Here is a 72,089-nt window from a genome sequence, read left to right on the forward strand (position 1 = left end):
CCCTGTCGATTTAGATCTGAGAAAGTCCGTATGCATCCAGTAGACCGACTACCTGATGGTTTCTTATCTGTACCGGTGTTCCTAGATCGTAGATTGTAAGGATTTTCTAAACCAATAGCAGGAGGTGGGGAGGCTAATAGGGAGCGAGACGGAGAAGACGATGGAGAAAATGAAGGGGAATGTGTATCAGAAGGCCGGTTAGGGTTTCGACTAGGTAAGGTAGACACAGGAGCCTCTACTACGGCGGCAGCGGTTTCGAAGCAGGTGGAGACGGCAGAATCGAGATCGAAATTGTGCGATTCGAGGAAGAAAGAGGCTTCTTCTTTGGTAGCAGAGTTAATTTCTGAGAATGTTGCGATCATTTCCTGGTGAGCGTCTCCGCCAATGTTGGTTGCCGGTGTGTCTTCCATTCTTGGTTTTCTTGCGTGAGATTTCATGTATCAGTCTAACATAAATTAAAGTGTCAAAGAAACCCTAGAAATCGATTGTTGTGTAAGCGTAGAAAGATAATGGTGCAAACTCACAAAGTTCCTGTTTTTTCTCTAGGAAGGAACGATGGAAGGAATGCTTGGATGGACCATAGAGAAGTTTAAAGCTGTTGAAAATCTCGATCGGAGTGGAATCGGAGATTAGGGAGCGGAAGAAGAGAGAATCCTGAAGAATCGACCTAGGTATTCCCACTGCTGAAGATGATGATGAAGGCCCTAGGGCTTTTTCTTGCTAAGTCGAAGAGGCGGGGGGGTTCTAATTTTTGGTATCCAAATGCGGGGGTAATTTTGGTCGATTTCATTTCCCGCCTAAAAGGCGTGTTTCACTTAAAAATTATAAAGCGAAAAATTTACATGACGCACGTTTTATGAAAGGCGCCCTCCGCATTTTAATTTTTTTTTCTTTTCTGACACTAATTGTAGGGCACGCATAAATGCGTGTCCTCTATCCTTAAAATTTTGGAAAAAGGACATTAGTTTGTAGGGCACGCACAAATGCGTGTCCTCTATCACTGTGTGTCATTGTTTGCACGTCATTAAAGGACTGTTTTCTGGTAGTGAGTGTGAAAGGTAGTATTGGGATTGTACTACTGGAAGCACATGATCCATACTCGAATTAATGAAATTCGTGAGGATTCTAAGAAGCCAATAGAGTATTTATCTGTGGGGTTCTGTAGTGTGGGTAAAGTGTGATCGATTAGTGATGACATTTTAGTTGTGTGATAACAGTTTGCTTTTGTTAATAGTATGTCGGTGCTCGGGCGGGAAGTAGAGCCCTTCGATGTTGATATAGATGACATAGGGTTATGAGATAGGATTAACACTGAGGTTTCATAGATTTTATTGGAAGAATTATCTAGTATGGTTGGTCGGATCACTGACAGGATGATTGTCAAATTCGGGGAGCGAGCTACAGCTCTTCGAGCTATCGAAGAGACTGTTGAGACTGCTAGAGAATGAGAGAGAGAGAGAGAGAGATCTTGATGTGGGAGCGTGTCAAGGAAAGAGGAAGCAAGCACATGATCTGACAATTTTATTGATGGGCGAAGAGTTCGATGTTGCAAACTTGAGTACTGGAGGCCAGAGGGACCATTTCATTCATATTAGGGATGGAGGAACCCATGAGCATATGCACTTTAAGTTCAAATGAGACACGTGTGGACGGAAAGGACATGTTTGCCAAGATTGCACCATGGATGTAGAATTATGTCATCATTTTCATCATCCTGGTCACATTACGAAAAATTGTCCACATTTGATGACCGAAGTAGCTTAGACTCCATCATTCACGGTTTTCCTGGAAGCAGAGTCAGGACCTCAAGACCTCGCATGTATGTATCGTATTCGAGCCCTTCATACTCTTATTGTATATGTTTATGATCATATGATTGTGTATGTAAGACGTTATGATCAGATTACTTAAGTCTCCGCCTAAGAATCAGAGTTTTGTTAAAAATTTCTTGGGTATTATTATTATTAAAGGGATTTTCATATGCCATTTTGCATGCCAAGAGTGGTGTTTAGAGGGTATGGGATATGTTGGTTTGAGTTTTCGTTGGTTGGCAATGCCATTTAGTGGTAGTTCAACCCTAGGTGGGGGAGAGCTGGATATTCTAATTGGAGGATCATTGATCTTTTTGAGTTATGGTTTCAGAAGAATAGGTGATAGGGATTTGCGATGCGGGTATACGTAACTTTGATTCAGGATTTGGTCAACATGTGGTTTGCAGAGCAAGTTGTCATCAAGTGTAACACCCATAATCAGAAAGACCAAGAAAGGAAAGGAAAACCCTAAGTCAAGGGGGTCAACTCGTCGAGTCCAGGGTGGAACTCGATGAGTCCGAGCGGGATCCGGGTCGAAGAGTAAGTGACCGACTCGATGATTCGGCAAGAGGACTCGGCGAGTCCGGTGTGAAGAGGAAAAACCTAAATCTGGGACTTTGTGCACTATATAAACATCTCATTCTCTCCCCTAGGGTTCTCTATAGCCTCTCTTATCCAGAACACGAAACCCTAAGCCTCCATTTTAGCACATTCAAGCTTTCTTGCCATTTTTGGGTGATTTGAAGGAAGAAGGAAGAAGGGAACCTTTGGTGATTCAAGGATTGGCTTTAGATCCGGAATTAGTGGGGCTTTTCAGAGTATTTGGAGATAAGAAGTCATTACCTTCACTCTTTTGCTTAAAGTCACTACAAGAAAAAACAACCTTTTACAACGCTCATTGCGCGTCGTAAAAGGCTCAGACGACACGCAAATGCGCGTCAAGGAAGGCCCTGTCATAAAGAGAGACGACGCGCTTTTGCGCGTTGTCTATAGACGACGCGCATTTATGACACTCATTTACAACGCGCAATTACGACGCACGTTTACGACACGCAATGCGTATCAAGGAAGGCCCTGTCATAAAGGAAGACGACGTGCATTCGCGTGTCGTGACCTTACGACGCGCGTGTTAATGACACGCAATGCGTATCAAGAAAGCCCCTGTCAAGAAAGGCCATGTCATAAATTAAGATGACATACATTTTTGCGTGTCGTAAATTTAAATGTTTAAAATAAAATTATATATTTATTAATTTTTAAATTAAATTTGCATTTAATTTCTCATAATAGAAATAAAATACCATATACAAAAAATACAATCCATTGCATAATATAAAATAAAATTTCATACTCAAAAAATAAAATAAATTGCACAAATTATAATGTCATACAAAGAATCATTCAAATGTTAAACAAAAATAATACATTGCTAACATGGGTTATACATTCCTATAAAACTAACAAATAATCATACAACTCTGTTTCTTACTGGAAAGGAATGCCAAACATGATTACAAGTCTCCCTTAATCTTGATTACTCACTTGCTTAAGTAGAATGTTGTTGTTGAGAAGGTTACCTAGCAACAGAGAAAAACACAACACCTCTCCCACAATCACAACATCATTTACAGAAAAAGGGTTGTCAATTACTTTCATTCAATCAAAAAAATATTAAATAAAAGGGTGAAAAAATAACTTACTTTTGATAAGTTGATCTCCCTTAGAGCAAACACAGCTAAAGCATTGAACAAGACCCTGTTTCAAAATTTTGTAAATACACAAATCATGATACCTGATACTGGAATACACACTTTGAGACATGAATTAATACGAGTAGATTAACCTGGATACATAGGAATTAAAGATGGAAGGTGCCAGAACTCCGGGGGCATTGGGTTGGTTCCTTCCCACTCGTACACACTAAGCCAGAACTCCACTTAATCCAGCACCAAAATAAGCCTGCATTCAGAAAGCTGCAGGGGTGAGTCACAATTCAAGAATCTGTTAAAATTTGAGGACTAACAAGTTCAACCAAAACAATATTAGAAAACAATGTTAAATGTGAGTCATAACAATTTAATAATTATCAAGGTGCTGGAATACTTGAAATCTAGATTATTTACCTTTTGATTGTAAATCTAAAGATTCCTCATGCACAGATTATGTTCTTGTCAACTCTTGCACAGTGGTAAATTTCAATTTAGCTGGTTTGTCTGTTCTTTTCACCTGATCTTTTCATCTCTAGGCATCCTATCTATTTGTTCGTTGCAGACTAGTGAGCTTCCATCATTATGTTCTTGAAATCTTGATTGTTAAACTTCTAATTTTGAATCTGAGCTTTTTATTACAATGTTACTATTGTAGCACTTACTTAATGCACACATATTTACTATGATTAGGTTCTTGTCAACTCATACATGATGTTAAATTGCAACTGAGATATCCATTAAATCCACGTAAAATGACTATTTCGCCCACATTTTTGTATTTTTACTAATTCTTTTGTACATTAACTCACAACAATGAACTTTGAATCAAATGATCCAGACTTCCATTTTACTTCTCATGAACTGTATCGTATTTCTTATCAGGAATCAAGTTTATTGATGTTAAATCAACTCTCTTAACATTTCTTTCTTATCTTGTAGTTTTTACTAGTTTGCTTTATAACATTAATGGTAAAGTAAGACTGTTATCTCCTGACATTGATGATAAAATAAACTTCTTAATTCCAGGTTCAAGTATTCCAGCACTTTGCTTTATAACATTAAATGGTAAAGTAAGAAATAACCTTTATGTTGTTCGAGGAAAACAATATTTGCCTCCATCCGAGATTTGTCATGCAACTGACTACAAAAGAGAAAACCCAGAATTTATTTCACAATACATAAAAAATAAAAAGATTTAACGCACTAAAACGTAATTAAAAAATCCATTTAACAACCTGATAGTAGGTCGCTCTGCTTCAAGGACACCGGAAATCAGTTTTTCACCACCAGTGACAGGAGCTAGCCTTGATGCCATTTTATGGAAGAATCTTATCTGTAAAAAGAATAATATATGATTTTTTATTGAGAAATAAAAAAAAATTATAAAAAATACAACGATCAGATTAATTAATTTGCTTGTTGGGATACCAAGCATCGGTGAGAGTCCAGGTTTCCAGCATCCAATCGGTGTAGTTGCTTTAGGGCCTGATGACACACAAAAGTTAGTTAAGTTATTATCCAAATCTAATAAAATAAACTAGTTCTTTTTTTTAAATTTCCATACATATTTTTATTTGAAATAAGATTACCTGTAATGGTAAAGTAAGACTAGTGTCAATATTAAACTTATTAATGTTGTTAGGAACTGAAAGTTTTAAAAGAGTGTTTGATTCAATCATTCAATAGCTAAAAATTGTATTTCTTAAGCAGTAGCTTCAGCTTTCTCTTTATACTCATGTGGTGGCTGAAGGGTTCCGATCACCATACACATTGTCCACACGGCCTGTCACAAATAATTAACCCAACCATAGTTAATCAATCTTTAACCACATCAATCAACATTTCAGGATTCAAAAAAAAACTTTTTAATTATTCAGATTAAATTTTATCCATGAGAGAGAGATGAACATGTAGTAGGCCAGAACTTAGCTGCACGAAGCCATGGTGCAGGGTAAGTTGCATATTCTCTGGAGTATGGTTTTGTCCACTTATCAGCCATGAGTAGTTGTGGTGGATGAGGTGCTCCCTACAATTTTTTTAATTTCCATCATTATCCCTAATATAACTCTTGAACAAATAATACAAAACAGTCAGAACTTAGTTATTGTTATAATTACCATGATGACATTGTTGTTGATGTCCACTGTTCCTTTCTCAATTTCTGCTATTTCTTGTCTAATGGAGATCAAATCATCACAAAACCTGTCCAACTCAGCCTACAACTCAAAAATTCCACATGTTATGTTATATAAAATGAAAGGAAAGGAAAAAACATTATAACTTTTAAAGAAACTTTACTCTCTTTTTTTTTTTTCAAAAAATACCTTTCTTTCACTTTCAGTGGGTTCAATCATTAGTGTTCCTGGAATTGAACATGACATAGTTAGACCATAAAACCGGTAATCAATCAGACATTTTGCAACATCTTTTGGCTCTATTCCAGCACTTTTCTGAATATGAATATGATTCAAGTTAGTTGCTATTTCTTTTTGACTTAACAAAAAATATGACTAAATAATATTATAACTTACTTTCAAGGGTCTCAAATCAACGATGAACTCATGGGCAACTGTTCCACTCACACCACGGAAAAGAATGGGATAATGAATCTGCAATGTAATTAATCCCAAAGGAAAAAATTGAGAACTTGATACAATAATTAAAAAAATATTATATATTTGTTCTTAATGAATAGGGAAAGAAAGAAATTGAGACCTCAAGACGTTTTGCCATATAGTTTGCATTCAAGATAGCTATATTGTATGCATCTGTAAGTCCTTGAGATCCCATCATGGCAATGTGTGTATATGATATAGGCAAGATAAGTGTTGAACCCCAAGGTGCTGCTGAAACCGTGCCAAGTGGCTTACTTTGCTCAGGGGCTGGTATACCTCTAGTGGCAACCTTTAAATCAAGATTTACAAACTAAATTAAATAAACTTAACAACATATTACTCTAATTACACATAAACATCAAACTAAAAAAATTATTGTTTTGTCTTACCACAGGGTGTGAAGGCAAGTAGGGTGCCAAGTGTTTCTTCACACCAATGGGGCCCATTTCGGGCCCACCACCACCATGTGGAATGCAAAATGTCTTGTGAAGGTTTAGATGACAAACATCAACCCCAATCCACCATGGACTTGTTAATCCAACCTGTAAAAAATAAAAACCAAATAATTTTTATATGATGTTTCAATTTTGTTAGCTCCATTAAAACAACACAAGAAGTGTAATGTTTATGTACCTGTGCATTCATATTCTCCAACAGCTCAAACATTTGGTTGCAAAGAGAAAGAGTCAAATCCGGTTATGGTACACACAATGTCCCCCAAATTCTTGAACACTTCCTGCAAGATATTTTTCTATGTTGCTCTCAGGTTACAAAAAAAAAAGTCAACAGAAATATAATTTGGAATTGTAAGTCAAAATTAGAAAGATTTAATTACCTGATACCCCTATGCCTGTTGGGTAGGAGCAAAAGGATGCATATCTGCAAAGGCTGCCATGTTACAGGCATCATCTCTGTAGTTGCATTAAGCTTCATGGTGTAAGATCCCAAAGGAATCATAATGTGGCATAATGACAGATCCTTTGACTGCAGCTTACTAATGTATCTTAGTAGCTCATGCTCCGTATGATAACTAAAATAATTAAATAAATAAAGAAGCAGGAAAAGCCTTTTACATGTTAAAAAAGTGACTAGGTTTTGAAAAAAAGTATCATGCATGTTGAAAATCGAATGAGTCAGATATGGAGTCTCTCTGACAAGTCCGGAAGGGATAACATCCTGAACCTCTGGTGCAAGTGATGTGGCACTGAATGTCACCTAGAATCAAGAATCAGGATTCTTGATTTATATAAAGATTTGTTATATCAAAGAAAGGACAAACTCATGGGTTTTCCTAAGGCAAAAACTTTGAACATCCTGAACCTCCGCCATGAGAACCCACTTCAGCTGCTGCCGTTATTTCACCAACTCCGGCCATTAGACGTAATCATGTGTGCAGATACTTACATTACCAAAGATAGGACCGGAGGCAAGAGCAGATGAACTTGGTTTAGAAAACCAGAAGGGTGATTATGGTTTTCCAGAGAGAGAGAGAGAGAGAATGCACCTCAGGAATGATGCCCTCAGCCATTGCCCAAGCCAATCAGATACGAAATTGAGGGCTTTAAGCACAGTGGGCTGAAAATATCACATATAGCTACAATATAAACAAACGGATCTAGAAGTAAGTAATGTTACTGGTAAGAATAATTAGCCGACAGTCATAAATGATAAATGCATAAAGTTTTTATTTCACTTGAAGAGATTTTCTACTGAGGTGACCTAGATTTGGTTCTTTGTGATCTGAAATATCAGCGATTCAAGAGTGAATTACTTGCTTATTGTTATGATCTATATAGAATTAATTTATGTTTCTCACTCAAAAACTTGATTGTATAGATGAACAAAAACTAAGATGATCTCAAATTGACAAGCGTATAATCGCAGAAACAATTAGAAACAACCAACGAGCAAAATACAGGCAAGCAAACTTCAAATTATTCAGGTAGAAAGCACAAATTGGATATCTAGTTACATTCATTTGCAAATCAAATCAGATTAACTCAAGTATTATAAATCGGATTGATCTAAATCAAATCAACAAGAAGACCAATCTATTCGAAAGAAGTAACGGAGGAGAAAACGACTTACGGATAGGAGACAGAAGGTGGATCCAGGACTTAGAACCCCAATCGCCAACATCGTGAGTGTAAGAAGTCGCAGTCGTCGGCATAGGCGTGTGTGAGCGTAAGGAGTCGCCGACACTGCGAGGATGAAACTTGATTAGTTTTGTGGAGTTCTTCCATAAAAGCCCTAGCTGGTTGATGGAGGCGTTGATTGTTGAGGATGAAGGGCCGGTAGGGTTTCATCGATTTCGAGTATGTTAGTACCATATGGGGGAGGATAAGATAGCTTTAAAGAAGGTCACAAATCTAGAGCAAGGAAGAAGGAAGACATCGTTGCGAATTGATGGTGGTTGTGTCTAGGGTTATATTGAAGGAGGAGGGAGAAAATGGCTCTTTGTACGATTTTATGAGAGATAAGGGAGATTACTTCAAAATTTTAGAATTTTCTAATTTTAGAGGATCCCTCTTTAAAAACGCGCATTTAAATGAAAAAAATATAAAGCGACATTTGTAGACGACGCCCATTTAATTTAGGTTGCCCTCCGTGTTTGTAAATTTTTTTTGTGGGACAATAATTTTAGGGCACGCACAAATGCATGTCTTCTATCCTTCAAATTTTGGAAGGCTGACATTATTTTTAAGAACACATCAAAATGCGTATCGTAAATCAGTGAGTGTCATTGTTCGCGCGTCATTAAAGGGTATTTTTCTTGTAGTGAGTGTTACCTTTGTTATGAGATTTGGGGCTCTTATGGCATGATTAAGAGCCATTTCGAGTTAGAAGTCCAGATCTGAAGTTGCTACTTCAGATCTAGGTGTGTTTCGGCCTAGAGAACCATAAAGTATCAGTCTTGGTGGTGTTGGTGAAGCATGTTTGTCTAGAACCCTAGCCCTAGAGTGTTTTGGGCTTTTAGCTTCTTGGTTTCACATAAAGTTTGCAACTTTACGTGGGGGATAGACTGTAGAAGAGTGGATCTATGGTTTGGAGCCCCTGTATGGCCCGAAAAGCCACTATATGGATTAAGAACTGAAGCTACTCGGCGAGTCACATGGGTGGACTCGGCGAGTTGGATGAAGATAGGCAGGAACTCAACGAGTTGGAAGAACAACTCGGCGAGTCTGTTGAATATTGCTATAGACTCGATGAGTCTGTTCTTGGACTCGACGAGTTGGATCACAAAACCTCAACGTTTTCTGGTTAAGACTCAGATCGATGAGTTGAGTGGTGACTTAGTGAGTTGGACAAGATGGGACTTGGAGATCGTCGAACTCGATGAGTTGACGGGGTGAATCGGCGAGTTGAGGCGTATTATGTGAGTTTCTTAGTATAAGGACTCGACGAGTCAACAGGTTGACTCAGCGAGTAGGGTCAGTCAGGAAGGTTGACTTTGACCAGGACTTTAAATTTGTCAAGAGTGGACTTAGTTGGCTTCTAGAGTTCTGTTTGGATCTACGTGTTATGTATATTGATATTGGTAGCTCGGGGAGTTAGTGGAGCAGCGGTTCAGAGAATTGTCGGTCAGCAGTCAGAGGGCTATCAGCAAGAGTTCCGCAGTGCAGGTGAGTTTTCCTTTGTGTGAATGGGTCTAAGGCCACAATGTCGGCCCATGTAGATATGAGTAGGAAGACCCAGGGGTTAGCCCTAGGCACTGTATGCCTATATGATATTTAGGACCAAGGTCCATTGATAGTGGGCGGGTGCCCAAGGAATGGTTTGCATGATAGAGTATATTTGTTGTCTGTGTGATACTTGTATGTGCCTGGTAGGGAGGTAAGTGTGGGTGAGGTCCCGTATCACACCAATAGCAGAGTGTGGACGGTGTTCCACATCTCATTAGCCGCAGAACAGGGGCGAGGCCCAAGTTAGGGAAAGAGTGAGTGTGGGTTGGGCCCGTATCTCACTATCAGGAGCGTGGACGGGGTTCCATGACTCATCAGTAGCAGGACAAGGGCGAGGCCCATGATAGGCGAGGCCTCAGGACATGATTCATTAGTATATGTTAGCTTATCTGTTGTGATATGTTTATGTGTTAGTATATGTTAGCGGGCGAGGCCCAGTGACAGGCGAGGCCTAAGTGAAACAGATCTGTACCCGAGCAGGGCTCGAAGCCAGTCGGGGCCTGGAGCGGCGGGGCCATTGTAGCGGCGAGGCCCGAGGTAGCGGGCGTGGCCCAGTATATGTTGTATGTGTTTATTCAGGGTATGTGGTAGGTTGGGGAACTCACTAAGCTTCGTGCTTACGGTTTTCAGTTTTGATTTCAGGTACTTCCGGTAGTGCAGGGAAGAGCTCGGGGTGATCGCATGGCACACACCATTGATTAGTCAGCCAGGGATGTTTACTCTGATACTGAAAATATGTTTTGGAAATGATACTCTAAATTCATGTTAGGACTTATGATATGTTTTTATGAATATGGCATTGGTAATGATTTCAAGAAATTTTTTGGGACGTTACAAGTTGGTATCAGAGCCTTGGTTTGAGGGATTCGGACATACTCTCGGGTGTGTCTGAACTCAAACTAAGGGATTGGTCTAAAAGTTTTCAAAGTGAAAAGATAGTTATGTAAAAAGAGTTTTAGAAATGAAACAGTTTTAGTAAAGCAAAAAGAATTCAGAAAGAAAAAAATTTTGATATGAGAAAAGGGTGTGGTGCATGCAATCAGCCGAGCTCAAGTAAGTACCCCAAAATACCCATACAAGTTTATATTATGATTATCAGTTAGTAGAACAGCATGCCAGATTAGGACTAAGGATCTAGGGAGGATGCCTTATATGCCTATTATATGTGCTTTTGAGCTGCATGATAGTACTGGTTAGACAGTAGTAGAATAGCCTGTTTAGGTTATGCCTGAGTTTATGAGCTTATGTCGCATGCTAGTGTAGATTCTTGATATGAGATGATGATTGTTGAGTATGTTATGGTTAGATTTTTCCCTTGTCCGAATGTTGCTTACTTTGTGCATTGTGGGATTATGAGTGATGGAAGTTAGCCATTAGGTGAATACGTCACGTCACATGTGATCAGGGTTGAATAATCTCAGACTGATGGATTTGGCCCTATTGCGCAACTCTTTTCTGAGTCCAACCGTTGTAGGGACGAGTCTTCTACTCGAAGGATTATCTGAGCCTCGTCACATGTGATGGTATTCAGGTGATGGCTAATTGGCATCACAAGGAGGCCTTCAGCAATTGAGGACTGGTTTGAGTTGAGTCAGAGGTTTCCCTAGGGTAAGCCTAGGATGAGATAGTGTTGGAAGTTGTAGTAGTAGAGAAAGGGACCTGGTGGAGTCGAAGCAGTTCTTGAGGAAAGTACGGATAGATGCGGAAGGTAGTATGGGCCTGTACTACTGAAAGCAAAGGATCCGTACTCGATTCGAGAAAGGATGAGATGAGACCGGGAAACTTGTAGTGTGTGCGTATGATCCCTCAACAGTGATGAGTATTCTGATAGTTATTGTGATATGTTTTAGCATGGTGACATTGCATGAGAGACCAGTGGGCGGATCAGGCTCGGGTTCAGGGGCCGAGCAGCTCGAGGATCGGATGAGGGAGTTGATATCAGCTGAGGTTATGCGCAGTATCTTAGATCAGACTCCTGTGATCTTTGGCACGATCAAGGAGGGTATACTGGAGATCTTGGATGAGAGGTTGGGAGCCTTTCGTACCGACATAATGGCTTTTATGGGAGCACGTACTATGACATTCTGAGATTTTAGAGCTTGCGGAGCGCCATATTATCATGGGGCTAGGGACCCCATTGCTAGCAGCAGGTGGTTGGCCAATGTTACCAACGCATTCCGTATGAGCTGGTGTCCCGAGGGGGACAAGGTCAGACTCACCTCATGTCTTCTGAAGGACAGAGCGAGATGTTGAGGGCTGACATCTGGGAGTTCGTGAGCAGCTCCGGCTGTAAGACGCTGGAAGATATGATTTCTCGGGCTAGAGAAAGAGAGATTGATTTGGAGCAGATCCGGAAGAGGAAGCCGGATGAGGTTCAGGTAGCCATAGGTTCGGGAAAAAGGCCCAAGGGGTCAGATTTAAGATCGAGGGATTACCAGAGCCGCGACCGATGCGGGAGGTGCGGCAGGACGCACGAGGGTGCGTGTAGGAATGGTAGTGGTGGAGATTCAGGCTGCTTCAAGTGCGGCCGTACTGGTCATCTTAGCAAGGATTGTACTGCTACCACCACACAGGGATTAGACCTGATATGTTTCCGCTGCAGTCAGCGGGGCCACAAGAAGGCCCAGTGCCCCGGTCTGTTTTCGGCAGGACGAGTGATAGCACGTGCCCCTGCAACTCTGAGGATCACAGATGGCCTTCAGGGCCGAGCAGAGGCGCCTGCGGTAGGAGGCAGGGCTTTTTAGATGACTACCTTGGAGGCACGAGCAACACCGGATGTAGGAGGTACGCGACTGTCATTTTCTGTTTCCTTCATTCATGGTTATATCGTTATGGTTTTGCATCGTTTTTGGTATAAGTATTTTAGAATTGGGCGGCTTGCTTGCAATTTAGTTATATGTCATCTGCATGCCTTGGATAATAAAGTGGTAGTTAGGGGTAGTGCCTTATGGAAGCAGGTTATTTAGGATGCAGTAACTATAGCATGCTTGTATGGAACTCGGTAATAACCCGTTGGATTCAGAAAGGTGATATTGAGTGATGGATCGGTTAGATCCCTAGCTGTGGCAAGCTTGGTTCTTCAGCAGATTGATTGCGGTATAGCAGAAAAGATTTGGAATTCTTCACAAGCATTGAGCAGTGAGGTATAGGCAGGATCAAAGTGGGGGAGAACCCTCCGGGTGCGCAAGGGTATGAGAACGCAGATCCAGGATGAGTACACGACCTCTGAGAAGGAAAAGAAGTAGCATGGTGATTGGTGGATTGAGGAGTTCGGCGTTGGGAGTTTGAGAAACTTCCCAACAGTTAGTTTATGTAATCGAAATGGTTAGTATCTGGTTGGGAATTTGGGTTGGAGGGTCGCCTGTAGGACTCATGAAAGTTGGAATGAGGATTTTGAGAACGGCAGGCATGGTATGCTTTTGTGTTAGTAGTCAGTGGCAGAGACAGCAGGTAGAGCATAGTAGAGCGGCGGGAGAGCCGCAACATTTTTCGTCAGCAGCCAGTGAGTATAGAAAGTGTTGTAAGACTACGGGTAAGCCGTAGCATTCACTAGCAGTCAGTGAGTATGGAAGGTGTTGCAAGACTACGGGTAAGCCGTAGCATTCCCTAGCAGCTTAGTTAGCGGAGTGTGGGCGGAGGCCCGTATCTCCTAGTTAGCGAATTTTGGGCGAGGCCCATATGAGAGTAGCAGTATAGGTGAGACCTGAGGGCAGGGTCACTCAATAGTATAGTTGGGTGAGACCCGTGGGCAAGGCCCGTATGTGAGTAGCTGTATAGGTGAGACCTTAGAGTAGGGTTGCTCGGTAGTGTAGTCGAGTGAGACCCGTGGGCGAGGCCCGTGAGTTTTAGTAGCACAGGTGGGACCTAGTAAGGACCTTAAGGTCGAGTTAGGGGGATTGAGGATCCCAGGACTTGTAGCGCCAGAGTGGCAAAGTAGAGGGGGCAGTATTAGGTAGCCTAAGTTTCCTCGGAAGTCACTGGGAGCGACTAGAAGTTATGTATATTGATATTGGTAGCTCGGGGAGCTAGTGGAGCAGCGGTTCAGAGAATTGTCGGTCAGCAGTCAGAGGGCTATCAGCAAGAGTTCCGCAGTGCAGGTGAGTTTTCCTTTGTGTGAATGGGTCTAAGGCCACAATGTCGGCCCATGTAGATATGAGTAGGAAGACCCAGGGGTTAGCCCTAGGCACTATATGCCTATATGATATTTAGGACCAAGGTCCATTGATAGCGGGCGGGTGCCCAAGGAATGGTTTGCATGATAGAGTATATTTGTTGTCTGTGTGATACTTGTATGTGCCTGGTAGGGAGGTGAGTGTGGGTGAGGTCCCGTATCACACCAATAGCAGAGTGTGGACGGTGTTCCACATCTCATTAGCCGCAGAACAGGGGTGAGGCCCAAGTTAGGGAAAGAGTGGGTGTGGGCTGGGACCATATCTCACTATCAGTAGGAGCATGGACAGGGTTCCATGACTCATTAGTAGCAGGACAAGGGCGAGGCCCAAAATAGGCAAGGTCTTAGGATAGGATTCATTAGTATATGTTAGCTTATGTGTTATGATATGTTTATGTGTTAGTATATGTAGCTGGCGAGGCCCAGTGATAGGCGAGGCCTAAGTGAAATAGATCTGTACCCGAGCGGGGCTCGAAGCCAGGCGGGGCCGTTGTAGTGGGCGAGGCCCGAGGTAACGGGCGAGGCCCGAAATAGCGGGCGTGGCCTAGTATATGTTGTATGTGTTTATGCAGGGTATGTGGTAGGTTGGGGAACTCACTAAGCTTCGTGCTTACGGTTTTCAGTTTTGGTTTCAGGTACTTCCGGTAGTGGAGGGAAGAGCTCGGGGTGATCGCATGGCACACATCATTGATTGGTCAGCCTGGGATGTTTACTCTGATAATGAAATTATGTTTTGGAAATGATACTATGAATTCATGTTAGGACTTATGATATGTTTTTATGAATATGGCATTGGTAATGATTTAAAGAAATTTTTTTGGGACGTTACATCAGGTGTATGTGTTTAGGAATGTAATAATTGTCTTCGCAGTAAGAAGTTATTAGACAAAGAGCTCGTTGTAGCTAGTGACTTGTTTCGGGAACATCAAGGACTAGGTCAAGAGGCATTTGGGTTAATCAGGTTGTTATATATATATTGATATTTATAGTCTAGGTTGGGTAGTTGTTGATCAGTCAATCAATTACAAAATTTTTTATGTTTAATTTCTCAAGGGTTTTGTCTAGTGGTGCATCAAATCAATAGATTAGTTGTCAGTGAACTCTTGGTCGTTGGTCTTTTCGTTCATCATCAATAATAGAGGGTCTTCGGAAATTTCAAACTATATCAGTTGGAGTTCAATGGATGCACCAACCCGTTATCAAAATCTGTACTTTGTACATTTTGATTTCTAGATATGAGTAACCTGAATGGTTAGTTGTGGAATTGTGTTTCATAGTAGGCTCCAGTCTGGCAGATATCCTTGGTTATTGGAAGTTCGAATGATGGGACAGTGTTGCTTAGTTATTCAGGTGTGGCTTTGGATTTGAGCAGAATCTAATTTTGGCATGTTATGTTAGTAGAGTTGGTATCTAGATTGATCCGACTGTGGTTTTTTTTTTCCAGCATTTATGCTAACTTTGGAAGTTTTATCGAGCTAGTTGTGTATTGGTAGGATCTTTTCGGTTTCAATCAAGGTATGGTACGTTAGTTTCGGCCATTCATGAGGATGTTTCTATTAGTGGGTAAGGTTATGAGGAAGAAGTAGTGCAGTTGGTCTATGATTGTTTATGTATTTCAATTGAGGATGTATGTAGGTTAAATAAGATAGCATGATAACACCTGGTTCGAGTTATTGGCATGGTCCTTAATTGGTTTGTAGCCCCTGAATTGGAACAAGAGTGTAACCGCCTATCTCATTCTCTGGTTGTGTGTGACCATGTTTTTGCCTGATCTTGCATTGGTAGCCGACAATATTGTGAAAAGATTTGTACATTATAAAAGGGTATGGCTCGTGTTGTGTTTGATTAGCGTTGAGGGGAATGTTGTTTGGGTTCCTGCAAGACGATGGATTGATGGTTGAGTATCTTTAGGCCCTATGGTGCTGGTCGTAAGTCTTCAGGCTAGTGATGGAATTACAGCAAGATCGACATAGTAGTGTGAGCTCATCATTTAGTGGTTGAAGGTGTCACAATGTATCGTAAGCTGGTCGTTGTTTGATTCAATATGGGTGGAACCCGATAATCTTTTCATTAAGAGTCTTTGGTCTCAGATCGTTAGTTTTCTTGGCATATTTGGGTGTTAGTGTATTATGGGAGTCGGGAAACTCAATGACTAGCTAGTTAGGATTATGTGAGTAGTTAAAGGCTGTTGGGAGTAACAGTTGTACATTAGAAGTCTCTTTGTATAGTGTTTACATCATGAGTTTGGTTACCAATGTTGGGTACCGGTTATGGAATCTCGAGTCATGAAGTTCGTTGTAAATGTCTTGAGTTATTTGTCAGGTAGATGTACACCTGAGCTGATAAGGGATTTTGGATGCAATGTGAAATTCTTAAATGGACCATCATTATGCTTGTGAGGGCAGCGGGTTGGTGATGACTTGTCAAGAAGTCAAGTGTGTAAGGTTTTTGGCCACAATTTTTGGATTTGGGATCAATCGAAATTCGCGATCGGTATGTTTTGAGTATTCTTTCCACATGTTTAATGGTATTCCTAGTCTGGGACTAAGGGTAGGTTTGACGAACGGATGATCATCAGTCTTAGAGTGCGGTCTCTGAAGTTTAGATTGGATGGACTGACGGTTCCGAGGAGTATATTGATGGAGTTGGTGGTGGTTATAGTTTAAGAGTTCTCGGCTGTGTGGTTCTCACTAGAAGTTGGGTCTTGTAGTTAGGGAGATAAAGATAGTCGTTGTAATTGAGTATTTTCAAGCTTTGGGTTATTTGTTGGCATCTGTGGGTTTCTGAGTGATCTCTCGAGTTCTCTTTATAAGTAGTTAAGAGAGTTTGTGGAATATGTTGATGTTGTTCATGTCCCACTGCAACGATTATTTAGATAGCATTCGTGTTGGGAGTCGCCTTCGTTTCAAGTGGAGGGTTCTGTATGGTTCGTATTGCGAAGTGAAGTCATATCAACTGAGTTTTATGGTGCTTTTACTCGATTGGGAGTTAGACAAGGTATTGGATTTTTGGATTTCAGGCAGGATAGTGATGATTTTTCTCTATTGGTTAAGTTAGTGGGTCAAGGATTCTTTATCTAGAGTTGTCTATAGGAACGAACTTCAGGATGAAGTCTGATTCAAGTGGGGGAGAATTATAACAACTATGTTCAAGTAATTTAAAATTTGACCCTTAGTTAAGAATTGTTTGCAAAATCGTTCCCTTTATCATTTAAATGAAAAACACGGAGCTATGTGCGTACGTTGGGCGTACCCAAGCGTACACTGGGAATACATGGCTATTGTCCAAACCCTAATTTTTAGGGTTTGAGCCCTATTTAAACATCCTTAACTCTTCAAGACCTATGCCATCATCAACATCCATCTGCTAAATCGTCCCTAGCAAAACCTCATCTCCATTTATGGTGTTTTGAGCTCATTTTGGTGTTTGGTGTCCACTTTTGAAGGAAGAAAGCCATTAGAAAGCAAGGCAAGAGATCCACACTTTGTAGATATGAGTTTTACACTTCTTGAGCAACCCCCAGGATGTATAAAGTTATGAACTTGATGATTATCTCTTTAGATATTATTAGTGTTAGAAGTTATGTGCTTTTAGTCCCATATTCTTGGTCTATGTGTGTATGGACTACCCAAGACCAAATAAGTTGACCTTTTGGACGTTTTGGAGTGTTTAGAGTTATAAAATGGGATCTTGACCCTTCACTTTCCTCCATGCATGTATTATGTGGCTTAGAATATTGTAAGATGTTAGCGTTTAAGATTTGGACACTTTATAACCATGCAAAGTCATAAAGTTGGAAACTTTATGACTTGGAATGTTATTTGGGACTTGAACTAAGTGTTGGACGAAAGGACTTTAGGGATTAAGCACTTAACATGAAAGATTGAAATCTGGTCGAGTATGTTGGGTGTACTTTTGAGTACGTAACACGTACTCCTTTGAGCCCCCGTTTTTGGATGAATGAGTACGTCGTGCGTACATGCTGAGTACACAACGCATACTTAGTTTGGAGTTGAATCTTTTGACTTTTGACCTAGGAGTATTTTGGGTATTTTGGGATGTAGTCTGAGATTCAATCACTATTTAATGAATAGGTGACCTGTAGAGTTGGTATTCGTATCAGTGTGTTGTTCAACTATTTTGTCAAACTGTGAGGTGAGTTTTCCTCACTGTACTTAAGGGTTGAAGACACGAACGCGGACCTAGTAGATTGTGTATTCTAGTTTAGAATATTATTATCCTATAGTGATCTGTTAAGATTTGCATGATTATCTGTTTGCTGTTATGTGTTTTATCTGTTATACATGTCGACATAGTGTGGTTGGGCTGAGACCGCACTTCTTTGTGCTGCCAATCAACAAACTCGGGCAATCCAACTGGGAGGTTGTGGGTTAGGGGTAATCCAACCGGGAGGTTGTGGACCCAGTATGTATATTTGTTTGGTTGTGTGTGGTACTTTAGGGAAACTCACTAAGTTTTTGCTTACAGTTTAAGTTTTATGTTTCAGGTACTTTAGATGATCGGGGCAATGCGAATGCTTGATCGTGAACATCCTTTAGTTTTTTTTGAGATTCGATTTTGGGATACTCTGATTTGTGATCTTTATACTTTGAAAACCATGTTTTGTAAACATTTTTGGTTTTGGGTTGTTCTTTAAAAACAAAAATTTTACCTTGATTTTTGGGATGTTACAATGGCCACACTGAGGAAGTTGAATACCATGAAACAATTATTTTTCACATGCCACTTTTAGAGCTATGTTTAATCTTTTCATAGCAATAATAAAGAGGAACGAGGACAAAGGATCCCTCTGTCAATGTTTAATCCTTTCATAGCAACAATTAAGAGGAACGAGGACATATCCCCCTGCACCATGTGGATGCGGATATGGTACCAAATATTTTCTTTGTTGATTTCTTTCTTGCTAATATTTTATTAGGAAAATGACTCTCGAAGGTAATTAACTTTTACGTTTGTACTCATTTGGTCCCTTTCCTTTTTTTGTATTCAATATACCATTGAACTTGTTATTTGTGTTCACCATAACCCTTTTGACCGGCTTTTGACCTGTGATAGTCGGTCAAAGGGTTATGGTGACAACAAGTTCGATGGTATATTGAGTACAAAAAAAGGAAAGGACCAAATGAGAACAAACTCAACAGTTGGTTACCCTCCTGAGTCATTTTCCCCGAAAAGTTAAATGAAATTAAAGTTGAAAAATTATCAAAGATTGCAACCTTCTTAGGCTATAACGTATATGAAGAGCGTTTCAGATGGGTAACTTTGTTAAAACATGGTCTATGCTATGCTTACTGTGGTTGGCTGTCAACACTTCTCTTCAAAAGGATATGATTGTGTATGAGAGATATATTTATCAGCATAAACATTTACCTCAAGGTATAATATGGTGATGTGTCTGCAAAAGCAGCATGATATTGTACATATTGATGTTGTATCTCATCCCATGAATTCGATCTTAAAGCTAAGTAAACTCAAAAATCACAGCACTTGTGATTCCACTCGTTTGTAGACTTGTCTAGAATCCATGATACGATAAATCATTCGATTGGAAATGTAAATGTAATCATGAAATGCGTCTGCTTAGTCAAGATTTCCCTAATAAATATTCAAGTGCATTACAAAGTTGTACATATATGAATAATGTTCTTTTGTGGGTTATGTTTTGAAGAGAAACAAGAATGAATCTCATAAAGTCATTAATATCAGTAGGAGATGACGTGGGCTTTGCTGTAAAGAAGTAAAGGGAAAATGACTCAGGAGGGTAACCAACTATTGAGTTTGTTCTCATTTGGTCCATTTCCTTTTTTTTGTACTCAATATACTATCGAACTTATTGTTTGTGTTCACCATAACCCTTTGACCGACTATCACAGGTCAAAAGGATTATGGTGAACACAAACAACAAGTTTGATGGTATATTGAATACAAAAAAAGGGAAAATGATCAAATGAGTACAAACGCAAAAATTAATTACCATCAAGAGTCATTTTCCCTATTTTATTTGATTATAGAACAACCTATGTGTTTCATATCTCAAGCATATAGTCGAGACACTAAACACAATTATACTCACTTAAAACAACTTTCTTAGTTGAGGTTTTTATGATAATAATGTAACCATTTGGGATTTCAACAAAACGAGTTGATCAAATTTAGACAAATGATTAACGATTTAGGTAAAATCACGAGAATTAAACTTCTGAAAAACAATAATCGAAAAACTATAAAACTAAATATAGTATATAATATGGTTCGATCGATGGACGAACAAGAGAGATAATTTTATTAAACTTCTAAAAAATTTACAATAACACAAAATATTACACCTGACTTGACGTATCAACCAAAAACAAAATCTTTCTTACTTTAAACCATATTTTTCTTCCTTGATTTATCGTAAGAAAGAAACTTATGACAACATTAGGCTGCATAACATTAATTTATTTTGATAAAAGCTATATATAACACTCCAAAATAAGTGGAAAAACCAAACACCAAACAATATCATATTTTTATTCTATTATATTGACAGACATTTGTCATTCACTAATTACATGATTAGGTTACTTATCGATCTGATTGATGAAAGTACAAATTCTCATGCGCAATGTACAAGAACTATCTGCAGAATGGCTAAATAGGAAAAACACATGGTCTTCCCCTTTCTCCTCAATAACCTCGATACTTCCATTCCACCCACTTTTGCCCAAAATGTCCTTATAATACCATCCTCTATCCTTCAATACATCTTTCTCGGCAACACAAACCAGTACCTTGGAGCATCCAAGATCCGATACCTTCGGATCCTTATCCGGGTTAATAAGCGGATCATCCAACCCACTTGCTCCCGGGTAGGCAAAGATCCACATATCTTCAATTAAAGCCTTCCATGGGTGTTCTTCTTCAAACCCGATTCGATCTTCTCCCCAAAAATACGGGTGGAGCAAGACAGTACCCCGTAGGTTCATGCTCAATCTCGGATTTTCTGACCCGACCCGGATAGCCATGTGGTGGGCGATATTAGCACCGGCGCTGTCACCGGCGAAGAATACATTTTCAAGATCGGCGAAGTCATTTAGCCAAGTGTCCGGGCAGTTTCCGGCGACCCATTTGATTGATTCCCAGGAATCTTCAAAGCAGGTGGGGACGGGATGCTCCGGCGCCGTTCGGTAGTCAACGGAAACTATGACGACGTTGGACTCCGCTGCGATGAGGTTTAAGAAGTTATGGTAGAAGGGGGATGCGGCGGTTTGGGTGATGAATCCACCGCCATGGAAGTATATCAGAAGGGGGAGTTTTTTGGTGGGGGTTTTGGGAAGGTAAAGCCTGGCGGAGAGGTTGGTTTCAGGTGAGATGATGACGTCTTTGGATTGGACGCCGGAGGATGGATCAACGCCGGCGGGAACGGTGTCGGTGCCGGAGAGTTTCTTGAATCGGCCATCTTTGTATACTTGAATGACTCTCGGAATTTCTTTAACGATCTGATTCGGTGATGAATCCATCTGCGGAAATTTTTGAGAGAGTAGAAGTAATGTAAATGGAAGCTTGCTTTAACCATAATCATAGTATAAATAATCGGTAATTGTAATTGTAAATATATACTAATATTAACATATGTTATAAAAAAATATAAAAAGTGTAGTAGTTGTTGAATAAAACATATTTTAGTAATTAATATATGATGGTAATATTTAAGATTTACCTTAATTCCAATAAACTAAAAACTTTTGTTTGGAAAGTCCAACTATTCAATTTTTTTTTTTTTAAATCATTTAACATAAATTTGTTTATCCAACTATTTTGTTTTTCTTTTGAATTCTCTTTCTATTTATAGTTTTAGAGTCAAAGTTGCTTTTCTTTTTTCAAAGATATTTTTTTTGACTGTCACTACAATGTCCCATTAATTGAATATGACAACTAGATCTGGCAATTTCAAACACGGAGACACGAATCTGTGAGAGACACGACACGATACAAATACATCTTAAAAATTAAGATAAAGCTTATTTCTCATCGTGTAATCATATCGTGTCAAATTCGTGGCTAACACGTTTTCATGACACGAATACACGAATTGTCAGGTCTAATGACAACCCACCTTTAAAGACCAAGCATGGCAAATATATATATATATATATATATATATATATATATATATATATATATATATATATATATATATATATATATATATATATATATATATATATATATATATATATATATATATATATATATATATATATATATATATATATATATATATATATATATATATATATGAAAGGCAATAGATTCCAATGCTACATGCGAATAATCAATTGAAAATAAATGATCCGTCTAATTCATTAAACCTTATTTGCTACAGTAAAGTTTTAATATTGTTAATAAAATCTTGAACTTTTTGTAGGTGATTTGTTATTCCACATAAGCCAACACATTGATGTATGCTACATCAACTAAATTCGTTTGTACTCGATATCAAATAAACAATTGAGCTATTTTAAGTAAGACAGTGGATTACGTAGTTTGTTTGTTAACCAAAGGGTCACCAACAGTTGTTATATGTTATACCTAGTCTTTTAAAATTTTCTTTTTGTCTCTTTACTCTTTAGTCCTCTATTCATCATGACTTGTGTGCCACTTTCTACCGTTACTTCCATTAAATTATTAGCTGACATTTGTCTTTTTATATTATGAGCCTACTATAAGTTTTTTTTCTTTTTTCGTCACCCAGTAGTGTTATCGTTACAAGACAAGTTTCCAATTTCGATATTACACAAATTGCTTGATGACCTAGTTGGTTTGACCAGTTGAGTTTGATAAAGTTTGATTTTAATGGTATTTTGGGATTTTTATGGAAATTGGTCATTGGTGGGAATAGCCGAATAGGTGTCGGTTAGAGAGCTAAGATTCACAGTTGGGAGATCATCAACTTCGGTTCAGTTTGTGAGATGAGTTTTCATCATTGTACTTGCGAGTCAAAGACACCAAGGTCGACCATTTGGATTCGATATCCTATTATGCATGCTAATTGTACTTTAATAATCTGTTAGATTGGTATCCTGGTATATAGGAAGATGCTGTGGTTAGTAATCTGTAGATCTATCTAAATGTATGTAGACTATTATATGATTATCTGTTACATGTGCACATGTTTGGTTGGTGGTTGAGGCTTTACTGATTTATGCATGAGCCAACAGACCGGGGGCATTCCAACCTGATGGTTGAGTGGGCCCGAGATTATTCCATCCCGAGGATGATAGGACCCGTTGCGTATTGGCATTCCAACTCGATGGTTGATGGGTCTGGGGTATTCCAACCCGATGGTTGACTGAACCCATAGTGTATTGGCATTCCAACCTAATGGTTGAGGGGTCTGGGGTATTCCAACTCAATGGTTGATTGGACCCAATATGTTGTTATCGTTTATGTTATTTGTTTGTGTATTGATACTTTGGAGATCTTACTAAACGTTAGCTTACAATTTTGGGTTATGTTTCAGTTACTTCAGGTGACCGTACACATTCTTATGTTTTAACTTATGATTTTGGGAGACTCTGATGTTGAAAATGTTTTGAAAACTATGTTTGTAAATGATTTGGGTTGGTTTTAAAAAGTTTAAATTTCTTATGGTTTTTATGAGTGTTACATGGCGACGACAGTGGGAGGTGGCAGGTAGACAATGTTAGTTGTGCATGTGCTTTTTTTTGTAAAGTAGAAGTAAAGGATGCAAGTTTCATTTAATAAATTAATAACTAATAAATATAATAAATTTAAGATTAATATAGAGAAAATTACCATATTAGTCTGCCACATAAAAGTTTTTTTTTCAAAAAACAGCCAAAAATCAGAAAAAATAATCATAATAGCTACAATTTTATCGACAATCTGCAAAAATCTTGGTGGTCTGTGAGTTTTTTCTTTTTAGATTTTCGCAGGTCGCCATTTCTAAAAATCAGGTAGCATGTGTTTTTTTTTTAATATTTTTTGCAGGTCAACACCTACGAAATCTAGGTGGCCTACAATTTTTTTTTGTTGAGATTTTTCCAGGTCATCTTCTGATTGGGAGAACCCAAATGTTTTGATGATTGTTATGAAGTTCATATGTAAAAATTATGAATTTTTTTTCATGATTTTCACCGAATAGCCGACTTTGGATCTTAAAAAATATGACTTCACGACATCTAAATTGAGAGTGTAGTATATCCATGGATAACCCTTGTTACAAACAACACAATGGAAAAACTTTCAGCTTAAACGAAGTTCATATGAAAAATTTATGAAGGATCAAAGTTGAGTTTTTTTTCCACGTCTTTCATCGAATATTTTATTTGAGCTAAAAAGGTATGATTTCCCTAGTGTAACATTTCCATGGAAAGCTTTTGTTACAAAAAACACAATGAAAAAATTCAACTCAAAAGGAATTCGTATGAAAGAATTACGAAGGTTTGAAGTTTGCAAACAAAAAGAAAAATTTACAGGCAGTGCGCTTGTAAGAATCATGGCTATTTTTGGCATTTTCGAAAATTTTGGCTATTTTTCGGAAAAACTTTAAAGAGATTAGCTATTATGGTTATTTTCTCTAATATAAAATATAATTAAAAAAAGCAAACATTAAATCTATCTTAGTGTCACTTGGGCAAGTCCTAGTGACATGCTATTGCATTTCCAACGGTTAACCTATTAAAAAATTATTATTTTTGCCATATCATTTTCAACTAAATTTTATTGAATAAAAAACTTTTATCAAATAACTTTGCTAATGGTTAACTTTTTCAAAAGTTTTTTTTTTCTAAAATTAATGAATTTATCATTTATCTATCTTAACACCATCTTTGTATTAACACAATCCGTTTCATTTAGGTTTTATCTCATCATATAAATTTGATGATACCTAAGTTGTTCGTTAAATGTATTAAATTTAAAATTAAATGTATTAAAATTAAAATATAATAAATATATTACAAAATAAAATATAATACTTCCGTCTAATATTTATTGTTCACTTTTGATTTTTGAAGTTTTTATTCTTCAACTTTGACCTTAAAATATTTTTATTTTTTATATTTAATACTTGATGCAAAATATATGAATGAGTTTTGTTTTAAATATCTTTTATTGTTATAAGTTTTATCAAGTAATATATAACACAAATAAAAATATCTAAGATTAAAGTGAAGAAAAAAGACTTCAAAAATAAAAAATGGACAATAAATATGAAACGATGGTAGTAAATATTTTCTAATCTTTGTATTAACCCCATCCATTCCCACTTTTCCGTTTAGGTTGATCCTCTAGAAATGCTCATGCATGCTTATATCTAAATGGTTTCTTGTATCTGTAATAAAACAATTTTCTTGCAACATCCTTTACTCGCTCGTCAGACCAACCACTACGGTATTGCTTTTGTACGTTAATGATTATCTGATTGAATTTATTAATAGAGGGAATTATCTGGTATCGATGCCCCTTCACTTGTATTTGTGTTCTTGCCCACTTGGATATGTACCATTAGCAAGGTAATAACATTTTGTGTAATATGTTACATTGATAGTAATTAAACTTTAATAGCATATCCCTATGAGAAATCATTGAATAATGTACTTTGGTTTTATATGTTGGTGTCATTGTTTTAACCAACAACATCAAAATATGCATGTCAAATCCAAAGGTTTTGAGTAGCAACAACTTCTAACATAATTGTTGGTACATCATAATCACCTCGAGTGAATTACCCTTGCCATATGACATGACAATTTTTCCATATCCAATGCATACGATCAATAAATCCTTAACGTACATAGAAACTCATAGTGTTCTTCATGTAAGTGACGTATACACCTAATGTCTGCAATGTTTGGTCTTCTTAAATACATAGTGCCAAATATTTCAATCACACCATGATAAATATTCTTTAGATATTCAGTAGTAGTAATTTCACCTATTCTTATACATTAATCATTCTAGTAAGCTAGTGTTTCACATGCTAACTATCGAATAGCAGTATTTATGTAACGTCGAAAGACCTTTACTCTCGGTTGCATCCTCCATAATATGAACTAGTCTGAATGATTGGATAATGAGTCGAAAATTCTGATGAATACTTTTTTTATTCATCCAAAACCTCCGCCTAAAGATGTTCGATGGGAAATTGATTGATTTGAAAAGTAATCGATAACAAGAAGACAATGACCCTCATCACAACGTTGACAATTGTTTTTTTGTGGTTGCTAGATAGAATTTCTTGCTTCATTTTGAGATTCTTTCTCTGCGACCATCTACAATAACTTTCATGAGACCAAATCAACTAAAAAATAGGGATCAAGTCCTTGATTTTGATTGAGTCCAAGGGTGTAGAAGGGAAACAAACATACTCGGGACCGGAGGTCGGGTCCTAGCTTCGGACCAGTTAGAAAGCAAATCAAACGACCACTTAAGATAAATCTAATATCTAACTATAATTATGATATTAAATAAAATGTTGTTAAATATAAGGAATAAGGATGACAAAACCTAATTTTTTAAAAGATGTTAAGAAGTTTCTCCTTCAATTGTAAAAGAAATTTCAAAAGTTTTTTCAAATAATAAAAAGTTTTAGAAAATACACGATTGGAGATGCTTTACATTAAGTTCACTTGATGTGCAAAAAGTAAATAAATAAATAAATAATCACCAAGTTAATACAAAACATAAAATTGAATGTGTTTCATTTTCATCAACCCTACATTAGTAAATTGTATTAACTTTTTTAAATTGTTTTGTATATTCAATCCGTTGGCATAAACATCGGCTTAACCTCTCCAAAGGGAATCAATCAAGAGTTGTAGTCTGTTTTTTTGTTCAAAATTTCTATCTTTTTTTGTTTAAATTTCTATCCATTTTCTATGTAAGAGTAATTTATTTCATAATAGCTACAATAACCCTCCAAAGTAAGTTAAAAACCAAGACCCAAAAACCAAACAATATCATATTATTCTATACTATTAGGTACAATATTGTGGAGATTTGCAGTTGCATAATTGAGGCTAATTGTCCATGTGGTTAATGAAAGTACAAATTCTCCTGCGCAAAGTACTAGCATTATTAGCAGAAGGGTTAAATAGGAAAAACACATGATCCTCTCCTCTATCCTCAATAACCTCAATATCTCCATTCCACCCATTTTTACCCAAATTATCCTTATAATACCATCCCCTATTCTTCCCAATATCTTTCTCAGCAACACAAACCAGTACCCTGGAGCACCCAAGATCCGACAAATTCGGATCCTTAGCAGGGTTAATCAGCGGGTCATCTAACCCACTTGTTCCCGGGTGGGCAAAGATCCACATATCGTCCAATAATGTCTTCCGCGGGTCTTCTCCTTCAGACCCGATTCGATCTTTTCCCCAAAAATACGGGTGGAGCAGGATGATGCCACATAGGTTTATACTTAAACATGGATTCTCTAACCCGACCCGAATAGCCATCTGGTGGGCTATGTTGGCACCGGCGCTGTCGCCAGCAAAGAATACGTTTTCACGATCAGCGTAGTCGTTGAGCCATGGCTCGGGGCAGTTTCCGGCGACCCACTTGATTGCTTCCCAGGAATCGTTGAAGCAGGTGGGGACGGGGTACTCCGGCGCTGTTCGATAGTCAACGGAGACTATGACTACGTTGGATTCGGCTGCGATGAGGTTCAGGAAGTCATGATAGAGTGGAGAGGCGGCGGTGTCGATGATGAATCCACCGCCGTGGATGTAGATTAAAAGGGGGAGTTTTTTGGTGGGGGTTTTGGGAAGGTAAAGCCTAGCGGAGAGGTTGGTTTCAGGTGAGATGATGACGTCTTTGGATTGGACGCCGGAGGAAGGGTCAATACCGGCGGGAACGACGTCTGTGCCGGCGAGTTTCTGGAATCGGCCATCTTTGTATACTCGAATGACTCCGGGAATTTCTTTAACGATCTGATTTGATGATGAATCCATCTGAAGAAAATTTGGAGAAAATAACACTAATCTTTCATATGCCCACTTGCTCATTTATTAATAATAATGTAAGAAAATAGAAATAAAGAAGTATCTACTAAGATAATCATTATTAATGAAAACGTTAAATTATGGTTATCGTTTTTGTCTTACTAATTATTGTTTTTATATGTTTGAAAGTAAAAACATTATTTGAAGTGAAATATACTTTTCATCTGATTAAAGATTAAAAGGCCTATTAAGATAATTATATGACATTTCACATAATTAAAAGGCCACTGTATTTCAGTAACTTTTTGGTCATATGGGTTTTAGTTCGCTATAATTATATTAAAGTCTCGTTTGGTAAAAATTGTTTGGTAAATTAAAAAAAAAAAAGAAATAGTTTAATGTAGTTTACAAACTAGCTTATAAACTAATTTTTAGTAAGATATTTTGAAGTTATTTCAAAAATATTCCAACTATACTTTTAATTATATCTAATGTTAGTCTTAATTTTATGTGTAAATGTCATTTTACATTTGTAATTTAGCTTATCAACTACTTTTTATCAAACAATATAAATTAATAAATTAGTTTGTCAACTACCAACTAACTTATACGCTACAAGTTAGTTTTCATCTAAAAACTAGTTTTTCAACTAAAAGCTAGAACTAATTTACCAAAAATGATATAATAATTTCGGGTCTCTTGAGATTTTTCTCTTCGGCTTCAAGCCAACATAATGGAGTCCTATGCTTCCTTCCATATAATGCTTCAAATGGTTGCATTCGGATTCTTGGGTGATGATTGTAAGCAAGTTAGATGATCATCCCATCTTCTTCCATAGTCAATCATACAAGTTGTTAAGATATCTTCTAAAGTTTGTATAGTTCTTTCATTTGTATGCTCATATCTTACATGTAGTACTGTACTACCCTTAATATAATAGCTATCTATTTTGCTAAAATTGTCACTTTGCATTTTCTAATGTGTTTCCATAACTCAACAATCTAGTCATTATACTTTGTCAAGCTTCTACACCATCACTTTGGTCTTAAAGTCGTAATAAGTTTCATGATTCCCTAAGGTCATCCGTTATACCCACCACATACCACATATGTGGTGGGTGACACATCAGCACCACATTCTCCTACCACTAACATGGGATACCTACCACTAACACACCACTCCACACTCTATTAGGGTGTTCTGCATTGACAAAACCCTCTGGCTGACTCATGTAAACATCCTCAGCCAACTTCCCATTAAGGAAAGTGGTTTTGACATCCATCTGCCATATTTCATAATCATGAAACACAGCTATGGCTAGCATAACCCTTATAAATTTAATCTTCGCAATTGGTGAGAAGGTCTCATCATAGTCAACTCCAGAAGTTTGAGTAAAGCCCTTCGCAACCAATCACGCCTTATATGTGTGTACTTTCCCATCCATGTCGGTCTTCTTCTTGAAGATCCATTTGCACCCGACCGTCTTACAGCCTGGCACATTATCAACCAAGTTCCAGACTTGATTTTCATACATGGAATGAATCTCGTTGTCCATAGCCTCTTTCCATTTTGTAGACTCCGGGCCTACCATGGCTTCCTTGTAGTTGTTAGGTTCATCCAAATTTATCAGTACACTATCACTGATAAACTTATCACCCTTAGCAGCTATATGGAATCCATATAATACGGGTGGAACGCTAATTCTACTGGAACGTCTAAGAGGTAAGGACTCGTCAATTGGTTCAACAGGAGTTTCCTCCTCGGATTGAGCGCCAGTGTTAGAGGTTCCTTCATCGCTTGATTCTTGAAGCTCTTCAAGATCAATTTGCCTCCTACTGTCCTCTTGGCATATGAGTTCCCGCTCTCAGAAAACCCCTCTCTTTGCAACGAAGAGAATATTGTCACTCGGTCTATAGAAGAGATATCCAAAGGACTTCTGCGTATAGCCGGTGAAAATACACCGCTCACTACGAGGTTCGAGTTTGTCGTGAGTCTCTCGTCTTACGAAAGCCTCGCAACCCCAACCCTTGATATGTGCCAATGAAGGAGCTTTCCTTGTCCACATATCATGAGGTATTTTGCTAACCTTCTTAGTCGGGACTAGATTAAGGATATGAGTGGTAGCCTCTAAGGCATACCCCCAAAATGAGATCGGTAACGAAGCCCGACTCATCATGGAACGAACCATGTCTAAGAAGGTTTGATTGCACTGCTCAGCTACACCATTCAACTGTGGTATCCTAGGTGGTGTCAATGGCGAAACAATTTTGCATTCCTTGAGGTAGTCATGGAATTCAATACTAAGGTACTCACCTCCTCGATCGGATCGGACCATCTTAATTTTCCTGCCAAACTGATTCTCCACTTCTTGCTTAAACTCTTTGAACTTTTCAAAGGTTTCTGACTTGTGCTTGATCAAGTGATATATCCATATATGTTATAATCATCGGTAAAAATCACATAGAATCGGTTTGTATCCCTTGTGTGGATCTAAAGGGCCTGCATACATCGGTATGTATGAGATCCAATAAACCCTCACCCCTTTCACAAGTACCAGTGAAGGGTGACTTGGTCATCTTTCCAAGTAAACAAGACTCGCACGTGTCATCAACCCTAAGGTCGAATGACTCCAATACTCCATCATTTTGGAGTTGGGCTATATGCTTCTTGTTGACATGTCCAAGACAACAATGCCACAAGCATGCTTTATCTAAACCATTGGAAGAATCGATATGCAACACATCATTTCCTAAGTTTTCTGCAACCATCACAGTTTCATATATTCCATTACAAAGCAATGCTTCAAAATAGAAAGTACCATTAAAGAAAGCATTAATAGAACCATTTTCATTATTAAATGAAAATCTAAAACCTTGTTTATACAAACCATGAAAAGAAATAATGTTTCGTGTCATTTCTGACGAGTAGCAACAATTATTCAAATCTAGACCTAACCCATTACTAAACACTAAAGAGTAAACTCAAATCTTGGTGACAGACGACACTTTCCTATTCCCCATGATCAAGTTTATCTTCCCATGCTCCACATCCCTACTTCTTCTTAGACCCTGCAAATCAGAATAAATGTGAAAACCACATCCTGTATCGATGACCCAATACATAGCATGTGATGAGTTATTAGATTAAATATTATAAATACCTGCGAAAAGGTGGGTTTTATCTTCCCATCCTTGATGTCCTGCAGGTACTTCAGGCAGCTTCGTTTCCAATGCCCTTTCTTGTGGCAGTAGTAGCACTCTGCTTCCTTCGGGTTGGAAGAGGGAGCATCAGGACCAGCTTTGGTTCCACTAGAATAGGTACCATCGTGAGAATTTCCCTTGTGTCTCTTAGAAGGAGCCTTCCTCTTTTTTCCCTTTCCTTGCCCAATTGCCAACACAGGGGCAGCAGTAGGAGGAGTAGATGCAATAGATTTGCCTTTCAGACTACTCTCAGCAATCCTTAGCATGCCTTGAAGCTTTCTTAGAGTGACCTCCTTTTTGTTCATGTGGTAGGTCATACAAAACTGATCGTAGCAAGGAGGTAAGGAGTGTAGAATAATATCTATGGCCAACTACTCATCGAAGTTAACATTTAACTTCAGCAAGCGATCCACGTATCTCTGCATTTTATGCAAGTGAGCCGTGATTGACTCTTCATCCTTCATTTTGGTTGTGATCATTGCAGCGATGATCTCATACCGTTCCTGCCAGGCACTTTGATGGTACCTTTCCATCAAATCTTGGTGCATCTCGTAGGGGTAGTAGTCCTCGTAGGACTTTTGGAGTTCCGCAGTCATCATTGCGAGCATGATGCAACAAACCTTCGTAACATCTTGCTCATGAGCTTCGTAAGCAGCGATTTCTTCGGGAGTATCAGTGTTAACATTGACCTCTTTCAGCTCCTTGTCGATAACATACTCTTTGTCCTCGTAACGGGTGACCATGCGAATGTTATGGATCCAATCATTAAAGTTGGACCCATCGAATATCACACTCCCACACAAGTTCATGAGTGAGAATGAGCCGGAAGGGGTCGAGCCAGAAGCATTGTTGTTGTTCGAAGTAAAGATCTGAAATAGAAAAGGAACAAAGTATAGAGTAGATAAGAATCCCCAATTTAAACACCCAAATAATAAATTAGGGCTTGGACCCAACACAATTATTTACAATTCAGAAGAAGGATGCCGTAATCTAATTACAAATAATTTGAAGGTAGGTAAATGACGATTTACCAATTTCCACCATGAAAAACGAAAAAGACTATTAGGTTTTAAATGTATTGAAATTCCTAAATCTTTTGAGATTCATTGAACTTTTCAATGACATGTTTAAATCTAGATATGCGCTTCAAGTTTGTGACTGGGATACCGAGGATCACAAACAAGGTGTGAATAACCATGCAAATGTACTTGGTACTCTTAATGTCATTTACCACCTAATCAATGTTCCGGTTAACCACACACGCTCTATTGATCTATGATAAACATTGAGCCACCCTTTGTCGCCATTGCTAGTCCCAAATTAGTTTGTCGGTTATCCACGCACGCTCCACTAACGACTTGGTAGGGTGCAAAGTGTAATTTCATGGAATTTCATCATTTCACATTTTTCCTAAAGTAACTAAGATTGGGAATTTTATAAAAACATTTAGTTACTTTATTAATAATTATATTTTTAATGAGGAATTAGTTTGCCCTATCCTACCCGTTCGGCTAACGACCTCCACCAATCAAGGAAGCGGTTGTTGAGAGTGGACACCCATTAAACAACCAGTTTATAGGAAGCAACCTTATCCCCCCCCCCCCTTATATATCGGCTTCGTGAATGAGACCTACTAACGGTAAGACTAGCTTAATCTTATACATATATGTAATTATTAATCTTATAATATTATAATAGTATAAGGGTTGAATTTTAAACTTGTAAAATTCTAGGGTTTGGAATTTAAATATTTCAAAATTAAAACTTTTAATTACAAATTTAAATCCCAAAACTTGAGAGCAAGTTTGGAAACTTTTCAAAACATCTTTTAGATCAAATTTGAAAAATAATTAATTAATCATACTATTAATATTTATCACATAACTTGACTAAATCTATTTTCTTGACAAGCTAATTCAAATCAAAACACAAATAATTAATATTTATCATATAAAACAAGTAATTATCTTATTTATGACAATTATCTTTGAATTGTATTAGGATAATCCATACCATATTGAAAATTTTTGGATTTTATCAGCCAAAAACATTTTTGGTAATTATCCTTATTCAATTTTAGTCAAAATCACGAAAATTGCACTCTGACCCGCAACCACGTCGTGGCAATATATGCCACGTCGTGGCAATATATGCCACGTCGTGGTCACCAGGCAGAAGCAAAAAACAAAGAACTTTTTGCCTTGAACGATTAGGCTATGCATCAAATACAAAAGAAAACCAGCCTAGGCTTTGATACCACTGTTGGGTTATGAGCAAAACATCAATCCTATGGTGCACAGGCAAACCCTAAAGTTTTGGATATATGTTTTTCTATTTGTACATGCAATAATCCTCCAAAGCTCTCAAAACCTAATCTAGCATACAATAAAATCGAAATCAACTGTGTGACATCCCCAATTTCACGGCCAGAAAAGACCGATTTGTTTATGCTTTGTTTTTAAAATCAGAGAAATCTTTTAAAGAAAACAGTTTCGGAATTTGTTCCCAAAACAAAATATGATAAGAATTTATCAAAGCATTTCTTTAAAGAAATGTAATTTCTTTATATAACAAAATCTCGGGATGTCATGTTCAATACAGACCAAAAGCATAAACAGAACAAAATAGACCTTACAACAGTTATTCATAACCAGTGGCCTATAATCCAAAATCTCTCGTTATGTCAGCCAACTTATGCTCTCGTGCCATAACTTGTAATACAAAGAAAACTGAGAGGGTCAGGCTTGGGAGCCTGGTGAGCATATAGGGTTTTCAACCCACAATAATATAATTATTATATTCACTTATCAAACAATCAATCCAATTACCCACCCCTATTATGTTCCTTTATTTCTTAAATATTTATCCTAAGAACCGATTACCCTTCTCCCATTCATTCCTAAGGATTGCCCTAAGGAACTGGCACAAAGTCTAGTGCTGCCAAGGTTCTTAGATTACCTCTGGTGAACACGCAGTTCACAATAATTAATGAACACCTAGTTCAAGAACACCTAATGAACACTTAGTTCCAATATTACCCAATGAACATCTAGTTCACAAACACTTAATGAACACTTAGTTCAAATATCCTTGATGAACACTAAGTTCAAATATCTAATGAACACTTAGTTCGAATATCCCTGGTGAAACCAATCACTTAAGGAACACACAGTACGAAAGCTTTTAGTTCAAACAATGTGATAATAAAGGATATCTCGATCCTACAAAACCACTAATATTATAAACACATTTAAATCATATTTCTAAAACAATATATCTCATCCCGTCGATCCCCACATACTAACCCTATACAATGATCTTACGATATTTAGCCTAAGGAATCGATATGAACCACAAACTGACGAAGTTGCTTCGGAAATTCCCTGGCAGCAAACGAGGATCAATAAAGACATCAAATGAGGGGAATGGAATAAGTTTCACCACAAACCTTTGTTCGTAAAAGAAAGAACCACAAGACATTTTAAGTCAGCGGTAGTTATCTAGATAACAATGCCTAGGCGTGGTCCGACTATCATGAGGTATTATACCCCCAGACTCTACCTATCCCAGCATCGAACTTTGCCTAGCAGTGGCCTGAATATCATGAGGTATTTAAACCCCAGACGCACCCTATCCAGCAATATAACACCAGACATACCTAGCAGTGGTCTATTACCAACACACTTTATTAGGCAGTCTACGAAGTTCCCTTAGTTACTTCGTGAAAGAAAACGCTGAAATATGAAGCTCGATCGATCACTTTATAAAAGAAACGCTGACTCCAAAGCTCTCTCAAAATAAAAGTATGGGGAAATACTACTAGAGTACTCCCGTACTCTCCCGTAACTGACACACAAAATTGTCAAAAAGACTTGGTACATGATAGTACTTCTGGCACATTATAGTACTCTGGTATGCGAAAGCCTCGTACCCGAGAACATAATAGTACCTTGGCACAAACAACACCCAAGACACAGAGCTTTGAAAAGGACTTCGTACATAAAATGCACTTCTGTACGTAGGACGTACTCCACCGATCATCAATCTCACAACACACGTACTCTTAATAAGAGGCTACCCAATGTCCAAACTTAATGGAACTAAACAACCCTATTTAAGTCTTAACCCATCACTAGGCAAACCTACAATCCTTATAATCAATTTCCGATACTATCTCCGTTTAGGAAACGCTAACTAGTGTATACTTAACACAAAGTTTTAAGTAATAATATCATATATACACATCTTAACACATATTGGACCATAACTGGTTCGCACATTGTATATCATCAATTATATATATAACACACGTTTTGAGCAATAGCAAATATTTAACACACACACACACACACACATATATATATATATATATATATATATATATATATATATATATATATATATATATATTTCATACTTTAATCAATACTCGTATTAAAATCACGTTCCTAAAAGGGACTATACACATGATACCTTATCGAATGAACACATAGTTCAAAAATACATAATCCGTACTTGCAGATCTAAAAGTTACCTCATTACCTAATCCATATTCCCGGATCTAAAACTAACCTCCTGATATGATTCATACTCCCAGATCTAAAACAAGTTTCTCTTTACCCTTTTATCTCATGATCTAACTCATATTTTATCACATACCAACAATCTTATCTACCCATTTTCTACCCAACATATTTGTAGATACAAAATACATATACGGTTTAACTCATTAAAACCTATATAGTTCATCCATTCCACAATCATCTCAAATAAACTACAATATATACACACATAGCACGTATTTCATAGCAAATACTTACTCCCTCCGTCCCAAAATTATTGTCCATGTTTGACTTTTTAAGTCTTTCCATGTCAACTTTGACTATAAATAAATTTATTTGTGTTATATATTTTTTGATGAAACTTATAACAATGAAAATACATTTAAAAACCAATATATTCATATATCTTGCATAAAAAATTATCTAACAAAAAGTAAATTATTTAAGGTCAAAGTTGAACAAAAAAGACTTAAAAAGTCAAACGCGGACAATAATTTTGGGACGGAGGGAGTAATATTTATGTGTTAGAAGAAACTGAATACACACTCACTTGATCAGAATGTGACCGGGCAGCACTGCGGCTTGTAGAAGTAGTATTCTTCGGTGAAACTGTGATCTCTTCACACACCGGGCTTCTCGCGGGCAGAGCTTCGGCTCGGAAACTCTTTTCTTCTCGGGATCTTCAGGCTTCGAGACTTGCTTTGTGTCTCGGGATGATACTGGGGCTTCGAGGGGTTAAAATAGGGCTTAGAGAGGGTATCGGGAGTGGGAGAGAAGAGATTGAGCAACCAAACTTGGCTGCCCCTTGAATTCTATTTATAGGGCTAATTTTATGGATTCACGTCGTGAATCTCAAATATTTACGTCGTGAGTTCAGTCATCACTACATGCGTCATCACAAGTTGCGTCTGTCAGGCTCCAGAAGTCATAACTACTGAGTTCACGTCGTGAACACTGTATTTACGTCGTGAACTCTAACAGTTTTGGGGTTTCGCGCCCCGAAATTCAGAAATTCATAACTTTCGCATACGAACTCCGTTTTCGACGTTCTTTATATCCACGCATAGGTAAAAACAAGATCTACAACTTTCATTTAGACTTTGTCGGCTAATTTTGATTTATTTTTAATATATTAATAATATATTATTTTTAGTAGGCCGGGACAGGAAAACTCTGTTAGAAATTCATAACTCCTTCATCTGACGTCTGTTTTCGACTGTCTTTTCACCTTTGCACTACTAATAACAAGATATTTGATTCTCGATTAGATTGTTTCGACCAAAAATCACTCGATCTCAAATTCCGGTTTCGGGCTGCATACTGCTAAGCTGAAACTTAGAAAAATCATAACTTCCTCATACGAAGTCAGATTTGGGCGTTCTTTTTATGCACGCTCTCGGTTTAAAGAACTCTACAACTTTTGTTTAGAACACTAAGGCTAAAAAGAAATTTATAGTAAATTCATTATTTACATCGCGCTGTGTCGTGCCGGTTCTGTCGCGAAACTTCGACAGGTCATAATTTCTTCGTTATAACTTGGATTTCAACGTTCTTTATATGTACGGAAGCCTTGTAAAATATACTACAACCTAGTTAAGATTATTCATTCTAAATAATCTTCTATCAAAAGTCATTTTTGACGCTTAACGTCTCTAAATTGACTAGCCCGGATCTACGGGTGTTGCAAAACTGTAACAACGAGAATTTTCAAAACAAATTTTTCATTTTTAATTTCATAAAACACATGTAATCTTAAATGAAAACCATTTAATAATTAACAAAGTTTCCAACATTATAAAAATCCAGGATCTCCATTCGTGACTCTTTTCTCTTGTGTGTGTACAATCGAGCTGTCGCCTTCCCGCAATCCAGATAAGAACCTAAAACACATAACACATAACATGGTAAGCACGAAGCTTAATGAGTTCCCCAAAATACCGTATACAACACATATTAGCCACTCGAGGCTATAACTCTGTATGACCCTCTGGTCAATGTGTCTCAGTGGGACTCTCCAGTCCCATAACTCTGTGGACCCTCTGGCCCTAACTCTGTGGACCCTTTGGCCTTAACTCTGTGGACCTTCCGGTCCTAACTCTGTAAACTCTGAATCATGCATAGCACAAATCACATAGAAATAATGCAGTGTATCACATCATATAAATAGCATACAAGGTACTCTGTCACATAACTCTAATTACCACTCTTGGTAAAGTATAGTGAGAAGACTCACCTCGGATGACGAATAACCCCAAAAAATGTTGTTGTTGCGCACCGTCCACTACTCTGTGCCATTCCAACAATCATCTCAATTAGAACATAGTCCAAATTCTCACCCATTGAGTCTAGAGGTTGATCAATAACTGTTCCTTCAACGTCCTTAACCCATTGGGCCCACCAAGGCCCAATAATAAATGGGTCCTCACGAAGCCAATTTCTCAAACTAAATGACAAGCCTGACCTGAGGGCCCAAAACATAAACATATAACTTCCTGGTCCAAGGTTCTATTACATCAAACCCAAAAACCCAGGCCCATCACTCAAGGCCCAAGACGACCCTTAACCCGAAAGCCCACAATGGGGTTATGCGGGGCGTACCCCCTTTAGTACGCTCAACGTACACAAGCGCGCATGAAACTAATCAGGGACCTCAACCCAATACGCGCAGCGTACTGGAATTACGCTGCGCGTACGCCCAGTTATACTGAATCCTTTCTCCTGGTCTTAACCCGTTAAGACGTTAACTCATCTCTCAGATCTAGACTTCCTAAGGGCTCTTACTCCATAAAGTTAGTGACTTTACGCCTTTGCATGGCTGATAAGGTCACAACACATAAAACTCTTACTTTCTTAGCTCCACAATACTCATATCCCATGTATGGACTGATTCTCACGATCATGACCTCATTTTTATGGATCCTCTCCACTATATACACTTAGAAGGACATCTATAAATCTATGGAGTGCAACAACTCGTAAAGCCTCAAGCTTTGGGACCAAAAACCCTAAAATGGACCATAACTTGCACAAACAAAAAGGGTGAGAAATCTTTGAGCTTTATACCTTCAAATGATGCTTCAACCATAGAAAAGCTTAGATCCAAAGTCTAGACTCCAACTTTATTCTCTTCCATGTACCTTCTTCACTCCAAATATCCCACATGAACACTTATAAGCTCACAATGGCCACACACCAACTCATTAACGAAGATTAGGGTTTGAGAGGGTTTATGGACTGAAGATGGGGGCCAGAAATGAGACCATCTCATTCCTTATATAGGGACACTTCTCTTAATTAGGGTTTTCCTTTTGTGCCTAGTACGCCCAGCGTACCCCCTGGTATGCCCAGCATACCAGGTGTCTCTTGCTTAAGGAACACGCAAAAATTGTACGCTAAGTGTACGCATACATACGCCCAGCGTACTTCGCTGCCACAATTCTCAACTTTAGGGACTTATCTTGCCAAATCTCCAAACTTCCATAGCTTCTCGATATAACTTTGATTCCAAAAAGAATCCACATATCTACGGATAGGTAATGGGATGCCCTACATTTCTAGCAACTCGCTGCAACCCAAGACCTCCTCATGCCCGGCTCGTGGCCCATGAAAACTAATCATGGACAATCCGAAACAAGATGTTACAATTCTCCCCCACTTGAATTAGATATCGCCCTCGAAATCGCTCCTTACCAACACATAGAACGAGTCCAAAAAACTGCGATGCACCACCGATGGTCCTAAAACCATATAACAATCACTTCCAAAAACACTCAATCCTACCAGGAACTCCCATCCCGAAAAGGGACAGACCCAACTGCTGCTGCGGTACTCGGTCTGACTCTTCAGAACTGGAAGCTCTAGCGGTCTATCTCCTTGCCAGACCACCCTCGAAAAAAATTGTGTTAATCTCTCATCGATTAAAAGATTCTAAGAACACTTTATCAACTCTGATTCTTCAATCGATCCCGGTCGAACTCAAGAGGAATAGAGAGGTCATAACCCACTAATGACCCACTGCCTGAACAACTTATCAGAACTTATCAGAAAGAATAAATGCCAAAAATCTGACCTCAAATGCAAGAAAAGACCACGCTCACTTGGAAGTATCCTCTGATTCCCATAGACATAAGCCCCAACTTCCTCTTAGATTTCCCTTTCAATACTGAGTACCAGGTCATCTCCCGACCCAAAAGATGAACCTCCAAGGTTACTCATTACAAACCAAAACGTCTCACCGACTTCCTTCTCACAATGACTATCTTGGCTCATTGCGACACACAAGTCACGAAGTTCACTTTATCCCAAGCGAGTACTACAACTCATCTGAAATTGTCTCGCTTCCGACCCTTACTCATCTTCCACCCATTGGTTCCATGCGCCTTGCGAGTATTCTCATACCAACGATACTGACCCACTCCGTTCAAATAAATCAGATGGAGATCAATATTCCTTAAAATGAAACCCATCTACAAAACTGAAACCTTATCTCGCCTACTCAACAGGCGAACAAATCCAGAATCAAGCTCGAGAGTCTGATTCAACAACAGGCTTGGAACCACTCAATTCCAATCTGGCACTCAACTCATGACCTAAGATTCGCAAATTTAAGCACACACATTCTCCCAATTCCTTCCTATTATGACAATCCCCACTCAACCTGGGATATATCAATTCCCAACTGATATGGAGACCCCCGTCTCGCCCCTGGTTCGGCAACCAGGCTTCCGAAGACTCAAACTGTAAGGCTACCCAAGCCTAAGAACTCCTCTGCGCCATACTCTGATTAGTGAATACTACGGCTCCCTGTAGCATCACAACACTCTCTCGCTGACTAGTGAGTACTACGGATCCTCGTAGCATTACAATACTCTCTTGCTGACTAGTGAGTACTACGGCTCCCCGTAGCATCACAACACCCTCTTGCTTACTAGTGATTACTATGGCTCCCTGTAGCATCACAACACCCTCTCGCTGACTAGTGAGTACTACGGCTCCCCGTAGCATCACAACACCCTCTCGCTGACTAGTGAGTACTACGGCTTCCCGTAGAATCACAACACCCTCTCGCTGACTAGTGAGTACTATGGCTCCCCGTAGCATCACAACACCCTCTCGCTGACCAGTGAGTACTACGGCTCCCCGTAGCATCACAATACACTCTTGCTAACTAGTGAGTACTACGACTCCCCATAGCATCACAACACCCTCTTCTCATTGCAATTATCTTTCTTAAATCATCTTGTTTAATCATCAATTAATTGTAGAGCTCTCACTCGAATCATAGCTACTTGTTTCACCACTTTCCAGCTCTCAACTCAGAACTCAGAATAATAAGGACATCATACCCGGATATCAACACACAATCTCATGATACTTTGCCCAAACCACTGATCTCATACTTACGACCCCATGCTTGGTTATCACATTGATCTTGCAAAATCCCTCAACCGATCTCCCTCTTGCACCACTTACAACCTCAGAGTATTCCATCTCCCAATTCGAAACACCGAGGCATCGTCAATGGCTCTGAACATGATATCGAAAACCTGAAACTCCCCCTCTAATGACCATTACTCACTTGAAACTACTCATACCGACCCTGAAATTGGTTGACGATTCAAAGGCTGCCCTTCCGGGGTATAGATTACAATCTACACCTTCACTTGCAAATCTCAATTATTGCATCCACAAACAGTGACCCGGTCGCACTCGAACTCAACATATGCTAACCCCGAAAATCACGGCCCACAAAGAGTCTTCCAATTCACTCATCCTTCCTCAAACACATACCACCTGCATTATCACGCTCTGCACCTAGCCTCGATCAACAATAACCTTAGACTCATGAATCCGCACTGCAGGTCTCTATATCCAGATCTTTAACCACTCTCGAACAATCTCTGATTCCCTCAATAAAATACCCGGTTCTCCCCCACTTAGGGTTCTAACCATCACCAACTAGCGCACCAACAATCTATCCCACAGACTGTTTCCACTACTAACGTTGCGCCTACTCTTGGAAGGTGTTACTCAAAGCTCGATGATCTCCCCGGCAGAGATCAAGCAACTCCGAATACCTCGAGTCCCAGATGAATCCTCAGAACTTCCCATCATGACTACCTCTAGTCAGTCAGAATCTCACACATTCCATCACTGGACTTCCCAACTGTCCAGTATCAACCCTGACTCTCAGTCTGGAAATAGTGAACTATCATTATCCTCACCTTCAACTCCTCAAACCACACTCCATCACGACACTTATGATAAGAACAGAACCCACATTACTACTCTCGATACTCATCAAGGATATTAAGAGCCACCTCTATGACATCCCCATTTTCACGGCCAGAAAAGACCGATTTTTTTTGTTTATGCTTTATAAAAATCAGAGTATCTCTTTCAATAAAAATTTTTGCGGAATTTGTTCCCTGAAAAACACGATAATTTCATTATCAAAGCATTTCCGAAGAAATGTATTTTATTCATTTTAAAACATTTGGGATGTCATCGTCAATACAGAAACATAAGCATAAACATAACTTACATTCATTTACACTAGTGATCCATATCTCCTTAATCTCTCAGTGTAATGTAACTTCACATCGTCACCTGTGATAAAGGTAAACTGAGTGGGTCAGGTTGGGAAACCTGGTGAGTACATAGGGTTTTCAACCCACAATAATATAATTATTATGTTTAATCATCAAACAATTAACCCAATTACCCATCCCCATTATCTTCTTTATTCCTAAGTACATTCCCTAAGAATTTATCCTAAGGGTCGTCTCCTACATCATATTTACCTCTCATCTCCTTACATCGCATTTCCTTATATGTTTGTTCCTAAGGACTCTCCCTAAGGATCATCACATACATTGCATAGACAGTATTGATTCAGGGATTACTCCCTCAATACGTGCCTAATAAGGGTTAGGGTATCATCGCATGAATACATAGTTACAACATTGCCTGAACTCGTAATTCATAGTAAGGGGTTAGAGTATCATCGCATGAATACGTAGTTACAACATCGACTGAACTTGTAATTCATCACCTACAGGTTATGAGCCTGCTGGTGTTTCCACGGGGTTGTCTATAATAGTCCGTGGTCGCCATCTATACTCTGGTAGATGACTACATCTCCAAATTGCCAGTTATAGTATCTTTCATCCTATATCACCGATTCATCATCACCTATCTATCCTCACCTAATCATCATCACCTTCCTATCATCACCTATCTCTCATCATTTTATTTTTATCACACAGAAACTATTTCATCTACCCATATTTTATCCCAACATATTTGTAGATATAAAATAAATATACATTTTAAATCATTTAAAACATATATAAAATCATTCATCCAACATAGACAGAAAGTATTCAGATAATATGCACACATAACACATAATTTATATAAAATACTTCATATCTATATGTAAGATGAAAGGGACCATGCACTCACTTGAAAAGGTGGTGATTCTGCACTCGGACAGCGCTTCGATACTCTCAAAACAATTTTCCTTCGATAAAACCTAGTATCAATACCACTAGGGTTTAGTCTAACGTCAACCGTGACTAATTAATAGTCTAGCTATTATTATTATTATATAAGCGTTAAACAACACTCTATATAACTCATAATAATAGCCCAAATAATTATTTTAAGGTCCTAATAATGTTACTATATTAAAACATAAGCTATACTAAAGATAGGTTAGGCGTAGCTCACTTATAGCGGGTTTCTCTCAAAATCGGGCTTCGCTGGAGCAGCGTTTTCGAGCTGAAAAGCTCTTTTCTTGGGGCTTCGGGAGTCTTGGGGCTTCCTTCAGGTGCTAGGGGGTTTAATTAGACCTTAGGGGGCTTAAGGGGACCTAGAGCGAGAGTTTAGAGAGAGAAAATGGAAGAGGAAAGGTGTGAGAATGAATGGAACCCGGAACATTTATTTATAGTGTGAAATCCTGATGGACTCGCCAAGTAGGAGGACCTACTCGCCAAGTTGGGGCATGTGGCAGCCTTCTGGTGGTGCCACGTGTCCAATTCTGGTGGTGCCACGTCACCCCTATCGCGTATCAGCCTTCAAACTTAGAAAAATCATAACTCTCGCATACGAGCTCCGTTTTTGATGTTATTTTTTTCAACGCATAGGTAAAATCAAGATCTACAACTTTCATTTAGACTCCGTCGGCTACTTCTCTACCGATCTCAAATTTAACAGTAGGAGGCGTTTAGATTGTTAAATGACCGCGAAGAATTCGTAACTCCTTCATACGGACTCCGTTTTCGTCTATCTTTCTACCGTTGAGTTCCTATTAATGAGATATTCAACTCTCATTTAGGTCGCGTAAACCAAAAACCGCTCGAACTAAAAATCGAGTTTCGGGCTGTGCACTGCTAAGTCGAATCTTAGAAAAATCAAAACTTCCTCATACGAAGTCAGATTTGGGCGCTCTTTTTTTTGTATGTTCTCGGTTTAACATATACTACAACTTTCATTTCGGTTGCTAAGGATAAAAGTCGATCCATCATAAATTTACTATTTACGCTTCCCGGTGCCGTGCCGGTTTTGCCGTAAAACTTCGACGGGTCATAACTTCTTCGTTATAACTCGGATTTCGGCGTTCTTTATATGTACGGAAACCTTGAGACATATTCTACAAATTGGTTAAGACTATTTATTATAAATAATATTTTGCCAAAGAGTCATTCTCGACACTTATTGCCTCTAAATTGACTTTCCCGGATCTACGGGCGTTACAACCTCCCTAATATTCTCCTCTTGGTCAACCGACACTGCAGCTAACACATGCCCTAATATACTCAAGTAGGGTGTATCTTGGTCCTTGATCATCTCAGTCCCCACTGACGACCTGTTCAAGCTATATCTTTACCTCGCGACAGACCTAATGCCATATACCCTGATTGAAGATCACCATCAGTAAAATCCCAAAGGGCTCATCCCCAAACTCAGAAACCGAAATCTCTATACCTGTAACACCCAAAGTTTTGAAGACCAAGAAAGGAAAGAAAACCCTAAGTTTAGGGGTCGACTCGACGAGTCCGAGCGGGATCCGGGTCGAGGAGTAAGTGACCGACTCGGCGAGTCGGCCAAGGAGACTCGGCGAGTCTGGAAGGAAAACCCTAATTCTGGGAGTTGTATCCTACATAAAGGGTGTTATGTCCCTCCCTCAACCCCCATATCATCCCAGAGAACCTGTAAAACCCTATATTTCGTGTGAGCTTCCATCATTTGAGAGAAATAGCTTTGGAGGAAGGAAACTTTGGAAAGGAACTTGTAGATCAAGAAGGTTGCTTCAAAGGAGAGGTGTATACCCGAGATCTACTTCAGTTTGTGTTCATCTTAGAGGTATTAAGCTGCCATTTTCCCTTCTTTGCATCTAGATCTATTTTGTCATGAGATTTTGGGGTTTTATGGTTGATTGAGACCCAAATCGAGTTAGGGGCTTAGATATGTTGTTGCCACTTCAGATCTAGTGTTGGGATGGTCCATTATGTCATAAAGCATCAGGAGATGAGTAGTTGGTGAAGCCCTTTTGTCCTTGAACCAAACCCTAGTATGTTTTGAGCCTATATCTCTTTTGTTATACGTAAAGTTTGCAACTTTACGTGGGGATTGAGCTTTGGAAGTATGGATCTATGGTTTGGAGTCTCTGCATGACTCAAAAGTCCTCTGCATGTTTGGAGATCTGAATGGACTCGGCGAGTCCTTTGGGTGGACTCGGCGAGTAGCATGAAGATGAGGAGGAACTCGACGAGTGGGATGAACAGCTCGTCGAGTCGGATGATGTTGGGCATGAACTCGACGAGTTGGAAGAACAACTCGGCGAGTTGGATGAAGATTGCCTGGTACTCGGGGAGTCTGTTCTTGGACTCGGCGAGTTAGGTCGCGAAGCCCCAAACCCTTCGAGTCGAGGCTCGAATCAGTGAGTCGGGTGGAGACTCAGCGAGTTGGACAGGTCAGGACTCGGAAATCGTTGGACTCGGCGAGTCATGTCGCGAATGGAAGGACCCTGAGTATATGAACTCGGCGAGTCAGTAAGTGGACTCGGCGAGTAGGTTTGACCTGGAAAGGTTGACTTTGACCAGGACTTTGACTTAGACCATAATTGACTTGGTTAACTGTCGGGGGTCAGTTAGACTAAGTGTTGCATTGATATTGATAGCTCGGGAAGCTAGTAGAGCAGGAGTTCAATGAGTGGTCGGGCAGCAGCTATTGGGATCATCAGCAAGTTCAGCCAGTGCAGGTGAGTTTCCCTTTGTGTGAATGGGTCTAAGGCCACAATGTCGGCCCATGTAGCTATGAGTAGAAGACCCGGGGGTTAGCCCTAGGCACAGTATGCTAGTGTGATCTTCAGGACGAGGTCCAATGATAGCGGGCGGGTGCCCAAGGATTTGTTTATATGATAATTTATACTTGTTGTCTGTGTGATACATGTATGTGCTTGGTAGGGAGGTAAGTGTGGGCGAGGTCCCGTATCTCACCAATAGCAGAGTGTGGATGGTGTTCCACATCTCATTAACAGCAGAGTAGGGGCGAGGCCCAAGTTAGGGAAGGAGTGAGTGTGGGCTGGGCCCGTATCTCACTATCAGTAGGAGCATGGGCGGGGTTCCATGTCTCGTCAGTAGCAGGACAAGGGCGAGGCCTTAGGACATGATCCATTGTATATGTTTAGCTTATGTTTTGCAGTATGAATATGTGCTATTATATGTTAGCGGGCGAGGCCCTGTGACAGGCGAGGCCTAAGTGAAACAGATCTGTATCCGAGCAGGGCTCGAAGCCAGGCGGGGCCTGGAGCGGCGGGGCCGTTGTATCGGGCGAGGCCCGAGGTAGGGGGCGAGGCCCAAGATAGCGGGCGTGGCCCAGTATGTGCAGAATGTGTTATGCATGGTATGTGGTAGGGTGGGGAACTCACTAAGCTTCGTGCTTACGGTTTTTAGTTTTGGTTTCAGGTACTTCCGGTAGCGGAGGGAAGAGCTCGGGGTGATCGCATGACACACACCATAGATTAGACAGCCTGGGAATGGTTACTCTGATAATGAACATATGTTTTGAAAACTTATACTCAGATTATGTTTTGGAATGATGTCTTTGCTTAAAGTAATGTTTTATTAAAAGAAATTTTTGGTCTTGAATTTTGGGTCGTTACAAGTTGGTATCAGAGCCTTGGTTTAAGGGATTCGGGCATACTCTCGGGTGTGCCTGAACTCAAACTGAGGGGTCGGATAAAAAGTTTTCAAAAATGAAAAGACAGCTTTGTAAAAAGAAAGTTTTTTGAATAAAACAGTTTTAGAAAGGAAAAAAGGATTCAGAAAGAAAAGAACTTTGAAAAGAGGAAAGGGGTGTGGTGCATGCAATCAGCCGAGCTCAAGTAAGTACCCCAAAATACCCATACAAGTTTATGTTATGATTATCAGTTATCAGAACAGCATGCTAGAATAGGACTAAGGATCTAGGGATGATGCCTTATGTGCCTGTCATTTGTGCTTTTGGGCTGCATGATAGTGCTAATTAGACAGTAGTTGGATAGCATGTTTAGGTTATGCCTGGGTTTATGAGTTTGTGTTACATGCTAGTTCAGATTCTTGCTATGTGGATATGATTGCTTGAGTATGTTATGGTTAGATTTTCCCTTGTCTGAATGCTGCTTGCTTTGTGCATTGTGGGATTCTGAGTGATGGGAGTTAGCCATTAGGTGGATGCGACACGCCACATGTGATCAGGGTTGAATGTTCTCAGAGTGTTGGATTTGGTCCTATTGCGCAACTCTTGTTTGAGTCCAACTGTTGTAGGAACGAGTCTTTTACTTGAAGGATTATCTGAGCCTCGTCACATGTGACGGTATCCAGGTGATGGCTAGTTGGCATCACAAGGAGACCTTCAACAGCTGAGGACTGATTTGAGTTGAGTCAGAGGTTCCCCTAGGGTAAGCCTAGGACGAGGTAGTGCTGGGAGCAGTAGTAGTGGGAAAAGGGACCTGGTAGAGTCGAAGCAATTCTTGAGGAAAGTTCAGATAGATGTGGAAGGTAGTATGGGCCCGTACTACTGAAAGCAGAGGATCCGTACTCGATTCAGAAAGGCCAAGGCAATACCGGGAACCTAGTAGTGTGTGTGTGTGTGTTTGGTCTCGCAGCAGTGATGAGTATTCTGATAAGTGGTTGTGTTATATGTTTCAGGATGGTGACGTTGCGAGAGAGACCAGTGGGCGGATCAGGCGCCGGAGAGGCATCAGGTTCGGGTTCAGGAGCCGAGCAGCTCGAGGAGCGAATAAAGGAGTTGATATCATCCGAGGTTACGCGCAGTATTCTAGATCAGACTCCTGTGATCTTTGGCACGGTCAAGGAGGGTATATTGGAGATTTTGGATGAGAGGCTGGGAGCCTTCCGTATTGAGATGATGGCATTGATGGGAGCGCGTACTTTGACATTTCGAGAGTTCAGAGCCTGCGGGGCACCAGACTATCAGGGGGCTAGGGACCCCATTCCTAGCAGCAGATGGTTGGCTGATGTTGCCAACGCTTTTCGTACGAGCAAGTGTCCCGAGGGGGACAAGGTTAGACTCGCTTCCTGTCTTCTGAAGGACAGAGCGAGGGATTGGTGGGAGGAGGTTGGTCATGCTTTGAGGGATGATGCCGCGTTGGTCGCCATGACTTGGAGCGATTTCTCGGCCAGGTTCAGGGCGGAGTTTTCGCCGATTATTGAGGTGCAGCAGCTGGCACGAGAGTTTCAGGATTTGACGCAGACTACTGAGACTGTGGCAGAGATCACCGCCAAGTTCAGGGAGAGGGCTCTTCTTGTACCGCAGTATGTCGCAGATGAAGAGATGAAGAAGGCTCGATACCATGAGATGTTGAGGGCCGATATCAGGGAGTTCGTGAGCAGGTCCGGCTGCAAAACGCTAGAAAATATGATTTCTCGGGCTAGAGAGAGGGAAATTGATTTGGAGCAAATCCGGAAGAGGAAGCCGGATGAGGTTCAGATAGCTGCGGGTTCGAGCAAAAGGCCCAAAGTATCGGATTCGAGATCGAGGGATTATCAGGACCGCAGTCGGTGCGGGAAGTGTGGCAGGGCGCACGGGGGCGCGTGCAGGAGTGGCAGTGGTGGTGAGCCTGGCTGCTTCAAGTGCGGTCGGACTGGTCATTTCAGCAGGGATTGTATTGTTACCACCGTGCAGGGACCAGACTTGTTATGTTTTCACTGCCATCAGCGGGGCCACAAGAAGGCCCAGTGTCCCAGTTTGTTTTCGGCAGGATGGGTGATGGCACCCGCCCCTGCAACCTTGAGGATCACGGATGGCTGTCAGGGCCGGGTAGAGGCATCTGCAGCAGGGAGTAGGGCTTTTCAGATGACGACCTTGGAGGCGCGAGCAGCGTCGAACATTGCAGGTATGTGACTTCTGTTTCCAGTTCTTTTATTTGTGCATGATTATATTGTTATGGTTCTGCATCAATTTTTGGTATGAGTGTTGTAGTATGGCGTGGTTTGCTTGTGATTATGTTATATGCCATTTGCATACCCTTGGTCACTTGTATGGTAGTTAGGGGATGTGCTCTATAAAGGAAGGTTGCAAAGGATGCAGTAACTGTAGCATGCTTGGAAGGGAATTGGTACGTCTCGCTAGTTCGGAGTTGTATAGTGTTAGAGATGGATTGGTTAGATCTCTGGCTATGGTAAGCATGGGTTCCTCAGTGGATGGATTATGGAATGGTAACAAAGATCGGGATCTCTTTTTAGTATTGAGCAGCAAGGGATAAGCAGGATCGAAGTGGGGGAGAATCCTCCGAGTGTGCCCAGATAGGAGCACGCAAACCCAAATGAGTACGTGACTTACGAGAAGGAAAAAAAAGTAGTTCAGTGTTTGATGAATTGAGGATTCAGGGTTGGGAGTTTGAGAAACTCCCCATCAGTTAGTGCGTGTGATGGTAATGGCTAATGCGTGGTTTGGAATTCAGGGTGTGGATTGCCCGAAGGACTCGAAGGAGTCGGAGTGAGGATCTTGAGAGCTGATGGCGCATGGGTGCCTTTGTATTAGCAGTCAGTGGTGGAAGTGTTGTAAGACTACGGGTAAGCTGTAGCATTCCTTGGTAGTTTCGTTAGCGGAGTTGGGGCGAGGCCCTTAGCTCCTAGTGATCAGGTAGGGATTAGGAATGGGTAGTGGATGAGAATGATAGGGAGTTTTCCTGTATAGCCCTAGAGAGGTGAGACCTTGGGAGAGGCCGCTCCAGGATATAGTCGGGTGAGACCCGTGGGCGAGGCCCGTATGAGATTAGCAGTATAGGTGAGACCTGAGAGCAGGGTTACTCAGTAGTATGGTTGGGTGAGACCCGTGGGCGAGGCCCGAGCGAGAGTGGTTAGACTAGTGGGACTAAAAGGTTAGAGGCGGGTGGGACCCATGGGCGAGGCCCGTATGTTTAGCAGCACAGGTGGGACCTGGTAAGGACCTTAGTGTCAAGATAGGGGATCGAGGATCCCAGGATTGTAGCGCCTGAATGGCATGATAGATTGAGCAGTTATAGGTGGTCGAAGTTTCTTCGAAAGTCGCTGGGAGCCACTAAGAGTTGTGATTCGGCTTAGTGACCGGTGGGAGCCGGTAATCCAGACATTGATAGCTTGGTAGGGACCAGGGTAGTCTCAGTTCATCCGGAAGTCAGATAAGGAACAGCAGAATTGCCAGGCAGTGGCAGTGCAAGTATGCAACGTATGGTGGAATTCAGTTAGTTGATCGAGGGGTGCTCGACACCAAGTTATGACAAGAGAGGAGTGTCAGTGGTTACTGGCGGTGAGGACCAATACTAGAAGTAGCGGGAGTAATAGAATTGGTGAAGATAGGGTCTTCACAGTGGTATAGGAAATAGTTGGTTATGGAGCATTGCCTTGGGGAGGCAAGGAAATCGCGCAACGAAGGAAGTGGAGAACCCCTATGGGTTCAGTGCAGTACTCGGAGAGTACCAGAAGGATTGTTGGTTGAGTAAGTTGTGTTTCCAGAATGTTCAGGGTCAGGGCTGACCCGAGATGATTATCCGCAAGGATTGATGCTAGTCAGAATGACCGGGCAGAAGACCAGCAAAGGTAGGCAGCTAGTGTTGGATTAATTGGTGGATATTGGAGGCAGATCGCAGGCGGTGGGCCATCACAAACTTCGAGGACAAAGTTTAGTTTAAGTGGGGGAGAGTTGTAACACCCAAAGTTTTGAAGACCAAGAAAGGAAAGAAAACCTTAAGTTTAGGGGTCGACTCGGCGAGTCCAAGGAGGGACTCGACGAGTCCGAGCAGGATCCGGGTCGAGGAGTAAGTGACCGACTCGGCGAGTCGGCCAAGGAGACTCAGCGAGTCTGGTCTGTGCGAGGAAAGCCCTAATTATGGGAGTTGTATCCTATATAAAGGGTGTTATGTCCCTCCCTCAACCCCCATATCATCCCAGAGAACCTGTAAAACCCTATATTTCGTGTGAGCTTCCATCATTTGAGAGAAATAGCTTTGGAGGAAGGAAACTTTGGAAAGGAACTTGTAAATCAAGAAGGTTGCTTCAAAGGAGAGGTGTATACCCGAGATCTACTTCAGTTTGTGTTCATCTTAGAGGTATTAAGCTGCCATTTTCCCTTCTTTGCATCTAGATCTATTTTGTCATGAGATTTGGGGGTTTTATGGTTGATTGAGACCCAAATCGAGTTAGGGGCTTAGATATGTTGTTGCCACTTCAGATCTAGTGTTGGGATGGTCCATTATGTCATAAAGCATCAAGAGATGAGTAGTTGGTGAAGCCCTTTTGTCCTTGAACCAAACCCTAGTATGTTTTGAGCCTAGATCTATTTTGTTATACGTAAAGTTTGCAACTTTACGTGGGGATTGAGCTTTGGAAGTATGGATCTATGGTTTAGAGTCTCTGCATGACTCAAAAGTCCTCTGCATGTTTGGAGATCTGAATGGACTTGGCGAGTCCTTTGGGTGGACTCGACGAGTAGCATGAAGATGAGGAGGAACTCGACGAGTGGGATGAACAGCTCGTCGAGTCGGATGATGTTGGGCATGAACTCGGCGAGTTGGAAGAACAACTCGGCGAGTTGGATGAAGATTGCCTGGTACTCGGCGAGTCTGTTCTTGGACTCGGCGAGTCAGGTCGCGAAGCCCCAAACCCTTCGAGTCGAGGCTCGAATCAGTGAGTCGGGTAGAGACTCAGCGAGTTGGACAGGTCAGGACTCGGAAATCATTGGACTCGGCGAGTCATGTCGCGAATGGAAGGACCCTGAGTATATGAACTCGGCGAGTCAGTAAGTGGACTCGGCGAGTAGGTTTGACCTGGAAAGGTTGACTTTGACCAGGACTTTGACTTAGACCATAATTGACTTGGTTAACTGTCGGGGGTCAGTTAGACTAAGTGTTGCATTGATATTGATAGCTCGGGAAGCTAGTAGAGCAGGAGTTCAATGAGTGGTCGGGCAGCAGCTATTGGGATCATCAGCAAGTTCAGCCAGTGCAGGTGAGTTTCCCTTTGTGTGAATGGGTCTAAGGCCACAATGTCGGCCCATGTAGCTATGAGTAGAAGACCTGGGGGTTAGCCCTAGGCACCGTATGCTAGTGTGATCTTCAGGACGAGGTCCAATGATAGCGGGCGGGTGCCCAAGGATTTGTTTATATGATAATTTATACTTGTTGTCTGTGTGATACATGTATGTGCTTGGTAGGGAGGTAAGTGTGGGCGAGGTCCCGTATCTCACCAATAGCAGAGTGTGGATGGTGTTCCATATCTCATTAACAGCAGAGTAGGGGCGAGGCCCAAGTTAGGGAAGGAGTGAGTGTGGGCTGGGCCCGTATCTCACTATCAGTAGGAGCATGGGCGGGGTTCCATGTCTCGTCAGTAGCAGGACAAGGGCGAGGCCTTAGGACATGATCCATTGTATATGTTTAGCTTATGTTTTGCAGTATGAATATGTGCTATTATATGTTAGCGGGCGAGGCCCTGTGACAGGCGAGGCCTAAGTGAAACAGATATGTATCCGAGCGGGGCTCGAAGCCAGGCGGGGCCGTTGTATCGGGCGAGGCCCGAGGTAGGGGGCGAGGCCCAAGATAGCGGGCGTGGCCCAGTATGTGCAGAATGTGTTATGCATGGTTCTGGTAGGGTGGGGAACTCACTAAGCTTCGTGCTTACGGTTTTCAGTTTTGGTTTCAGGTACTTCCGGTAGCGGAGGGAAGAGCTCGGGGTGATCGCATGGCACACACCATAGATTAGACAGCATGGGAATGGTTACTCTGATAATGAACATATGTTTTGAAAACTTATACTCAGATTATGTTTTGGAATGATGTCTTTGCTTAAAGTAATGTTTTATTAAAAGAAATTTTTGGTCTTGAATTTTGGGTCGTTACAATACCTCTTACATACCCCACAGGAAACGGAACAACACTACTCACGTCACAGAAAGTGACATCTCCACTATCAGCCGGTCGCCCAGCCCAGACTGTATTCTTCCATAACGCACCATCCCTACTCATCCCTGAGTCTTGCGACTCCAACTGGAATATCACCAACAATCCCTCGGAGCTAACTCGATTTCCATTTCCAGGGATACTCCACTAAAACTCCTTCATTATCGTCTTCTGGCCCCACACTCCTTCACATCTGATCTCAGTCTAGACAATCACCACGAAATAACCGGTAAAACCAAAAGCACTAACTGCCGCATGTAATGGTACTCAAACCATGTGGCCACCTCTCGATCTGCTATGAATCATAGTACCCGCACCATGTTATCTCTTCTTAATCTACTACGAATCATGGTACTTGAACCATGACATCACTTCTCAATCCGCTACTAATCATGGTACTCGAACCATGACATCACTTCTCAATCCGTTACTAATCATGGTACTCAACCCATGACATCACTTCTCAATCCGCTACTAATCATGGTACTCAAACCATGACATCACTTCTCCCAGCCTGCTACTTAGAATCTCCAGAATACTCCCTGCGTCAAGTATGGGTCCTCTGCTTTCAGTAGTACGGGCCCATACTACCTACCACATCTACCCATACTTTCCACATGGACCAACCCAAATTTCCTAAGTAGCTGCTCAACCTTCTTGTTCGTCCATACCTTTACATGTGTTCGCTCCTCAGCGAAATGCTCTGCCCTGTCAGCGCACTCATCTGACCACGGTCGTTCCCTAGGCTCTTCCATGGTGCTCACACTTCTCTGCCATCAGCTGCTGAAGAACTCCTAATGATGCCAACCATTTACCTCCTGAATATCGTCATATTCACTTAGTAGTTGACTCCCATCACCGGGATTTCCACAAAGCACGAAGCAAGCAACATTCGGGCATCGAATAATCTCAATCAACACGTCCAACCACTCTAGGTTAAACTCTACTTACTATACCCGTACTCAAAAGATATCACTGAGCTCAAGCAACTCCACCCCTCGCAGGCATCTGACTAGCTTCTCAGTAGGCTCCTCCAATGCTCATCTAGGTATCCTTCCTAGATTACTCCTCTACTCAGATCCCTCTCTAAAAGGATTCCTGTTGGATACTCATACCCCGCACGTACTCAAAAGCAAATCACAGATAGCAGTAATTCCTAGGCTAAGGCATCTTAAATGAACACCATTTAATAATTAACAAAGTTTCCAACATTATAAAAATCCAGGATCCCCATTCATGACTCTTTTCTCTTGTGTGTGTACAATCGAGCCGCCGCCTTCCCGCGATCCAGATAAGAACCTGAAACACATAACACATAACACGGTAAGCACGAAGCTTAGTGAGTTCCCCAAAATACCATATACAACACATATTAGCCATTTCAGGCTATAACTCTGTATGACCCTCTGGTCAATGTGTCTTAATGGGACCGTCTAGTCCCATAACTCTGTGGACCCTCTGGCCCTAACTCTGTGGACCCTTTGGCCCGAACTCTGTGGACCTTCTGGTCCAAACTCTATAAACTCTGAATCATGCATAGCACAAATCACATAGAAATAATGCAGTGTATCACATCATATAAATAGCATACAAGGTACTCTATCACATAACTCTAATTACCACTCTTGGTAAAGTATAGTGAGAAGACTCACCTCGAATGACGAATAACCCCAAAAAATGTTGTTGTTGCGCACCGTCCACTATTCTGTGCCATTCCAATAATCATCTTAATTAGAACTTAGTCCAAATTCTCACTCATTGAGTCCAGAGGTTGATCAATAACTGTTCCTTCAACATCCTTAACCCATTGGGCCCACCAAGGCCCAATAATAAATGGGTCCTTACGAAGCCAATTTCTCAAACTAAATGACAAGCCCGACCCGAGGGCCCAAAACATAAACATATAACTTCCTGGTCCAAGGCTCTATTACATCAAACCCAAAAACCCAGGCCCATCACTTAAGGCCCAAGACGACCCTTAACCCGAAAGCCCACAGTGGGGTTACGCGGGGCGTACCCCCTTTAGTATGCTCAACGTACACAAGCGCGCATGAAACTGATCGGGGACCTCAACCCAGTACGCGGGGCATACTAGAATTACGCTGCGCGTACGCCCAGTTATACTGATTCCTTTCTCCTGGTCTTAACCCGTTAAGACGTTAACTCATCTCTCAGATCTAGACTTCCTAAGGGCTCTTACTCCATAAAGTTAGTGACTTTACGCCTTTGCATGGCTGATAAGGTTACAACACATAAAACTCTTACTTTCTTAGCTCCACAATACTCATATCCCATGTATGGATTGATTCTCACGATCATGACCTCATTTTTATGGATCCTCTCCACTAAATACACTTAGAAGGACATCTATAAATCTATGGAGTGCAACAACTCGTAAAGCCTCAAGCTTTGGGACCAAAAACCCTAAAATGGACCATAACTTGCACAAACAAAAAGGGTGAGAAATCTTTGAGCTTTATACCTTCAAATGATGCTTCAACCATAGAAAAGCTTAGATCCAAAGTCTAGACTCCAACTTTATTCTCTTCCATGCACCTTCTTCACTCCAAATATCCCACATGAACACTTATAAGCTCACAATGGCCACTCACCAACTCATTAACGAAGATTAGGGTTTGAGAGGGTTTATGGACTGAGGATGGGGGCCAGAAATGAGACCATCTCATTCCTTATATTGGGAAACTTCTCTTAATTAGGGTTTTCCTTTTGTTACTAGTACGCCCAGCGTACCCCCTGGTACGCCCAGCATACCAGGTGTCTCTTGCTTAAGAAACACACGCAATTGTACGCTAAGCATACGCATACGTACACCCATCGTACTTCGCTTCCATAATTCTCAACTTTAGGGATTTATCTTTCCAAATCTTCAAACTTCCATAACTTCTCGATATAACTTTGATTCCAAAAAGAATCCTCATACCTACGGATAGGTAATGGGATGCCCTAAATTTCTAGCAACTCGCAACCCAAGACCTCCTCATGCCCGGCTCGTGGCCCACGAAAACTAATCACGGACAATCCGAAACAGGATGTTACATCAACATAAATAAACTAGTAAGAATATTACCTTTGATTGTTGCTTGAAGATCTTAAGATTTTGAGAAACCTAGCACCTCAAATGCGATGCCTCTAATGAATCACAAACATCAAAGCAATTGGATGACGAGAAGGAAAGGAGGCTCTAAAATGGCTCTATGATCTCTAGGGTTCAAGTGCCCGGTTTTGTGATGCAAAAGGGGATTATATATAGCTGAAGAATTAGGGTTTCAATCAATGTCCTCATCCGGTTGCTTAGGCTCTAAGCAGCCCACAAGAATCTTCTAGAACTTAGCCCCTTGGACGAAATCCTTATGGGCTCCCATAAGATTTCGTCTAACCCCTTTCCAAGGGTTCCTCAGCCCATTATGCAATTATCTTATAATTACAAGTTTAGTCCCTTTAATTCAATTAACCTCTTTTGAACACAAAATTAATTCTAAATTAATTCTTGACAAATGTTAATTAAATAATATGATTTCCCCTTTAATATATTATTCGAATAATATATTAATAAACCATAATAACCTATTTCTCCATTATTCATCCTGTCAAGTTGCTTTGGTGAAGGCAACCCAAAAAGACCATGCTACAATCGGGTCAAGTACATACCAAATATAGTTATGGCACCTAATCCAACAATTTGGACCCTTGGGCTTTTGTAAGTTTGGCCAAGGGTTTGGGCCTCATGGTGGGCTTGGGTTTATAAGATCTGGTTTAGCCTTTTAGGAACAATTATCTTGGTCTTGGAAAAAGTTATTGGGCTTAGGGTAAGGCTCATGTTGGGGTTGGGCCCAATTGGGAAAATTGGACCGTAAATTGGCCATGAAGGATTATTCGATTTTGGACCTTTTTAGATTGTGGATCTGGGCCTTAGTTTTGGGTTAAGCTAGACTAGGGGTAAAATGGTCATTTTACCCCAAATATGGATTATTGGATATAGTTTAGAAACCAAGTATTAATTGGGTGTTTTTTTGTATTGATAGCTCGAGGAGTCGTCTAGGACAACAGCTAGGGATCTTCAATGAGATTCAACATTCGAGGTGAGTTTCCTCACCATGTATAGTGAGTCGAAGGCACCAATGCCGACCCATGATTTGTGATAGCTTGATTATTTGTATATATTTTAGCAATCGTTTTCTTTTACTTTTAGCATTTTTAATGTTCGATTTGCATTAAATCGTTAGATTTATTGTTTTGAATACTTTTACTCGTTTAAGCTATTTTGTGCAGATTTGTACGAGCAAGATGGTATTTTGGAGCATTGTTAAAGCCACATTGAATGCGTTGCAACCACGATGGAAATCTCGTAGCAAAATCCGGGAGCGAAAGAAAAACAAAGCGATATAAATTAATTTTTTTTTGATTTTGACAGCTTTGCGCGGCTTTCTACAAGCGATCAAATGGAGGGGAAAATGATGTGCGATTGAGCTGAAATATTACAAGCATCTTACCAACTCTTTGATCTTAAATCTCACAAAAAATGAGCTGATTCGGACATGTTTTGGTTGGGTTTTTGGTCTGATGAGCAAAATGCAGATTGCTACCAAATTTAGTTTTTGCAGCCCAATGCATGAAGTCCAATATGCGGCCCACGTTAGTATTTTATGGCAACCCAATAGAGCAATTGTGCAAGCCCATTTCCGATTAATCCAACAGCCCAAAAAAGAGAATTGCAGCGGAATTGAACGCAAACATCAAAGAAATGTAGGGAATCACATTATTCAATCATCCGCCGGCAGTGGGGAGATACGACGCAAGAGGGAGACTCATTCTCTCTTTTGTGTTATTTCCTTATATTTCTTTCTATATTTTTGGAACATTGCTTTTATGATTTCACAATCATAATTTGTTAATGAGTTATTTATTTTTTAAATTAGATTAGGTTAGGTTGATTTTTGTATTAATACTTGGATTATGAATGAAGTTTTTGGAGCAACAAGAAGTGACGATTTAAAGAAGCTTTGTCATCTTCATTTCATAATCGGTATTGGTATAATTTCTATCATTTTTATTGTTATTATTATTTTGTGTAGTTAGTTTTTATTTCCAATATTAGGTGAACTACGGAATAATTAATTGATTAGGAGTAGTTTTGTGTGGTTTTGATGGTATGCTATGAAAATATTTTCTAGTAAAACATCTATTTATGTTCATATTTCTTTAATCATGAGTTTAGATATGTGAATATTTAATTAGTTGGTTAATTTCTTGATTACGTAATAGATCTTCAAATTAACAAACAACAAATGATTTTTGTGATTGTCTTACTTTCACACGATCATGAAAATATTTTCTCCAATATGGTAGTGAAACATTTTGACTCCTTTTGGATTTGGTGACTTTTAAATCTTAATGCTAGTTAATTTTCATTAATTACATGCTTCATGGAAATTATGACTTTAACTAAGAAAATGTGTTATGACTTTTCTGACCATTGTATTAACTGAGAAAATTCTAAGTGATTTCAAGCTTTTTAGATTGCTATAGTCAAATTAGTATTCATTAAATCCATTGCACCACAAACTTTTGATGATTAGTCAAATAGTTAAACTTGCGATTTATCCCGATATTTGAACGTTTTATTTTATAGATTTTGTATTTTTCCATTTTTGATATTTTTGTAAAATAGTTTTTATCGCATTTAACATTTTGAAAACCCCCATATCATTTTATATTTTTATTTCGTAGAAACTAAATGCATAGATTTGATTCGAACCAATCTCTGTGGATTCGATCCATATTACTGTTATTACAATTCATTTTTGTATGTCGTCGTATTAAGATTTTTTTTATTTGGTGGTCTCGACACCCACCAATTTGATATGTTAGAATACTTATTGTTTGTGTGGCATTAGTATGTGTATGTTCTTGTATGCTTTCTGGGCAGGTCCCGATGATTATCTTACATGTTATTATTTGATATGAAATGTATGTGGGCAGGGCCCGTTATGTGAGTTAGGGCGGGGCCAGTTATACTCATTGGGTGGGGCCCGTTATCCGAGTTAGGGTGGGGCTCGTTATGCTTATTGGGCGGGGCACGTTATATGCTATATGTATGGTATATGGTATTTTGGGGAACTCAGTAAGCTTTGTGCTTACGGTTTTCAGTTTATGTTTCAGGTACTTCCGGTTTCAAAGGGAAGAGCTCGGATTGACTGCATCGTACACACCATATGGATTCCACACTAGAGATTTCACTCTGATTTTTATGATGTTTGATACACTTATTTTATTTGAGATGTTTGGAATATTGTTTTACTTGAATTAAAAATAAAAAATTTTGGATCATGTTTTTGGGACGTTTCAAAACTTCATTTAATACCTCCATGTTGTATCTTCTCACCAATCCTACTTCTTATCGACAATTAATTGGAAAACTGAACCTTCTTGTTCACACAAGACCAGATTTATCATATGCAGTACAACATTTGAGTCAGTTCAATCAACAATCAAGTCAAGCTCACTTTGATGCAACCTTGCATATTTTACGTTATTTGAAAGGGAAAATTTCCCAAGGAATATTCTTCAATGTCACACCCCCAAACCAGGCGGCGGAAACGTTCGGGGGCTGTCGTGACTCAATTGAATACCATAACATTGAATATATATGAAACGTAACAACATTCGTCACCATGCATTAATATAGTACAACCAGTAGAGTTTACATGAAGTACATTGTTTAAACATTACATTCCCAAAATAAATTGTTTGATTCGTACATAAATAAACTGCAAGCCATCACTGAACATGATTTCCTTTGATTCACTGGTTCCCTGAGAATACAAGTATTTTGAAAAACGTCAACATATGAAATGTTGGTGAGTTCATAAGTTGTATTTGAAAACAATGTTTCGTATCGTTTGAAAACCACCAGAAAATCCGATATTTTCTAAAAATAGTATAGTCAAAAAGGTGTGAAGATCCATAGGTATGCTTGTTTGTTTTCTATACTTGTAAAAATTGTTTATTGAAATTGTATGTATTTCGAATCTGTATGTATTGAAAAACCCTAGGAAAACCCGATGTTTTCCTAATTCTTTGAATTCCATGAATTTATTTTGAAACCATTGCAACGCATGAAGTTATCATTACCAGACGACATTGGATTATTTTGAGCATGATTATCTGCTACAAACACGCGTTACACAAACGACTCGTCTATAGCAATACTAACGATCCCGTAGGCGTCGTCCGTACTAATCACGTTATCCAACCGTCCTGACTACGTGTAGTCCCACATCCGAAGAGAAAGAGGACACGAAGGCCTCGATGACTCCATTAGCCGGTTGGGGATAAAAAGGTACGAGGGGTCCCAGACCCGCCTCGCAAAAAGGCAGACTCTACTAGCGACACTAAAGGACCCTTGGGGACCAGTAGTCTACAAGCCATTGAAAGTCCGGTTACGTCGTGTCGGATCGGTAAAACCCAACACTTCGTAAGATGAAGTCTTTGGGCCTTAAGATCTGGTCGTCGGGCTAGCTAGGCTCAACGAACAAGATTTTACACTTGTGGGGCCCAAAGATAGTGCGTAGACGTCTGTGCACATTCGCATGTATAATGAATTCCCAATCGTTATTTGTATGAATCGTAGTGTTGTAGTATCATAGTGTCGTCGTGTTAGTAGTTTCGGATTTTTTTATTGGTTCGAGACCGAACCAATTCGTTTAACAACGACTTTTAGTGTTGTAATGTATTGTATTTTGTCGATAGTCGTGGTACCATTATTTGGTCAAATTGCATGTATTGAATTAGTCTTGAAAATTTTCTGTTTTCAGCCCCTCCTTGTTTGTAAAATTTACTTTTTCAACCCTTTATTCAAATATTTTCCGGTTTGGTCCTTAAATAAATTTTCTTGACATTTTAACACCAAAAATTATTGAAATAAATATTTTCCAGCATATTTTTCATAGAAAACAGCTTAAGTCCCTGAAATTTCAGTTTTTCTCGGTTATAACCCTTCTTTTCGCAATTTTGACAATTTTGGCCCAAATTGTAAAATTTTTGCAACTTTGGTCCTTTTTAAATTTAAAAAGCATTTTAAACCTTTGAAAGGGACTTGGATCACTTATGGTCCACTATTTTACAGAAAATCACAGTTTTGGCCCTCCAAAACAGAAAAATTCGCATAATGGGCCTCATTGGGCCGAAATTGTCATTTTTAGCCCATTAAGCTTGAAATTTATGTTTTTAACCCTCTAAATGAGTATAATTCCAGAAATTGTTTTATTGAAACTGTTTTGACACACTTCATCCATCAGAATTCGTGAAATGTCAATTTGGGCCCTTAATTTTGTATTTTTCACATTTTAGGCCCAAAATTTGTGTTTTTAGCTTAAAAAAAATTGTTACTAAACCACTTAGCTATTTTTCTTGAAACACTTTGTATGTAGAAATACATTTGATGCTAAAATCATATAACATAAGTTATATCTCGGTTTTGAGGAGTTTTATGGCTAGATCCAACATTAAAGCACATAAAAGCATACATATAAGCATGGAAATCATACAAGGCATATAAACACATATATATCTACACTTTCACTTGTATTCCCCCCCCCCCCCCCCCACAAAACTCATAAAAACAGAAAATAGGGGGTATGAAGCTCACCTTGTTTGAAGCTTTCGGTTTTTGAGGAAAAGATGGAAGAAAGATGAAGTGATTTTTGGCCTTAGCACCCTTTGATGAAGATCTCGAGTTTGAGATGGTTCTAGGATGCAAGATCACGATTTTTTCATAGATTAGGAAAGGATTTTGATAAAACAAAGAATTTAATTCATAGATCCAAGCATAATCTTACCTTAGATGAAGAATTTTGTGGAAATTTCCTCTTGAATGCTTCCTAAAACTCGAGATTTTTGAGTGGAGAGGGAGGGATGTTCTTGAGTGTTCTTGAGAGAGTGTGAGAGATTTTTGTGAGTGTGTGTGGGTGTATGGCCGAGAGTGAGAGAGATAGGAAGAAGAGATGTGATCTTTGAAGTGATATGCATGGAGATATGGACTAAGGTGCATGGAAACATGTTGGGTAATAATGAGGTGGCAAGAAAATAGTCAACTCTTCCATTTCTCCTTGGGCTTGGGCCTTGGGCCGAGAATTTAAAAGGGAAAAGAAAAATTTGGGCTTTTTCCCTTAAGCCCAAAATTAGAGTTCGTTAGGGTGTGTTTTATACCTAAAAGAATGTAGTAGGGTTTTTACATTTTTGTTGGACTAGTCTAGGGTATTCATGGATCAAAGCTTTTAATTCATTTCATTCTAGGCCCAACATGGCCCAAAATGTTGAAATAAATTAGTGTGAGTACAATTAGAGCCCAATTAGGGTTCTAAGCCCTTGATAGTCAAATTGGAAGCTTATTGGTCCATTTGGATCCAATAAGGAAGTTCTAGTCCAAGGTGTACCTAAATAAGAACTTCTAGGGTTTCCAATTGTTTGATGACTATTTGTAGTACTTTGTATGATGTATTTACTTGAAGTTTTTGAAGTCATAATCATAGGTGTTACACACGTTCTTAAGTTTTTGATTCACATTAGCTTGAATGAATAGATTACATGACACAAAATTTCCAGCTGTGACATTCAATAATCAACCTGCTTTCCCACTAAAAGCTTATCGTGACTCCGATTGGGCTGCTTGTCTAATCACTTATCGTCCAGTTAGTGGCTATTTTATATTACTTGGAGACAAGCCCATTTCTTGGAAGTCCAAGAAACAAGTTACCATTTCTCTTTCTTCAGTTGAGGCTGAGTACAGATCTACGCGACAAGTGTGTGCTAAGTTAGCCTGGCTCACAAGGTTTTTTCATGAGTTAAAAGTCTCAAATCTTACTCCAGTTCCACTCAAATGTGACAACCAAGCAACAATTCATATAGCTCGCAATCTAATCTTCCACGGGCGTTACTAAGCAAATCGAAATTAACTATCATTATGTTCAAGAAAAACTACAAAACGAGTTGATTACTTTGTCCCATGTTTCTTCCCAAGATCAATATGTTGATGTGTTTACCAAATCATTAAATGAATCTCAAAATGCTCAAGCCATTTCCAATCAGGGGTTACAACCTTACCCTCTAGCTTGAGGGGAGTGTTAGTTTTATCAACTTAAGTGCCTAACTACCCAAGGGTATTTTTGTAATTTAACTACTTTGTTCCGGCTAGTTAGTTAGTTAGATATCGGTAGTTAGATTTATGCTTAGGTATATTCGAGGTATGTATGTATATGTAGGTGATCTCATTCTATATTGATTAAGAAGATTGAATGAAACTCATTTCTGTCTCACTTTATCTCTCTACATTCTTCTTTTGTTCTTGATCACAAATTCAATAGATTTCAGAGCTTACAGTGGCGGAGGATGAAGTAACAGAGGATGTAGTGAAATCATCGATGATTTCTGAGCTTACAGTAACAGAGGATGTAGTGAAATCATCGATGATTTCAGAGCTTACAGTAGCGACGGGTGGCTTTAGTGAAATCATCGATGATAAATGAAGGAAAATGGATATGGGTTCCTATAGCTTTCTTGTTATAGAATTTAAGGAAGAAAACATCAGAGATTAAAACTTCAATTCAAGAAATTGTTGATGTTGTGTTTATGAGGAAGAAGAGTAACACGTGGAGAGAGAGAGAGAGAGAGAGAGAGAGAGAGAGAGAGATCTACTGAATCAATCTATTTTAGCAAACTAGAGACTCGTAAAGTAATTTTGTCTGACTTTTAATATCGTATACATAACATTGTAATGGGTTGACCGTAACACATGATATTCCAAATTACAAGTTGTGTTTAATCCAATAAATGTATGGACTAATCTTTAAATATTATTAAAAGAGAAATTTTGTGACATCATTTTCAACAATCAGAGTCATTGATTGTATTTCATTCATATATTTTTCTACCGTTAGATCGTTATGCTGACATCATCATTTGGTCAACTTTTTTTTTTGGTCCACCAATTTTATGAAATCTATTAATGATAATTATCTTTAACATTAGGAAATCTATTAATTACAATTAAATCTAACAAAAAATAAAATTATTTTTAAAATTATAAAATCTATTAATGACAATTAAATCTCACCAAAAATAAAATTATTTTTAAAATTAGGAAATCTATTAATGACAATTAAATCACACCAAAAATAAAACTATTTTTAAAATTAGGAAATTTATTAATGACATCATCATTTGATCAACCCCACCCCTCATTACCTGTTTCTTTTGTTCTGGTTTGAAAATCACTAACACAATCATTATTTTCTTTTTAATTTATTGCAGGAAAGAAAATATGAAGATCAATGGTGTCGGAAGATACATAAGAAAGATTCTTCCACTAATTTCAATGATGCTTACACCTTCTTTCACAACAATTCAATCGATTCTCCTTTCTACGACCTCGAATCCAGATACAATTTCTCTTGTCATGTCCTATGCGCAGACAATCTATACTCTTATCACTTTGATTCCTCCTTATGTAACCTCGAATCCCTTTCATCTTATGATCACAACCGCAAGCACTCATCTATTTCATCTCCATCCTTTTCTTCATATTTCTTGTGTTTCACCTTAGAGCTCTCCTTCTTCCAGTCAATTATTTGTTTCTCCGCACAACAACTTATAATTGATTTGTTATGTTTCGATTTCTGGTGTTTATTTCTCAATTTTGATGAAAAAAACCTAATTTCTACCCTTGCTTTCAGGAATTAAGGGAATCGCCGCTCCTTTTTCGCCTCCTTCTTTCTATCTGTTGCATAAACTAGAAATACGACATACACACACAGTTAATGTGTTCGTCTTTTTGATTTATTCATAGATTTGTTTTCTACACCACTCCAACCTCTTGCTTTGCATTTTATATGATTTTTGTTATTGTTTTCTTCTTTTCCCTCATTTTTTTCACCAATTTCTGTTTATATATATATATATATATATATATATATATATATATATATATATATAGCTTTTGTGTGCTTACTTTTTTCATCAGGGCTATCTTGATGTTGATTTTGGGTTTTTGTTGAACAAAATTATGATATGTGTTCTTAATGTCAACTGACATTCACTCAGTACCTCAAGAACATCTAACACCATCTTGCAAATACCATTTTTTTATGGTATCGGCAGATGAAGATAAACAAAAAAGGGAATAAAAAATGAGTCGATTTGCATTAGGTAGCAATTCAATCTTCAAATATGTTTCTTGCTAAAATTTTTTTTGTTAGTGATGGAACAAGTAATATGATAGTTAAATATATCTCTTTTTTGTATGTGCTTTTAGCTATAGAAAACGATAGAATAGACAAAAGAAGTTGTCGTCAAAAGATATTAGGTGAGTTATCCAAAGTTCAGATTGATTGAGTAGTTGGTAAAATAATATAAAAAAGTGGTCAACATTTATCCGTATGATCATAAAAAATAAAAGTGGTCAAATAACTTTATAATTTTGCCTCTAAAATAAAATGGAACTTTTCTTTTGGACTAAAAAGAGTATCAAAAAACTCCAAAAATAAGACGTCTAACACTCAGATGAACACACTCATTAAAAAAAATAAAAAATGCTTTTATTTTTTACTGAGTTTTTAATATATTTTTCCTATTTTATTTTGATACCAATCAGTTTCTTTCATGTTGATCCTCATCATAGAAACCTTGCAATTGGCTCGGATGAATCAAGAATCATTAATATACTATGATTTTGGTATGTGACGGAGATTAAATCATTGACCAGAAAAAGATTGATAGATCTTTTCATGCAATATATATGTTTGTATAACTTTGTAGTTTTTAACATAAACAAGAATCGTACATGATGAGAGCCGAAGTATGTTTAAAAGTGATATGAAAGTGGATGTTACCCAAAAATGGATGTTGGAAAATCAATTCCATATCCTTCACTTGCATTAACCAATACATTTGATTTCCAAGTCCAATATAGTTAAGTTGGATGCATATGTTATAAAAAAGGATCTAAGGTTTGGCTTATTTATTTATTTTTAATTTCTTTATAGGTAAATTGACATTTGCATTATTAAAATGATGTATGTGTGAAGTAAGTATGAACAAAGAGCGTTTCTGTTTTGCAGCCATCTTAAGTTTGGTAAATAACCCTTTTACACTTCTTTTTTAGGGTGTTTTATTTTCATTTTTTTTGTAAAATCTTTTAACTTGTGCATTATAGGAGTATTGATTATGGACTGCACATCTATACGAATTATTCTAACTTCTTGACAGCTCAATATGATGTCACTTCATAGGAATTCGACATTCAAAAAGCTTTTTAACTTGCCACCAAATGAATTTCTCATCGATGATTTTGTCATGCTCTCCATGAGAAAATTAGCCCTTCAGGTATACTCGGACGGTTGGATTTGATTATGGACTACACATTTACATGAACTGATTCTTTATTATAGTTTCCAATTTCATTTTTGAAGAGTAGACTCTTCCTATATTCAAGAACTGTTGAGTTTTATGCCAACTTATTGGTACACAAAACAAGGTTTTAATTGCAACTATTTTTTTTATTCTTTTATTTGTTCTTTTAGTGTATGATACAAAATTAGATGAGTTAGGACAATGTTATGAGCTATCATTTTAGGGTTTTATACCAATTGTAGCCATGTACTCCGAATTTTTTTCATACAACGAAATTATGTTGTTTTTCCTTTTGTAGAATCCCAAAAAGAACTTAAATGAAAATGAAAAATAATAGATAATTCAACTACAAAGACAACTTATAACATTTCAGATTCTAGAGGACATTTGACAGTTTTTATATAGGTCACACTCATGTTCTTCAGGTTAAAGTTTTTTGCCAACTCAAGAAAAATGAGTATTTTGCCCCTTGATTAAAATTGACTTATATTTGGAGATATTTATAAATTGATACTAATACCCTTAATAAATGTTATGATAAACATACGACAGATAAACACAAGAGTATTGTCGTAACATGAGTTAGAAACAGATTTACTTACAGGATTCTTGAAAAAACATTTATGTTATTTGCTAATGTTCAATGATCGTCAACACCAGTCTTTGGTAACTTCATCATCTTAGAAAGTTGAACAATAACATTAGAGTGGAGATGAGTGTAAACATCATATATGTCTGGAACTAAGAAAATCAACGGCTTCAATAAAAAATTCAAAAGAGCTTGAAGGAATAATTCTTTTTGAAAGGTTAATTTAAAAAAAAAAAAATAACTTGTTGCAATGAGTCAAATGTAATTCCCACAAGTGTTTAAGGACCCTCCTACACCAATCATATTATTATTATTATTATAAATCAATAAAACATTAACTCGAAAAAAATATAAAAAGTTGTAATTTTTTTGAAAAAAACATGAATTTACTGAAAGATCATTAACAAATCGACTAATAGCACTAAAAGCTCCAAATGTAGCACCAATTTGTATTGCATTAATTGATACATCAACAAGAAAGAAAAAAGACAACTGACATTGGTTCCCGAACCTAAGAAGAATATAAATTAAAAAAGATATCGTATTGAAGATACTCATATGTGACAAGGTCATCCAACTAATAAAACAAAAAACGTTGTTTACAAAGAGGTCCTTCATCGGTTATAGATATTCAAGTATTTCATTGTTTTTTTCAATGTTACCAATAAAACTAATTCTATTTCTGTTACTTTCTTTTTAATTATTGTGCCAACTTTTTATACGTTTATATATATTTTTTATATATTCCCCACGTTTTACGCGAGTGATAATCTAGTTATGTAATATGACCAAACCAACCGATGAAGTTGGAATGGGTTGCGGTGAGTGTGAAATGATATTTTTGTCATTTTAATAAAAAAAATTGAATAAAATCTAAAATCATTGAATGACAATTTAGTCAACCATATAATTTAATAGATTTTTTTAATAATTTGATCAATTAAACACAATTTTTATTGAAATTGCATTCCAATTGCTTCAAATTCCTTTCTAAATCCAATAACCATACACTCCTTTAGTTCAAAAATAATAACATAAAATAGGATTAGAAGGAGATTTAACCTTATTCTAATAAAACCCGATAATACATCACAATCTACCGATGTTTATTTACGTGGGTGTTACAAGTTACACTTGTGAGTTGTGACAAAAGAAAACCCAAGTACCACTGTTCAGAAACGAGAGGCATTATTAACTTGATTAATGAAGGTACAAATTCTTTTGCGCAAAGTACAAGCATTTGGACTAGAAGTTCTGAAGAGAAAGAACACATGATCCTCTTCCTTTGTCTCAATCATCTCCAATTTTCCAGGCCATCCACTTTTATCCATCAATTCCTTATAATACAAACCCCTGTCTCTAAAACTATCCTTTTCTGCAACACATACAAGAATCTTGGAGCAACCAAAATCCGAAAGCTTCGGGTCCTTTTCCGGGTTAAACCACGGGTCATCCAACCCACTCACTGAAGAATTCGCCAACTTCCAGAATTGATCGGTATAAACTTTAATCTGCTTATGTTTCCCAAGTTCGGATCCAATCGGATCTTTTCCTCCGAAATACGGGTGGAGAAGAATGACACCCTCGAGGTTAATTGCTTCGATCGGTTCTGACCCGGCCCGGATTGCGATGTTATGGGCGATATTTGCTCCGGCGCTATCTCCGGCGAGAAATACCTTCTGAAAATCGCCATGTTCATTTAACCATGGCTCCGGACCACCGCCATTACTATGGCTAGCTACCCACTTGATCGCGTCCCACGAGTCGTTGTATCCGGTGGGAAGAGGGTGCTCCGGCGCCAGCCTGTAGTTAACGGAGACGGCGATAACGTTGGACTCCGCCGTTATAAGGGTAAGTGTAGGGTGGTAGGTAGGAGACGCGGCGGATTCGACTAAGAAACCACCGCCGTGGAAGAAAATCAAGATAGGCAGTTTCCGATCTGGGGTTGTGGTTTTGGGAATGTAAAGCCTTGCAGACAGGTTGGTTTCCGGCGAGATGACGACGTCTTTTGAGTGGACTCCGGTTGAAGGATCGATTCCGGTGGGCATAGTCTTGTAGCCCACCAATCTTTCACATCGGCCATCTTTGTGTACTCGTATAAAACCATGGATTTGGTGGAGGAATTCATCGGATTTTATTATCTTTCCCGATCCAAATACAGAAGACATTTTTCGATGATTTTGGAGAAGTTTTTCGATCAGGGAATTATTTAAGAATGAGTTAAGCATGTAGCTGAAAATGACGGAGTAACGTAAGCATTGACAGTTTGAGAATGTTTCGAAAAGACCCTTTGATTATGGGATTATTTCATTTGAACCCTCACTAGTGTAAAAGCTTTGAATTAGGAGTCATATGAAGTCAAACTACAAGGTCTCAAATTGCAGCACCGAAGAACACATCAACATAATTACACAACGTATTAATATCATTTGAACAAAATTAAATAACTGATTAATATATTAAAAAGCAAGTAACTAATTTGTAAGTGTGTATTCGGGTATATGATATAGGAGAATATGGATGGTTTAAGTAACTCTACCATGGAAGTAGGGATATATTGTAATTAACAAAACATGTGAGGGAAATATGTTAAAGCTGAATGTCACTTCAACATTGGCGGTTAGTACACATTGTTTAATGAACACGTGAAATCGTTGTAGATTTTTGTATAATAATAAGAGAAAATTACAAATATAATTTAATCCTTTAATTACCTCGTGAAAAATAATCAAAAAAAAAAACTTAAATTATAAATTTAGCCATGAAGATTTAAGCAAGCCATCTGCTATATTTTTCCAAGTATAAAAACGTTATATTTTTCTCTTTATTTTTCACACTTTTACTTTGAAAATTCTCTCTTTGGAAGCAATGGATGGTTTCGTGAACAATCCCGACAAAATGATAAATCTTTACCCATTTTGTGTTTTAATCTTCATTTATCAATTTCAGGTGTTTCCCATCCTATTTTTTTAGATCTTTGTATTATATTTGTTAGGGAAAATGACTTAGAAGGGTAACTACCTTTTATCCGTATTCATATATTGACAATTTTTTTTTTTTTTGTACATAATAAAGCAACTAACTTGTTTTAACTATTTAAATTACACCAATATTACCGGCTAATACATGTTTTAACCGATAACTCAAAGGGAAAATGACTTAGGAGGGTAACTACCTCTTATCCGTGTTCACATATTGGCAACTTCTTATTTTTTGTACATAAGAAAGCAACTAACTTGTTTTAACTGTGTAACATCCCAAAAATCATGATAAAAAATTTCGTTTTTAATTTAATACTAAAACCATAATTGTCAAACCATTAATTTAATACTCTGGCATCGGGCCCCGCATGACATTGAGCCTAGCTCGGTATACAAATCTGTCTCTCTTAGGCCCCGCCTGTCTCCGGGACCCCGCCCGCTAAACACATACAATCATATAACATGCTAACACATAAAGAAACATACTCTACTGTATCCCTGTCATAGGAAACATACTCTGCTAATAATGAGATACAGAACTTCGTCCGTACTCAGCTAGTTCCAACCAGGGCTTCAGCAGTGCAAGGTGAGTCTCCTCACTGTGTGAATGGGTCTAAGGAATGCCAGCCCATGTAGTTTATGAGTAAGAAGACCTGGGGGTTAGCCCTAGGCATTATATGCTAGTATGTTATTCCAGGCCAAGGTCTGATGTTGGGCGGGTGCCCGAGGAATGTTTTCATGTTAGATAATACTTGTTGTGTATGTGATACTTGTATGTGCCTGGTAGGGAGGTGAGTGTGGGCGAGGTCCCGTATCTCATCACTAGTTGAGTACGGATGATGTTCCGTATCTCATTATTAGCAGAGTATGTTTCTTAGGACATGGATACAGTAAAGTATGTTTCTTTATGTGTTAGCATGTTATATGATTGTATGTGTTTAGCGGGCGGGGCCCGGAGACAGGCGGGGCCTAAGAGAGACAGATCTGTATACCGAGCGGGGCTCGATGTCAGGCGGGTCCTGATGCCGAGCGAGGCCCGATGCCGGAGTATTAAATTAATGGTTTGACAATTATGGTTTTAGTATTAAATTAAAAACGAAATTTTTGGTCATGATTTTTGAGATGTTACACAGTTAAAACAAGTTAGTTGCTTTCTTATATACCAAAAATAAGAAGTTGTCAATATGTGAACACGGATAAGAGGTAGTTACCCTCCTAAGTCATTTTCCATTTGAGTTACCGGTTAAAACACGTATTAGCCGGTAATATTGGTGTAATTTAAACAGTTAAAAAAGTTAGTTGCTTTATTATATACAAAAAAGAAGAAGTTGCCAATATGTGAACACAGATAAGAGGTAGTTACCCTCCTAAGTCATTTTCCCTATTTGTTATTTAATAGACTTTAAAAGTAGTCTTAAGGTTTTGATAACATTTAATAATTGGATCTATAATTGTACAAACGCGTAATGCGTAAATCGTACATTGTGAGGTTGTATATTTAGTGTTTTTGTGTTAATATGTTAATATATTATAATAATATGACTTTTTGATATAAAAATGATTATTGTTGCTTGATGATGTTGTACCTTTGCATTTTGAGGTTGTACATATAGTTTATAAAAAGTTATTAATTTAATTGTTGATGTTATAAATATGCTTTTATATATATATATATATATATATATATATATATATATATATATATATATATATATATATTGTTATAAATATGCTTATATATGGAAATATCGTTTATATACAATCAGTTTACTTGTTATGGTTTATATATATACATTCAATTTATTTCTCAAAAAACATATTATTATATGTTACAATTTGGATGTCGTTATAAATAGATATTTGATTTATTTTGTGAACGTAATTGTTGAAGTTGTTTAAATCTAATAGTTTGTAGATTGTA

At 38.9% G+C, this 72,089-nt stretch overlaps 3 protein-coding genes and 1 pseudogene across 3 annotated transcripts; all 4 read right to left on the reverse strand.

The window, feature by feature from the left end:
• Nucleotides 1–5,222: 5,222 nt before the first annotated feature.
• Nucleotides 5,223–6,801, reverse strand: LOC111895611 (glycine dehydrogenase (decarboxylating) A, mitochondrial-like; annotated as a pseudogene).
• Nucleotides 6,802–20,500: 13,699 nt separating this feature from the next.
• On the reverse strand, nt 20,501–21,695 carry LOC111895746 (probable carboxylesterase 2). Its single transcript, XM_023891824.3, has one exon. It carries the CDS (start codon nt 21,510–21,512, stop codon nt 20,574–20,576), a length of 939 nt encoding a protein of 312 aa, XP_023747592.1. The 5' UTR covers nt 21,513–21,695; the 3' UTR covers nt 20,501–20,573.
• A 5,269-nt stretch (nt 21,696–26,964) lies between these two features.
• On the reverse strand, nt 26,965–28,067 carry LOC111895738 (probable carboxylesterase 2). The gene has a single exon (XM_023891817.2). The coding sequence runs from the start codon at nt 28,029–28,031 to the stop codon at nt 27,039–27,041; it is 993 nt and encodes a 330-aa protein (XP_023747585.1). The 5' UTR covers nt 28,032–28,067; the 3' UTR covers nt 26,965–27,038.
• A 40,134-nt stretch (nt 28,068–68,201) lies between these two features.
• LOC111895730 (probable carboxylesterase 2) lies at nt 68,202–69,409 on the reverse strand. Its single transcript, XM_023891807.3, has one exon. It carries the CDS (start codon nt 69,353–69,355, stop codon nt 68,360–68,362), a length of 996 nt encoding a protein of 331 aa, XP_023747575.1. The 5' UTR covers nt 69,356–69,409; the 3' UTR covers nt 68,202–68,359.
• Between the last annotated feature and the right edge of the window lie 2,680 nt (nt 69,410–72,089).

Source organism: Lactuca sativa, chromosome 7 (genome assembly GCF_002870075.4).
Source record: "Lactuca sativa cultivar Salinas chromosome 7, Lsat_Salinas_v11, whole genome shotgun sequence".
In the NCBI taxonomy this organism is placed as follows: domain Eukaryota; kingdom Viridiplantae; phylum Streptophyta; class Magnoliopsida; order Asterales; family Asteraceae; genus Lactuca; species Lactuca sativa.

Bases quoted from the DNA above. Each gene is read 5' to 3' on its own strand.
- LOC111895746 (XM_023891824.3), bottom strand. From the start codon at position 21,512: ATGGATTCATCACCGAATCAGATCGTTAAAGAAATTCCGAGAGTCATT.
- LOC111895738 (XM_023891817.2), bottom strand. From the start codon at position 28,031: ATGAGCAAGTGGGCATATGAAAGATTAGTGTTATTTTCTCCAAATTTT.
- LOC111895730 (XM_023891807.3), bottom strand. From the start codon at position 69,355: ATGTCTTCTGTATTTGGATCGGGAAAGATAATAAAATCCGATGAATTC.